The sequence below is a fragment of the Marmota flaviventris genome, chromosome 11 (genome assembly GCF_047511675.1).
Source record: "Marmota flaviventris isolate mMarFla1 chromosome 11, mMarFla1.hap1, whole genome shotgun sequence".
Taxonomy (NCBI): domain Eukaryota; kingdom Metazoa; phylum Chordata; class Mammalia; order Rodentia; family Sciuridae; genus Marmota; species Marmota flaviventris.
This window is the reverse complement of record NC_092508.1, coordinates 25720105-25778047: the sequence shown is the minus strand read 5'-3', so window position 1 is coordinate 25778047 and position 57943 is coordinate 25720105. Positions and strand designations below refer to the sequence as shown.

General features: G+C 34.9%; 1 protein-coding gene across 2 annotated transcripts; it reads right to left on the bottom strand.

Moving 5' to 3' along the window:
* Nucleotides 1-14625: 14625 nt before the first annotated feature.
* Myl1 (myosin light chain 1) lies at nucleotides 14626-34943 on the bottom strand. Of its 2 annotated transcripts, none has more exons than XM_027941890.2 (7): nucleotides 34620-34943; nucleotides 23593-23620; nucleotides 19603-19746; nucleotides 17069-17242; nucleotides 16588-16665; nucleotides 15503-15545; nucleotides 14626-14944 (listed from the first exon to the last, which is right to left on the bottom strand). In XM_027941890.2, the coding sequence occupies exons 1-6, from the start codon at nucleotides 34737-34739 to the stop codon at nucleotides 15517-15519; spliced, it is 573 nt and encodes a 190-aa protein (XP_027797691.1). In that variant the 5' UTR covers nucleotides 34740-34943; the 3' UTR covers nucleotides 14626-14944; nucleotides 15503-15516. The 2 variants fall into 2 exon arrangements, with proteins under 2 accessions (XP_027797691.1, XP_027797692.1); XM_027941891.2 differs by lacking the exons at nucleotides 23593-23620; nucleotides 34620-34943 and adding exons at nucleotides 23873-23897; nucleotides 24673-24763.
* Between the last annotated feature and the right edge of the window lie 23000 nt (nucleotides 34944-57943).

Below are 57943 nucleotides of genomic sequence, written 5' to 3'. Positions count from 1 at the left end.
ATTCTGGCAAATCTCATACAAAAACATATTAAAAAAATAGGTCACCATGATCAATTGTGATTCATTCCAGGGATACAAGGTTGGTTCAACATATGGAAATCAATCAGAATAGTTCATCACATCAATAGACTTAAAGATAAGAATCAAGTGATTTTATCAATTGGTGCAGAGAAAGCATTTGACAAAAATACGGTACCCTCCATTTACTCTTGCTTTTGCTGCCTTAGGGGCATCTCCAGGCAATGCCTTTAAAACCTTCCTAGGCATTTTTGAAGAAGTGAAGACAGAAGAATTTAGAGCTCCCTAATCTCACAGGCCTGTGCCAAGTTCTTTAAGTGTCACTCTTTCCAGGCTACTCACTTGGCTTGATGTAAAGGGGCCTAGGGGTTCAGGGCTCCAACAACTATTTATCTATTCTACAACACGGACTCATTTATGTTGGGAGGAAGGGGATTGGTAATGCTGGCTGAATTCTTTTCACAATTCTTTAGCAAGTCCTGCAGTGGCATTCAGATACCATGTTCCTGTTTGTGGGACACTTGTCATGCTGTGCACAAAAAGGTAAGTCTTGGGGAAGTTTCTGTAGTCTGCATTTGTATTAACAATAGAAAGTCATAATAAAGGCTGATGAGGATTATGATGTTAAATCATCAAGAAAATAGGATGTTTTGTGCATTCTTCTCTTTCTTTTCTCTCAAGTACTCATGATTGAATCCAGGGACACTCTACCACTAAGCTACCTCACCACTCTTTTTATTTTTTAATTTTGAAACACAGTCTCATTCAGTTGCTTAGGCTGGCTTTGAATTTGCGATCCTCCTCCCTCAGTCTCCCAAGTAGCTTGGATTCAAGTTGGACACCACTGCCTCTGACAGTGAGTTTAGTGTTTTTTATTAATAAGGCGATCCAATTAGCTTCTGTGCACCCCTTTAAATCCATTCTTTGACCTGTTCCACCTTGTTCTGTGCCCAAGGGGTCTCATGTGTACAGACTCTAATATCTGCATTCACTTGCCCTTTGGCTTCTGGTTGGATCTTATCACTTGCAGGAGATGGGAAGATGGGAAGTGGAAGAAGATGGCATATTTCCCTTTCGGATCTAGAGTGTTACTGGCTTCTTATTGTGGGCAGTCCCTGGATGCTTCATTCTATCTTGTTGGTTTTTTTTCCCCTACCCACATCTCTTTATAATAAATCCTTTTATTATCTTTTCTTAAATTGTTCCTTTGTATATCTATCTCTCTATTTTCATGAATTAGAATTCATGTATACTAGTGTTACAATTGAGCTACATCACCCAAACCCTGATGTTTAACTTGGTGTGTCAACTTGGCTAGACTATGATAACCAGTTGTTTGGTCAGACACTATTCTAGATGACGCTAGAAAGATGTTGTTTTAAATAGGATTAACATTTATACTCAATTTCATTAAAAAAAAAAGACTAACCTTCCAAATGTGGGTGGACACAAACTAATCAGATGAAGACATTGAGTGGCAACAACTAAGGTTTCTTGAAGAAAAAGGAATTTTCCTCCAAACTGCAGTGTAGAAATTCTGCCTCAGTTTCCAAAATTTGGACTGAAGACTGCAACTATACATATTTTCTTTGGAGAACTCTACTATACCACCCTCACATCCTGTCTGGGCCAATGGAGGAAGGCTATGGAGAAAGACCTTAAGATCCCTTGGGCTTATATGGGGAGAGAGGAGAAAACAATCAATTTATTGTGCCAGCAAGATTACACACAATGGAGGGGAGGTCATTCCTCAAAGGGGATTCAAGACTCAGTGCTTGGCATATAAGTGGTACCTTGTAAGTGGGATAGAGTGAGAATTACAATTCCCATTCTAATATTTTGACACAATTTTCACCTCTGGTGCTGACTATCCAACAGGAATGTGAAACAGTTTATTTTAGTAAATCAGTTCATCAAAATTTATTGGTCATTAACTATGTGTTACTTTGTCACTGTGCAATATACGTGTCCTAAAAAGATCCACAAACAGTTGGGGAAGAACAGGAACTAATAGACTAACAATATAAATTCTGTGAGAGCACAGAGGGGCTCTGGGTGTGTGGAAGGCATGGCAACAGCCATCTTCAACCTATATTTAACTGGAATATTGCAGGATGAATGTATTTCCCTATAGAGAGAAGTAGGGGTGTGCGCACATCTGACAGTGCTCATGATGAAATGGTATGGGCAAAGGTATTCAATTACAATGTTCTGTAGAGTTTTAATAATGATAATGACAATGGGCAAATACCTGTGGATAGCCAGGTACCACACTGACTGCCTCATGGGTACCACCTTCACTATAATTCTCTTTAATAGGAATTATCTTTACCACCATCCTGTTGTTTTAACTCAGGAAACCAGAGTCTGAGTTTAAGTTAAGTAACTTGTCCAAGTGCGCAGAATTAGTAAGAAGAGCTTGGATTTGAACTCAGACAGACACGAGAACCCAACTATAATCACTACACTCTTAAGTGGATGTGTCAAAATAATTTAAGACTTGTGAGTGTTAACATTAGTGATGGGACAAGTCAGTTGCTCTCTTAACTGCTTCTTTTGGTATTTGCCCTAAACATGGGCAAGATATTTAGAAATTTCTTTATAGAGTTTACAGAGAAAGCAAGAAGAAGCTTTACATTATATGTCCTACAGCAAACAATTTCAAAATCTCCTTCAGATTGTCTCTTCTTGAAAGTTCCCTTTCCTCATCAACTCTCTCTCATATTTTTCTCGATGCCTTTCTATTATGTGAACCAAACTTATATGCCCCATTCATCTTTGTGCTAAGCAAAATAAACAAGTAAGTAAGCAAGCAAACACCAAAAATAAAACCCTGAAATTAGTTGAACCTATCTTTCTTAGAATGCATTTCAGTAAATTTAAAGTTGAATTCTGTATTACATGCAGCATATTAAAGCATTTATTAAAGACATCTACAATACTTTCCCCAAGAAAAGTTTTATTAAATATAAATTTCTTTATCTTAATACACAAAGCATGCCTGGTATAGTTAAATGAATAAGGAGATTGGAAGTTGAGAAAAATTATCCTTTCATTTGTTGGCTTTTCTCCTGTCTGATAGAATGTGCATTGGATTAGAGGAGTCTTGCTGGCACAGACCATCTTTAGTTATAAATTATTTAATGGTTGTCCTGTTCCAGAATAGCACTATTAAAAGAGAACCACCAGTGCGTTTGCTTTACATAATTAGAGCTTGCAAGGTGAGATAATCAGTGTCAGTAATTAAAGTAAATTGGGACTTTTTCCTTGGAGGAGGAGAGCTTTTATCCTACTTTTTGAAACATGTTAATCCCACTTCCACTTTACCCCACTTCAAAGGCTCAGTCCTTGCAATGACATTCAGAGGGGGTGGGGGTGGGGTGGGGCGCCAGCCAGAAAGCAAGCACACTAGCTGCTTGCTGTCTACTGGTAAGCTCAGCCCTCTATTGTTAGGCCACAGGGAGTCGCTAGAGACCAATTTCTGTTGCTCCTGTGTTTAGGCAGAATAGTTTTTATGGCTTGCTAGGTGTTTAAGAGGACAATTTTTATATTTTCTCTTTCCAAAAATATTTTAACCCAGTCAAGATAGTAGCATGCATGTTTCGAATGACAGATAACTAGATGACTCCCTAATATGGATAAAAATTTTATAAAAGTAAAAGCTAAATAGTACACTTCCTAATTTAATTTCTATTAAGTTGTAAAGGGATCTTTTAGAGACAATCAGCCACAAATATATGTTCCTTTAATAGTTAACAAGGAAAGGAAAATTAATGGGGAAATCAGAGGGTTTTTTTCCTCATTATTCATATGTGTGTGCGTGTGTGTGTGTGTGTGTGTGTGTGTGTGTAATAGTCATGGACCATATGGACCATACACACAGTGATTCCCTACTTACAAGGCTGCAGAAGTGTAGAAGTCATATTTTGGGTTTTGAATATTGATCTGCTCCTGGGCTAACAGTATACCACACATCCTTTTCTACAATGCTGGTAGTCTGTCAGCCATGTAATCATGAGGAGGAAACAACCTTTCCTCTGCAGTATACTATGTAGCTATGATGCTCAGTAGGTGATTATTAAATGAATTTTTGCCTTATAGTATTTTTAACTTATGATAGGTCTCTCAGGACCATCAAACCCCACAGCAAGTCAAGGAGCACATACAAACACATTTTAGCTGAAGCAAAATTTAATACACAGAGCAGGAAATTACACATGGGCAGAATAGCTCACACTTACATATACCAAACGCAAGCACAAAGCCAGCTAATCCCTGCCATAGTTGGAAAGGTGGTATCATCTTTGTTTTTACAGAAATGCATGAACAACTTCCTCATTCTAAGAAGGATGAGGAAGTTTATCGAAGCAGGCTATAAGAGAGAAAAGAAAAGTAGGCCCAGGGAAAATGAAACCAATATAGATAAATCAGAGGGGTAAAGTGGCTAGAAAGTGTGAACAAAAAACTATATTATAAGCATGGACCCCAAGCCTTAAGTGATAAGGAGAATCCTCCTTGTCCTCTGGCCACAGCAATATAGCAGTAAAATATACGTATCTAGTATTCTACACATTATTTTACTAATAATTGAAAATCTAGTCAACCAACATGTTAGAATAATATAGGGCATGATCTGCTGTTTTGGTGTATTTAGACATTTTTGTCTTTGTTGATGTGTATTAAATTCACCATAACCACTTTAAGCTTTGAACTGATTTTTATAGAATATATACAAAATGCTATGAAAATATTTAATAATTTCAGAAAGATATGGATAGAAGCAATCCACTGCACAAATCCAGATTGTTTTGTTGGTCAAAGATGAATTGTTAGTTGGTAGGAAATAACACCAAAAAAAGTCACTTAATTAAAGGCTAAAAAAGCAAAGCAAAACAAAACAACAACAACAACAAAAAAAGACATGTGAAATTCTAAAAATGTATAATTTGAGACTGTGGCTAAAAGATAAGGAGGATTTTCTTTATTAGGTAGAGAATGTCACAGAACAGTGTTGTACAGAGTAAACTGCACAAAAATTGAACTTCAAATATTCACACACAGAAATTCATACTATAGAGTCCTATACAGATACTAGAGGAGGGTTGCAAACAGATCATGGCAAAGAGAAAAAAGAAATATTTTCAAGATTTACATGGTCATGAAATTGGGAAAAAAAAAATCCATTGTTCAGAGCCACTTTCCCTGGTTACAAGAGAGATTTTCTCAAAGGGAAAACCTGTGTGATATGAATACTTAATTTCCTGTTCTTTAAAAAATCAAAAGGTTGCTTTTTTTAAAAAAAACAAATGTCTTCAATGTGTATGAATATTTCTTGTTCTCCACAACCTACCTAATAAAGCTGGTACAGAAATTTGTCAAATGGCAAGATTGAATTTCATGTCTGTTGGGGAACAGGTTTGTATTATGGTCCATATTTTTGCTCGTATTCATGCTTAGTGTAGAACAGCAGCACACAGAGTTGTGATGGAACTGTGATCAAAGAAAGCATGAATCTGAGCTTCAGCATAAATTCTGGTTACATATAGGGTACTACAGAGGAACAGCCAAATGCCATTTTGGTGTCTAAAGTAAGGTAACCCATAAAAAAAGGAGTTAATCTCATTATGATTACTCCTTTAGGCACTTTCATATCTTCTACTCTGTTATTATTATGATACTTTTGATAATTTTTTTTTCAATTGGTACAGGAAAAAAATAGAATTGTAGTGGCTTAGAAAACTTTAGATAATTCTCTTTTTATCAGGGTTTAGAAAATAATATGCAAAGCGCTCAATCTAAGGCTATGTGAATTTCAAGGGAAATTAAATCTGTTTCTGATTTAGTTATAAATTACTCATTGAAATATTATTTGGTAGAAAATGCTTGATGTCCGGAAACCTTATGATCCATTTTATCATCTTTTTTTATTTGATCCAGGAAGTTGATTTTCATGGGTACTAAATAAAGTTTATATCTAGAATGATGAAACCATGAAGTCTATTTGTATGCTTATTATAATTTATACCACCCATATTTCCAAACACATTGATATGCCTTACAACAAAAGCACTTTCAAAAGGGCAGGTAAAAATAAAACTAAAAACTGAGATTAAAAAGATATAGAGGACATAAAAAGTACGTGGGGGGAAATTTTAAAATATATTAAACTTGTTCTGAGTTTCCTGACTGCCAAAGCAAAAGTCAAACCAAATGGTTTTGCTTAGAACCAAAGTCTGACATTTTGCTTTTCCATCATCATGGATGATGCACACATCACATTATAAAAGCAAAAGCTAAGCAAAGAAACCAAGAAATCAGGAACACACTGGCTAGCAATAGTTCTCCAAATAAATGAAAACTTGAGCTTTTTTGCAAAGTCCTTCCAAAGAGGAGTAACTTTATCTGTCTTTTGAAATCATGTGAAAAAGTGCTATTGATGAACAACACATGAAAACTGGATGACTTTGGTAATTGTGTGGAACTTTTCATTAAGTAACAATTTGATTTTTATTCAGATATTTGTTTTTAGAAATCAGAAAGTTAAATTTCTTTGCAATACTTTTTTCCCTTATTTTTTTATCTTTAAAAAATCCTATTGCCATTGAATCTTCCTTTGACCCTAGTTCTACTGCTGCTGTTTTCAAAATTAAAATCAACTTGCATTTTTTTTCTTTGCTAATTACAAAAGTAATATGCCCCTCTTGCAGAAAAATCAAGAATGTCAGCATAAAGTAAACATGAAAACAAACAAATCTCATAATTTTACTTGCTTGGAGAAAATCATCAATAAATAATACCTTTGTATTTTTCTTTATGGATACATATTTTGTAGCATGAAGTTTCGTTGTATTTTATTTGCTAAAACTTTTGCAACAGGAATTTGGATTATTGAGACAAAAATCAAATACACTAACTTTTCTGTATTATATCTTGATAGATTTTATTTACTGTGTGATGTTTTGGGCTATAATATAAAGAATCTGACAGGTAAGCTCTGAACTTATATTTAGGTAAGGATCAATCAATCAATGATTTAGATTACCTGTTTATAGAGAATGATCAGTTTTGGGAATTAAAAACATATAATATAATTGGGTTAACCTACTTTAATTTTTTTTCCTAACTTTTTCTGGTCATCACTGGTATTTCTTTCCCTAGCCTTACCTTTCCCTTGAGTTCCTTTTTCTAACCCTCTCCCCGCCATCTTGGCTATACTTACAGCATTATCTTCTTTCATCTTCATATATAATTTGCTTATTTATTTTGGTTATTTTTTTCACTATCAGAATATAAATTCATCTGGTCTGTTGTTTTTTAATGCTTAATTCACTAGTGTGTGTAGACAGAGCCTTTGTTGGTCAAAGAATGAATAATTGAGCCCTTTCTTAGTCCAAATGAATAATTTGAAGTGGTGGATCCGTTCCATACTGGTCCTCATAATATTTGACATTATTGGAATCAGCTGATTGATGAAGAAAGTGAAATCCCCGGGTTTTCAGAAGCATAAATTTTATGGCACACATTCAGTTATTCCCCCTTCCCACTCTGTCATACATCACAGCATTCACAGGAATCCTTTTGATTATAATCAATTATGACATTCTTTTCTATTTATTTGGGCATAGTCACATAATCCTGGTTAAAATATTGTTCCAAACAAACACTGCCAATTTAAAAGAATTTGTACCCATTTGTCATCTGGGTCTAGAAGGAAGGTACATACTTCAGGGTTGTCTTACTGGTAATTGCGGGAATTTACATTTATCAGTACATTTGTGTGTTTAATAATTCATTAAACTTTCATTCAATAGCTATGGGGTTTTATTACAGTGCCTAACATTCAATATACAAATGTTAATATGACATGCTTCTTACCTTCGAGATTAAAGGGGATAGAGGAAGTTAGGAATACTTTCATTAATCCATTTATTAAGGCTTTCAAATATTAATTTAGCCAGGAGTGGTGGTGCACACCTATAGTCCCAGCTGCTCAGGAGGTTGAGGCATGAGGATCACTTGAGCCCAGGAGTTTGAGACTGTCCTGGGCAACATAGAGATATCTCTGTCTCTAAAAACAATTTTAAAAATTACTTAGTACCCAACCATGAACGTAGTATTCCAGGTTCTGGGGATATAGGCATGTGGTGATGCAAATAAATGGTTATGTTCTATTAGAAATATGATAACAGACACAGGATTCCACAGGCACTCATTTGTGGATGTTTGTAGGTGGATTCTGTGAGGAAAGGTCAATAGGTGAGATGATAGCAACAAGATGCACAATCATTCTCTGAAGTCATTCCTATGAATAAGAACCTTCATAACATTTTCAAAGAATTATGACTATAATAACTGCTACCTCATTTATTTAGTCCTTACAACATTTCAGGCACTTTACCTAAACTGTCTCACTTAATCCCCACAGCAGAGGTTTGTAAGTATTCTATGATATAACCAAGGTTACCGTTTAGGATACGACAGAACAGATTGAAACCCAAGTCTGTGCTCTTACCTGCCAGAGTTCATTGTGACTGGGAGGAAGGGTAATTAAGAAGAAATATCAGGAGATAAAACTAAAATAGTTTATAAAGGGCCTTGTATATCTTGATATTTGAACTTTATCCTCTAGGCAATGGGCAGTAAAGGTTTAAACATAAAGAATAATATGAATAGTTTTGGTATTTAGAAGGGTAAAATTGGTCCCTAGCACCACCACCACCAAAAAAAAAAAAAAAAAAAAAAAGGTACAATTGGAAATGTTGGATGCAAAAGGAAACTGGGAGTTGAGTTAATAGGTTATTTCCATAGTCTGAGGGCAAGATGATGGAGGTCTAAGTGAGAGTAAAAATGGAGGGGAAAACCTAGCAGGTAGAATCATCAGGTCTTGGTGATTAAATTGATGTGGAGAGAGGGAGAAGTGCATATTGAATATGATCTCAAAGTTTCTGATGGGGACAACTAGATGGATATAGGATAAAGTATTCAAGAGAAAGAGGAAGAGCATATTTTGGAAGATGAGAATTGCTGTGCTTTTGAATGTGTGGAAACTGAGTCGTGCATGGCTGTTCAGTAACTTGTCTGGTAGGTGGTGGTAAGTCAAATTTAGTACTCAGTAGAGATGTCTGAGAAAATACATAGAATGGGTGTTTCCAGGATTGAATTGAATTTGCAATGTAAGAGAATGAGAAAATGTAGATTGAGAGAAAAGAGGGTTGAAGACAAAATATGTAGAACATAATAAGAATAATACATACAGAAAAATAGAAAAGGAGAAATTAGAGTAATAGGGTCAGAAAACTGTTTCCCCATAGGCCAAAGATGAAAGTTTCAAGAATCCAGACTGATAAATGTTTCAGAGAGGCTGAGAACTAGAAAAATATTACTGGGTTTGGTCACTAGTTTTTTTTTCCCCCTAAGAGAGCAGCTGCAGAGTGTATTTAAAAAATTCCCCTACTGCTGAGTAATTGGAACATGGGAAATTGGATATAGCTATGAGAAATTTGATATAGTCAGTATAGAATATTCTCTTGAGAGGCATAGTCGTGGAGAGAAGTAATAAACTGGAGAAGCAGTGAACAAGACTCAGCGTGTCCTCTAGAATCTTATTCAATTCAATTCAATCCTAATTACATGCGATGTTATATATTTATGTTCAGTATCTAACAAAGGATGTAGATAACAAGAATATGTGGTGAACATCTAGGACAATACATGCCACAATGCTACGAGTGACATAATAAAATTTATATTTTAGACTGATTGAATGTTGAGAATAGATTGGGGTTGGAAGTGACAAAATAAGAGTCAAATTGAGCAATTGGTTGGCTACAGCAGCCATCCAGGGAAGAGCCGATGGTTGTGTGGACAAAGGCAATAATGGCAATGGAACTGCAAAGAGTTGGACGAGTTCAGAAAACATTAGGGAGACAGATGGTTGATGGATGGAATATGAGGGCTAAGGATGAGGTAGGGGAAAAAAATATGACACTGTGGATCAGTGGGGAGAAATGAGTACTGTTTTGGATATTTGACTTTGAGATGTCAGTGAGACATGACAGGAAGCTGTCTGATACACAGTCTTTAGGTGCAGGGGAGAAACCTTGCAGAAGATAAATATTTAGGATTTGGGCCAGGGCTGTGGCTCAGTGATAAAGCACTTGCCTCTCTGGAATAAGGCACTGGGTTCGATCCTCAGCACCACACAAAAATAAATAAAGATATTGTGTCTATCTACAACTAAAAAAATAGGAATCAGGAGCATATAGATAATAATTTAATACATTGGGGAGGTTGAGGTCACTGAGGGAGAGGGTATAGAGTAAGAAGGAAAGAGGGTGGAGGACAGTGATATGATTTAAGAGATGAGCAGAGAAAAGAGACCCACCAAAGAGACTGAGAAGCATTAGTAAAAGTCAGGAGGAAGAGCAAAAGAGTACCATCACAGATGTCCAGAAGCCTAGGGAAGGAGTGTTTTGAGGAGAGGGTGTCAATAATACTACATGGTGTAGAGAGATAAATTGAGAGAGAAACTAAACATAGCTTGCTTGTTCTAGATTCCTTTAGGACAGGACATTTTCTATTCCTATATCTCTTACTTCTTACCTAGTTTGAATAAGTAGACTTCTTTATAGTTTGGACTTATTCTTTTCCTTAGTAATATGGCAATAAAGTTGATACAATACCATGACATGAATATAAACCCAGAGGAAGTATCAAAGGAACCAAGAAGAAAAGTATTTGAGTTCTTGCCACATGCTTAATAATTCACATTCTTAATTTATTTGAATTAACAAAACAACCTTTTTGCACATCAAGTTATAGAAGATGAACTTAAAAAAGGTCAAGTAAATTCTCCATGGTGGTGCATAGCTCAGAAGTGGCAGCAATAAGATTCAAACTAAGCCTGACTCCAAAGCACCTGCTCTTCAGGGAATGCTTCCATTCCTCTGATGAAAGTCTAATAGATGAAGCAGAAGAACAAATAGAAGTTAAGTATATGTTTGCTATTGGGACATTTTTGTTGAATTATAGTTCAGATTGAACTTCACCAGTTGTCATAAAATAATTACCACAAAATATACTTCCATACATATTATAGGTGGAGTCTATAATGTATTTTTTGAAAAGTAAAAAAAAAAACTCTCTAAATATATTTTCAAGTATGACATTAAATTTATATTTTATTGTACTATCAAGTGTTTTGATCACTGCCTACTATGCTAAATGCAATGTACTTATATTTTACAAAGAATATGATGAGGTGAATTGCTTTTCTCCTTTATAGTTTTAGAAGAGGTCAATAGGAAAGGACAAACTTTTTTTCTTTCATACTAATAAAATTCTTTTCTACCACTGGAATGAAGACTGACCAAGAATTTGCTATTATTTTTTAAAAGATCAAATTAACTAGGAGTACTTGGGGCAATTTTAAGCCTTGTCCCTGAAAAGTTTGAGCTTTATCCCTTTTCAAATGATCCGCCTTCATGTCTGTGTGCCTGGAGCAAGGGCATAAATAGAGGTCCAATTATCATAAATTTAACTATTTAGTCATGGATCAAACTCACACATTGTAAATAATATATTGTCTGGGGTCTTCCTTTGGCAAATATAGCTTTATAATAACTTAGAAGGCCAGGATAGGATTTTTGGACTCTTTGGTGATCTGCCCAGAATTTGGAGCCTCTCTGCTAATCCCCACCTCTAGCTGCATCCTGCATTGCAAGGGACTTCTAGATAATACCAACCTTAACGTGAACAAAACAAAAGTTGTGGCAGCAGTAAGATTCAAACCTAAACCTAACTCCAAAGCACCTGCTCTTCAGGGAATGCTCCCATTCTTCTGTTTCATTGGCCACCTCTTGGTTTTAGGGTTGCATACACAAATAGAGGTCTTCTCTTAGGAAGATGGACCTAGGAAGACTCCCACCCAGGTCCTAGAAAAGAATCTGGAACCATCAGGGCGGGACCATCCAGGACCCAGGTATTCAGAGTAAACTAGGAGTGGGACATGAGCTCCAGAGCAGCAAGCTCTATTTCTGGTTAGACTTCTTGGTTCTAGGGGTGTGTTGATGGAGAAGGAATAGAGTGGGGCCCTTGAGTGTGAGATTCAGGGCATGGGCCACATTTTCCCTGATCTAAGAGGCATACACCACGGCTATGGTGGAGGCAGAGTAGTTCTGATCAATCACTTTGTTGGTAGAAGAAGTCCAAGGAGAGAGATAACCAGTGCTTGTTCCTACCAAATAATAATGATTATTTAAAGAAAAGTCTATCCCTGTATAAAATTTCTGGAAAGACTCCCAGCAGATTCTTAGACTCTATCATCTTTCCTATGCATTGACATTTTAGTTTGGTGCTCACTCATCAAACTGTAAAATTGACATGATTGCCTGAATTATTTCTTCATTGTGCTTTTCCTTAGCTTCAGTTATCTTGATAATTCCAGGGAGTGGAGTTCTCTAGTGTGTAGTTCAGACTTGCTGTTTAATTTCTTCTTTCAGATTATAGACTTGGTTTGCTGAATACATTTATGAACTCACCATTTTCTCTAGACTTAGGATATAAAATAAGATAGTCTTTCTTTGTTCTATCAAGTTCCAAGTTATCTTTGTCATTATGGACAAAAAAAAAATACAACTAAATAGAGTTAGACACATAAAAGTTCTTTTCTATGCAATGTTTCTTGATAAATACTGCTGAGAAGTCCACACACACACACACACACAAACAAAAAAACCTTACTATAATCTCATCTTAATAATAATCACTTATTTCTTCCATAAAAGAGAATAAATTAAGTTCCTGTGTGGTTTTTAAGTATCGAATATAACTAAGGCAAAAAAAAATGGATCTATAATATTACATTTTGTCAGAAAAGTCACTTAAAGATTGTTAAAAGTAAACTTGAAAATATTTGCTTATGCAGTGTAGGCTTTTTGAAAGTTATTTTTAAAGACTGAGGAATTAGGCACCTGTCATTTTTGCCAGCTGGTGTGGATGTTAAAAATTGCTGCCACTCTTCCGCCTGCTACTCTACTTTGCACCTGCTGCTACTTGAGTTCTGGGCATTTCACACATGGTAATTTAATAAGGTTAGGTCCCATGACTGTATGGCATGTTATCCCACTGGGGGTTAAAGCAGTTTTAAAAGGCCTTGAGGGACAAGTATTATATGTGAAGCTTGAGACTAACAATTTCATACCTTGTAGACATCATACTTTTCTAATTGAAAAATTATGAGGAAGTGAAGAAGATTGGACATTGAGCCACATATCCTAAAACAAAAATTAGTCTTTTATGAATAGATTATTTGTACTAGTTTCCTCTACATTGTGATCTTTGTAATTTGAAAAAAATATATATATATATATATAATTGTCTGGTATAAGACTTAAGTATATATTGAGAACTTTCTGTCTGTCACGGCAGTCATGAACCACATGTGACTATTTAGATTCAAAATTAAATAAGTTAAAGTAAAGTACAATTAAAGATTTAATTCCTCAGTTGCATGAGCCACATTTTAAGTGTTCTGTAGCCACCCATGGTTAGTGGTGACCACATAAGACAATACAGGTATATATTTCCATTTTCACAGAAGGATCTATTGGATAGTGCTGAGGAAACATTTTCAAGCCCTAGTCTTAAGTAAATTTGGTCTTGAAAGTCATGAGGCCACAGTTCATTTTTCTTAAAAGAGTGATTGTAATGTCCCAACATCATCTTGGTCATGAAAACACAGGCTAAATTTGAAGTATTAGCTACTAGAATCCAAGGGACTTTTGCTAGAGGGAAGGAGCTTTTGACCTGAAACTCTCAATGTCAGAAAATGTTGTTTCACCTTCCAAAAATACATAATACTTGCAAAATATTACAAGTATCTTTTAAGAGAGGTAGGGGGGAATAATTTATCACTCATCTCTGTCTGATTATTCAAATACTACCTTTCAGAATCTGTTCTGAAGAAAAAGTGATATGGGATAGCGTTCTGAGATGATAAAGTAAGTTTATTATATAAACTTTTCCAATTAGTCTTACTATGTTTTTATACTTCTAAGACTGAATTGAGATTTGGGAACCTGGGCATGTAAAGAAGGGAGATCCTAGTAGGAGAAAGAGAGAGACTATTAATAAACAGGATCTTGGATCTTGAGTTCTTAGCTTGGGCAACAATCCCATCCCCAGAGAGGATTTTTTTTTTAAACATTAACAACTGAAAGGTCACTTTGAATTTTTCTTTTAAGACAGTCTGGGAGAAAGACCAAAGGCTTGCTAGTTTTCTAGTAGCTAGATTGTTACAAGAAACTAAATAGATGAAGCCATAATCACAATTTATATAAATCTGAAATCATTCTGCTTTCACCTTAAATTGCATGGATAGTTTACATTAAAACATCTCTGATCCTATCTGAAGTTTTTCAGTTATTTTTTTCACTTTTTTGGTAATGTGTAATTATCTGTGTTATTCAAGTTGCAAATGCTCTGTAGACTATAATGATTCTTTAGTAAATTTATAATTCATCAACATTCTGTACATTTAACGAAAGATCTGAGGTTTCAAAAATTATTTTCACAAAGCAAGAAAATAAAAACAATGTGACTTGGATATTTCAGACTGACCAATATTTTTTATTGATATGATATTTTAAGGATGCCTGTTGACCCATGGTAGATAATAAAGAGTATTGCTTTGATATGAGATTGCCAATATTTTATTTTTGTTGTCTAGAGCAACAGACATTTGGTTTGTGTGGTATGAATATATTTCAGAGAAAAACTTAAGGTGTATAAAAATTCAGAAAGTCCTTCAGTCTAGAGTGATCCAGATTGCTTTTGTTTCTCTGAAAGATGGTAAACAGATCTGGACAGTTAGTCATGGATGTTACTAAAAGTGGACTCCAGCCAGTCTTCCTAAACAATGCTTGTTCTGTAAAGGAAAAGGGAAAGCAAGTTAGATGTTGATCCCATATTTTCAGAAAGAAAACTCAGGAGGAAATAATGTGACATGCAAAAAAGGAAAAAAGCACAAAATAAACCAGTGCTTATAGGGTAAGCCACTTCTTTGTTGTAAGAACTTGGTTGCAAGTCCTTGAATTTGGACTGTTAAGACACAGTGCTTTAGATCAGTAATTGTTAAAGCTAATTTAGCTATTCAAAGGATGTAGGCTTCATTAGTGTTGGGGTTCTAATAAAATTAATTAACTAGTCTTTAGTTAGTTGAGTCTCCACTGCTTAATCATAAGTGTAGTTAAGGGGGTTTATGAATGGAAGCAAAAACATCATAAATTTTGCTTGGACACTCATACAAGTATGTTTTATTTCTAAATAATCCATCTCAAGTATTTCAAGTTTTCAGGCTTACGAAGACAACTCTTAATTAGAAACGAATACTAATTATATCTACAGCATATAAAGTGAAGCTGTTAATTAAAAAAAAATACAGTATTGAGAAAGCTGTATATATTACAAAGGAACAGACATGTACCTTGAGAGCTCCGTTTAGATAGACATGATGTGCTTGACAAAAGCTGTCGGGGTAACATGGGTAGTTCAAAGTTAGAAAACAGTCAACTTTAATGAAAGAGAAGTTTAGATTGACTTTATTTTCTACACGACATCCACTTGTCTAAATCATATGATTGAATGATTCCTCTATGTAATGTGTTTATAGTAATAATCAAATGTGGAAAAACTGTTTACAGGAAAAAGTGAAGTTTAATAAAGATTGCCAGTGAAGATCTGTCTGGCTTGGTACTTTCCTTCTCCCCTTTCCTTCCCTCCCCTCCCCTTCCTCTTCTAATTCCTCTTCCCCTGCCCCCTGTGCTTTTCCTTTTATTTTTTTTTTTGCTTTCTCTAAGTTGTGGGACTTGGTAAGTTTTTAAAACTCTCAATGTAGGTTTATTGAAATTAACTTAGTCCTCTTTGGGGATAGACAAATTTTTGGTTTTATTGAGAAATTTTAAATTTGCAAATCACATTATGCAACTTTATTTTGCATCTTTAGTTTCTGTGGTACATGCTTTTATACTCTTTGGGTGAAGTTGCTGTAAATGTTAGCAAGAAATAAATAATTCTCTACTAGAGGATGACTTTTATGTAAGCAAGAACACTGGACAAGGAGAATTAAGCTTTATTACTAGCCCTGCCATTAATGATTTGAGCATCACTAAAGCTCTTTGGTCCTCAGTTTCCTCATTTTTATAATTGCTTGGTATTAGTAAAGGACTTGAAAATCTCCCTAACTTTAATATACTATTACATATGATTTTGATGCAAAACCTGTCTATTTCAAAGGGACGTTGTGAAGCTCTAGCAAGGAAATACACATTAAAACACATTCGAAACTATAAAACAGTGCATAGGATTGCTAAAACATATTGGAATAAATCTCACATATATCTCCTCATAGACTATCTTCTTGGAGTTATGGGGTTGATTGATAATAAGTAACATATGGATATTAATAAAGAAGGAAGAGGAAATCAGTTTATTTTAAATAATTCAAAAGGATGCTATCAGCAACCCAACCAATTAAGAGGGACTAAAATCACCAGTGCACACTGATTATACCTTCATAGTTGATGCAGCCATTGGAGTCTTCTTGACCTGCCATCAGGGCTTCTACTTCTTCCTCTTTCATCTTTTCACCTATGAAACAAAACCCTTTTTAAAGAAACGAGGCAACAGGATATTTTCAAATCTACCATAAATGATGTACTCTTAGAAACTATGATTGAACTCTTGGAAGACAAAAACTATTCCAATTTCCCACACACTCAGTAGGATGTCAATACATTGTTTTCAAATGACTTAACTACACATTATCCCTTGTCATCCAAACTACATCCTATAAGGACTACAATGTTTTCCTTTACTTATTCATTGGCCTCGCTGTCACAGAGGCCAATTGAAATAGTGATTGACTTTTGAGTATTCATTTTTCATGTTTTCTTTGTAGACTTTCTCCATACCTAGTTTTGTAATTACATGGTTCTTCTGTGTTCTTTCCTGTACATTCTGTGCTGTTAAGTCCACTGGAATAAATGCTTACCCAGGGTGGCTAGTACGTGGCGGAGTTCAGCCCCCATGACTGTGCCATTGCCTTCCTTGTCAAAGACACGCAGACCCTCAACAAAATCTTCATAGGTTCCCTGGTCCTTGTTGTTGGAAATAGCTTGCATCATGGGTAGAAATTGTTCAAACTCAATTTTCTTGGCATTCATCTCTGAAAGAAATTGCAGTTTGGACAGTTTGTAGCCACCATAAAACATCATCTCTGAGTCACCAATGAAAGCTGAAAGTTCATTCCAGATGATCTAAAAGATCTTCACACAGTTTAAACCTCAGTTGGTGAATTACCAAAATGACAAAAATATGGCAAAAGGCAATATCATGTGTTCTGGAGTTCCAGTGCCAAACTTTATTCCCATTTGTTCCTGTACTACTGTGTGATACTGGGCAACTTTCTTAACCTATATGTGTGTCAATTTTTCATGTGTAAAACAGAAATACCTCAGAGTGTTATTGTGGGAATTAAATAGATAATGCATGTAAAGCTCATTGAAATACTTGGGACATGCCAGGCATGGAGATGCATGTCATGCCTGTAATACCAGTGGCTCAGGAGGCTGAGGCAGGAGGATCACAAGTTCAAAGCCACCTTCAACAACTTAGTGAGGCCCTAAACAACTTAATGAGACCCTGTTTCAAAAGGAAAACTAAAAAGGAATGAGGATGTGGGTCAGTGATTAGGAGGGTTTAATCCCTGGCACCAAAAACAAAAACAAAAAAAACAACCAAAAAAATAAAACAAACCCACAATAACAAGAAAAATCTTGGGACAAATTGAGTGCTTAAGAAATGCTACCTACTATTTTATTACTATTGATAATTTAATATTTTCCATAAATACTATGGAAGCAATAAAAAATTATACTGGGATGCCACAAACACATTCCCATAGAAATATAGTAAAAATTAACTGTACTTTACTACATATTCTGCCTATGTCCTGAGCTTTGGCAGGGCCTTTGCTTTGTTTAAATTTTAAGTAATTTAAAAAAGAAGCTTATGAGGAAAGGGTGTGTGTCAAATACTTTGTGATCTCCTGACTTCTCTGCAATTTAGAGGTCTAGAGATGGGAGAACTTTCTTTAGTGTCTCTGACAAGGTAGATATCATTCCCAGTAAAAGTATAAATTAGACTATCCAGATGTATGCAAATGGATAAAATTATATACTTGCAAAATAAAATTTCCCCAGTTCTTCTCTTGTAGAAGTCAAATACATTGGACAATATTAGAAAGATTGGATTTGAGTGCTGAATAAATGAGCATTTGTTCAATAATTCCATTAAAGATGGATGTTGGCAAGTCAGACAGTGACATTTGAAAATAAGGGTTAGACTATTGCTTTCCCACTTATTTCATACTCATCTGCTTTCTGCATGATTAAACTAGAAATTTCTTCTAAAGAAAATGAAGTCTGAGAAACAATTCTAAAGCAGACCAATTTAGAAGCAAGTTTTCTTGAAAGAAAGGTTCTTACCCTCCCTTTTTAAAATGAAGGAACATTTCTAAAACATTTTTAGTTACCAAGGAGAAATGTAAGATTATTTGCCTAACCATCTTGTTCTTTTTTACTAATGGCAAAGATCAACAGCCCAACTATCTACTTGAGAAAACTTAACGTTTTGTATTCTGTTTTTTTTTTCTTTTGTTGTTGTTTTTTGTTTAGAGTCATATTTTCCAATAGACTGTCATACTTTGCTGTGAACCACTGAGGTTAAAAACAAATTCCTTGTTCCAGACTAATGATTGGATTTCTGTATCAAGTGAATGTCTTCTGCAATTTTGCTGTTTGTGTATTTCTCTGATTTTTGTTCCAGGATTTACCTTGGGAGACTGAATGCAGAGTTTGGCTTGAGATTTTTAAAGCTTTTAAAAAATTATTGAAAATAGAAAATTCCCTTGTTAAGATGTCTATCTTTCTATGCTTAATTAAGAAAGCTGAATTTCTTTTGAGACAGGCACAGAAGCAGTGTTAATGGTCAGAGCACAGGGCAAGGTCAATAGGTATTTTTTAAATCTCTTCAAAACATTGCAACTTTATTTCCACAGTTTTTATCAAATATTAGATTTTCTCTAGAAGTATGCCATTATAATTTACCCAGAATCGTATACAAAGTCCATTGTATTTTAACTGTATTTAACATCTTTGTCAAAATGCACTTTTTCCTTTGAAGGTTTGAAGTTTAAGATAATGTGCGAATTTGGATGTTATTTGTTTCATTAGCTCTGAGATTATGAACATTAGATATGATAATAAGGATGATGTTCTTAGCATCAGACATTATTTGTTTTCATAAGCACAACATTTTATCATGCTTGCAGGTTCTCAAATGAAGGTTAACTTATTTTGCAAGGGAAAAAGATAAGATTCTAGATGGCTAACAGGCATATTTGCTACCATCAGAAATAAACTGAGCACTATTCTATGGAAACTATTATTTATTTCTCAGTCTCACACTTATGCATGCATGCTTTAGCTACACTTCCATAGATCTTGGAAGAACTGATGTGGTTACCTTCATTGCTGGGGTTCCCCAGAACCTTCTTGACCTCTGCATTGGTGGGATTTGTGCCCAGTGCCCGAAGGACATCACCAACCTGGCTTAAGGTGATCTTGCTATCACCTGTTTTGTCAAACAGGAGAAATGCCTCCTTGAATTCTGCAAAAAACAAGGAACATTAGGGTTTTTTATTTTTCTTTCTCAAACCTATTAATTAACCCTGAGTCCTTCAAGGATTTACTTAAACTCTTCTGTTTTACAAGTTTGCCAACCACTTAAGTTGTCATTGTCAAATTCTGTTTTCCTACCTCAAACAATCATTGTCAAACCTTTTTGACATTTCTTTTTGGAATTCTTTTAAAGCAGCATTTCTAAATTCTAGTCATATGTTATTGCTAATTAGATATGGAAATCAGACATCATAGTCATATTTACTCATATTTCCTTGTCTGGGACTGGGCTAAGAGATTCTGAGGCCTTGATAAATCCTAGTAATCTTTATCTAGTCCTTCATAAAATTAGCAAGATTAATACATTTCAAGAAAACAAATTTTTGATCAGGATTGTGTTATATGTTATTAACCCATACTTCTCAGATTATATAGAAAAGGCTTCTCTCAAGGTACAAATTTCTTAGGTTGTTCTCTCGACAGTTTTCTTCAGAAATAACTTCATTTTTCAGGACAAATTTAGAAACATGAGGCAGGCCCGTAAATTCTACAATGTCTAACCATTTCAATGTTTGATGCTAGCAGGCTCCTAGCATAACTAATTCAGAAGGAAAAATATTTTTTGGATCCAATGTTATAATACTCTCTTTACACTTCACTCTGTTTTTCAGATAATACATATGACAGCATGCTGCTATACCAGCTTTTGAATTCAAGTACACACTCTTTATTAAAATTTATGGAAATAATTGGTTCACATGCAGTTGCAAGAAATAATTCAGGGAAATTCCTTGTATACCTGGTTTTCCCCAATCGTAACACTTTGCAAAATCATAGAATATTACTGTAACCAGGATATTCACATTGATAGACCCCAGTGATTTTATTCACATTTCCCCAGTTTGCTTGTATTCATTTATGTGTGTATTAAGTATGTATTTTAAAGTGCTATTCTTATCACAGTCACTTATTTATTATTCTCCCTGTATTTTGTCATTTTCTTTTGATAGAACTGGTCTTGTCTTTAAAATTTACAATGATAAAGAATTTGAAAAATACATAATGAAAAGACAGGAAGGTGCAATACTATGAACATAGGGAACAGTAAGTCATTTTACCTGAAAATTCTAAACTTAAATCAAAATTTCTGGGAAACCCAGAACTACTAATGGTGACTGATTGGAGTTAATTTCAGTAACACTCAGAAAACCATTTGTGAGTGAACTATAGGGCTGAAAGCACTCTTTTTAGCTATCAGTGGTCTTAGGTTAAAAGATGCTATCTAGATAGATTACACAGCCAAATATCCTTTTAACTCTCTCTCTACCCCTAATCTAAGATTGTACCAGACACTGTATTCATGACTAGTTACAGTTCATGTTATCACTCTTTGCTAAAATCCTATGCATTTGACTATAATGGATTTTTTTAAAAAACATTCTGCAGGCCCTATGGTGTCATTAGTCAAATATTATTTTTCATGTTTCTAAGGGACACATGAAATGGAACTATTCTTGTTATTGGCTCCAGGCTTTAGGGACAGAGAGCTCACAATTACCTTGGTCAGATGCTGATGTAGAAATAGAATTTTATGAGTTGTAATGAAATCACTCTGACATTAACCCTTTTGGTGGTTTAAAGGCAGAGGTCAGAAAAATTCTGTTCTTTCTACCCCAGATTTTTAATGCAAGGCTTAGTTATTCTCTTGAACATGGATTGGCAAACTACTTCCCAGGGGCTTCTTGCTTGTTCAATGAAAGTGTGATTGGAATATGGCCATCTCCATTTCTCTATGTTTGTAGTTGTTTTCACACCTTGGTGATAGAATGGAGTTGTTTTTAGACTATAACACCAGGAAAGCCTAATGCATTTACATTTGGTCCATCAACAAAAAAATTTATGATCTCTGATCAAAAATAGCACTGTTGTAGAACTTTCTGGTAATGATAGAATTGTTCTCTATTTGCCCATTATGGTAACTACTAGCTGTGGCTCTTGAGCCCTTAAATGTGACTAGTGCAATTGAGGAAATGGATTTCAAAATTTATTACTTTTTCATTAATTAATATGTAAATAGCCACATGGGCTAGTGGCTACTTTATGGAACAGCATAGGACTTAGACCTTTAGCATGCTATAATTTTCTAGTTTTTTTCTTCAATCCTATTTTCTTCATTTCAATTTAATTAGAGCAGCATGAACAAAAATCTTTAATCATTAAACAAGGAAATAAACTATTCTTCATTCATTTCTGAGAGTATAGAATTTCTGTTTAAATAGCTTACATTTGTTTCTCTCTCTCTCTCTCTCTCTCTCTCTCTCTCGCTCTCTCTCTCTCTCTCACACACACACACACACAAAACCCCAATCTACTACACCAATGTTTACCCAACTTCTGTGTCTAAAACTTATTTCACATGTGGAGTCATAGGTTTTGTGCTTAACAGGAAGTCCTTTTGACCTGAAAAAATTTGAAATCTTTCGCTTCTTGGTCTTACATTGTTTGGTAGTCCTAGTGACACTGCATGTTAGGAATGTGAGAGAACTGGGATGTGGTAGCTGATGAGGTAGCAGCATCACTAGTTAAAAGTTAATTAAAATAAAACAAATTATAATAAACAATTTGTAGAAAACTATTTTCAATATATAAAACAGTCCTTCACAATATAATTTTAAATGATTTTAAGTTATAATCCAATCTGTCTACATGAGATCACCAGCCATGCTGTAGATGCCAGTTAGTCTGTATAACAGCAAATACCCTTTTTATTCTTAATTGACTTATAGACATAAAACATGACTGAAAAGAACTGAAAAATGTAAAATCCTTTAGGCACAGAATAAATTGAATACATTCTTTTTAATCACCCATGTCTATATCTTCTATGTCATAATATATATAATATACACATACTTAAATTGACCAATATTCTAAGCTGTACAACATTATATAACTAAACTCTTTTGCCCTCTCATTTCTATGAATTATTTTTGTCCCGTTCATTCAAATTTGGTGTCAATTTCACTCCATAAACATTTCTTCATATACTTCCTAATGAACAAAATTAGATTTGGGGGATCTGTTGATTTCAAAGACCCAAAGGGGAAGAAATTGAAGTGCAAAGGAAACTATTTGGATTCTCTTGAATCTCAAGAGTTTGGGGTCTCCCCATTGGTCACTTTTATAAAAGAAATTTCTAATCAGTTTGAAGTCATACCAAATTTTTAATCCCATCACTAATTCTTTGGGTCCTTTAGCAAGACTTATCACTTCTCTGGGTGTCTGTCCTGTACCTCTAAAGAAGAGCTGGAGCAGGAGATGTCTAATATTCCTTCCACAATTCTATGGTAAATTACTCCTTCCTTTTTTTTTGTCTCTGAATTCACTTTTGTTCTACAGCTCACTATTGTGTAGATTTTGTAATTGGGCAGTTTTATAATTAACTTTATTTTCCATATTGAACAATTCACACTCATCAAATTTCTCTTTAGAGGTTTGATTAGCAAATTATCCTTCCCAAATCTACATCTGTTTGTAAGTATACACATCTATTACTTCTTGTATCAAGTTAGTTTTATTTAGAAATTAGTGCCTATAAGGACTCATTATTGTGGGGTTTACCTTTTATTTGCTTAAATCTTTGATTACTGATTATAAGCAAAGGCTTCAGGTTGAATGAATTTATATTTAGAGTGACTGAGAGCAATTTATATTTAGAGTGGCAACACCAGTGTGAATAATTAGGAAGAGCTTAGCTCAACCCAAGGGAGCTGGTTTTCTTACATACCATCTTTATGAGTGTGCACATATTAACAACTAGAGCTTTTAAACTTACCATCCTGCTGTTCCTTAGAGAACTCGATCTGTCAGAAAGAAATTAATCACAAAGAATATTTTAACCAAACAAAAATGTCCTGATTTTTAAGTGTATCCAGCTCATTCCCTGAATAAACTTCAAAGTAAGCTTCAAAAGTCAGCCTACTTTTCCGAGTTCAGGCATAGCTTGGACACCAACAGGTTCAACCACAAAGTAGCATGCCTTGGTGTTAACTGATAGTCCAGAAACCAGACAGTGCTCTGCCCACATCTGCAACAGAGACACTCAAATCACTTACCCGCAATCTGGTCAGCACTGAAGGACTGCAGTGGCGAGAGAGAGAAAGAAAGGAACAACTAGTACTCTTTCAAATGCATTGACAGAAGGATTGCTCTCTGCTCTGAGACTTAGGAAGCCATGTAGGTGTCATAGCATAAGAAGGTTGCCTTAGGGTACTTTTAAATCTAGGAATACAAAAATCTATTGCAAAAGATAATTAGGGAACATTTCTCTGTATCTTAAATAAGGAAACAATAAATGCTCAATCAGATACTTCCTAAAATAATGCAAAAGCCTATGATATATTAAAGATATGCCTGATTAATAAATATGCATTATATTAAAAAATGATTAGCTGCATTTAAAAGACCACCTTAAATCTTTCTGCAGTTGCACCAGTACATTTTTATATTAGTATACAATATAGAAAGCACTGGAAGCAGTTTACTTGATTCTAGCTATCAGTATAACTGGGGTGTATCTTAGGTCATACTATCTTGCTATAGTTTCAGTTTCCCCCCTAAATTTAAACATCCTAAACCTTATGTGATATAGTAAAAGCTGGTGAAGCATGAAGTACTACTGCTTTGGGAAGTAAGATGTATTTTTCCAGTTTGCATATTAGTTCTAATTAATCTCTTCTATCTTCAACATACCTCCCAAAGTATCCCAAAGTATCCCAAAGTAGAGTCTCAAGATTTGTTCTGGCTCTTTTCTCTCCTCAATTCCCTTCCTCCTGTCTGCCTCTTTCCTCAATAAGCTTCTCATCACTATTGCTATCCTCCTATGAATGACAAGTAGTTCTCTTATAGGACGCACCATGATGGAGCTGCTGGGCTGCAGAACGGGTCAAGCCTGAAGAGTGAGTTGAGGGCCGCTCCAATCCCTGAGTGGGGCCTCCTTCTCTGAGGCTTCCCTTTATTTCTGGGCAAACTGACCTCACTGCTAGCATCGAGTTTCAGAGAGAAGTTGCCCCTCCCATTGGAGAGTTCTTTAGCTTTCTTAGGGCAAAGGGAAAGAGGGAACTGTACCCTGAGGGCTATTTTTAGGAAACCAGAACCTAGGAGTGGACAGCCTTGGTGAGACGGAAGCCTGTCAGTACTTTTATGGTCTTTAGCTCCTGGACATTTGTGGGCAATGTCTTCCTTTAAGAAGCTTCTCTGCTTAGTGGCAGAGAAGCTCGGAACTTCTAATGGCTCAGGCTGACCCCTTCTCTTGGTGAATTATGGACTTTGTGAACTTCTAGTCAACAAGCTTTGGTGCTAATGGAACTTCTTGGATGGGACTGGTTGGGGTTTCAAATGACAACTGCTATAGAAAGAACATCCTCTGAAGCTCTGTCCCTTATGGTAAAGTTCAGAGGACATGAAAAGGCCACATGCTCTGTGTCTGAGAATGCATTTAAGTGGCAATCTGTCAGTTCTCAAAATCCTCAATTAAACACCACTCTTTTGCAATTAGTATTCCAAGAGAATTAATCTAAGCAAAGAATAATTTTCGTCTCCATTTTCTAGCATTCTCTGTTAGTCTTCTGACTTTAGGTTTTGGGGATTTTCCTTCCTCTTCAGTAGTCTCTAAAGTGGATGATTTGTCATATTTTTTTTTCAATTTCTGAAGTGCTTCTAGCCAGGAAGCACTTCAGATAGTCCATTTTTGTATCCTTCTTCTTATTCTATGCGTATTATTATTCTATGTTTAAAATTTAGCATAAGTTTTTACTAGATCATGCTGATTCTATTTCTGCCTTGAAACTTTATGGACAGGTCTCCAGAATGAGAAAGAAAGAACCCAAGGCAAAACTTGTGGAGTGCAAAATTATACTTGAACGTTTTAGAGCTATCTAAGGACTTGGCCAGCAAGGGTTTTTATGCCAGACTATCTGAAAACAGTGGGAAACTCCCTTCTGGAAGGGTATTGGGAAAAGTGGTACTTGAAAAGATCAGTGTTAGAATGGATGCCCACTGAAGTTCAGAGAAAACGTTGGTCATTTTCTACATATTTAAAGCAGTTCAGGGGCATAAAAAATGTTAGAGATGAATTGTAACTCAAGTATTGCTTCTGCAACTGTTTTCAAGGATGCTCATAAGTCTCTCCTGCGAGAAAGATACAAATCTGAAGCTAACCTACAAACCATTCTAGAAGAAATCAACATTTAATTAGGTATCACTTTTGGCCCAAAGTTTACAAGTTATGAAAGTTATCTCAGGATCTTGAGATTTGAATCCCAAAATCAGTATCTAAAATATCATTTTTAAGTTATTAGGAAAACATACCTTCATGAACAAATTGATATTTTGAAAGGTTATTGAGAAATGAAAAGTTAATAAAAGAATTAAAAATGCTTTGAATCACAAAGGGAAAATGGAAGAGGTCAAAGGTTGAAATTTATAACCTTTAGTAATTGTGTAACTTAGAATTTCATGATTTTTGATATGTAGAGTATGTTACCTTTGTGCCTTTTTTAGTTTTGTAACATGTAAATGGGTCATAAATTTGAATTGCTCTGAGATTACTAGAACTAGCATATATTTTTAGTAGTGCTAATAACTATAAATACTACAATTAAACATAAAAGTTGCCATACTAGTCATAATAATCATTTTCCTATTTTGTTCTTTTTTTAATGGAGAAAAATGTGTCCTTATATACATATAAAAATATGATTAGCATATATAAAATCTTTTGGGTAAACTAGAAAATCAATATAAAAATTGTACTTATGTTATGAATAAACCATCTCTAACCACTGGATATCATGTAAAGATTTGTTATTATTAAAATAGAAGCTGCAAAGTGATAGGCAGGTATCAAATTATTTCTCCCTAGTTTTTCCCCATATCTTTGTCACAGAGAAAAAAAGCTTCAGTTTTTTTGTACCTACTAAGAATCAAAATGTACATTTGAGCACACCATTTGACAATAGGGAAGCCTACCCTATAGCTTAAGCTAGAGAATAAACTGTGGTTTCAAAATTAGAAGACCTAGATATTGTGCTCATAAAATAATCAGGAAATGCAATTTAGTCCCTGGTACACTTTTATGACCTACAAAGCATGGCCTGCATCATTTCCTGGGTGTTGTAATAGTGATGTAATTAGCCCTTTGAACAAAGGCACAGCATGAATCCACAAAGTCAGCTGATTTGGGCCTCCTTTTGCTATACCATCACTGTTTGCTTTAGAGATTGGCTTTCAATCTTTTCTGTCTGGCTTGCTTTCTTCTCTCTTTCTTTTCTATTTTTTTTTTGGAAATTAGACATTCTTCAAGGCCCTAATAAAACCTCCTCCTCTTCAAAGCCATTTTCTCCTGGTGTGAACCTGTGTGTCCTGCCCCCTCTGCCCCTGCCATATTGCCTTTGCCTTGTTCCTAGGTTTTGTCCTTCACTACTCCTCAGGATAGTTTGTTCTGTTAAATGCTCAATAGATTTTCATTAAATTAAAGTCATTAGAGCATAAGTCTAGTAAGCTCTTCCTTTAAACTCAAGTTCCTCCTCTGGAGTATTCCGTTCCTTGGGGACAGAGACATTTATCTGTTCTTTTAAAAAGCTTACACTGTAAAGAAATTAGAAATGTTTTCCTTCAGTGCTGCCTCTCTAGCACCTAGAACTGCTGGCACTTAGTTTATCTCAAATTATTGCTATATGTACCTTTTATATATCCAATACTTTCTCTTAGATTTTATAAAAATTTTTATGAGCCAGACTTCTAATTCGCCAACACTCAATTTTTCTTAAAGTCTCTCTCTCTCTTCAAATTCCTAGCCTATGTATTTTTCTTACAGTCAGTACAAGGCTGCATTGCACATTTTTATGACTCATGTACTAACATTTGTGGTTGGGTTTAAGTAAGTAGTAGTCTGAGACACTGCCACTAAACATAATTTTTATTCCAAAATTTACAGATTATTTTCTACTTTGGAAATCATATTTCTACTAGTAATCATGAGATTTGGATAACTGATTTAAGATACTATAGTCTCATATATATATATGAATGAAATTGCTTTATAAGGAAAATATTAATATTCAGTTAAACAGTCTCTGGAATTGATATATGTTAAAATTTATTACAGTAAAAGAAGAAGAGCTATAATTAAAGATAATTACTTCTTTACTAGTAGTATATGATGTTGCATACTAGGAGCAAATTCCTTAGGAAGGAGCTGGGACCACAATCTTCAAAGAACATCATTGTCCCTTGGGGGATAATGGAGACTGATGACAGGTAAGATTGAGAAGCTGACTAACGAGAGCCAGTTTTCAGTCAAGAGAACATTGCTGCACATTCTTTGATTTAATGCCTGGCAGAGGGACCAAAGACCTGGATACATATTCCCCCTTAGAAAAAACTTAACCCAATTTTACAGGATTTCTAGAACCCACCATAGAAGGTCTATGGAAGTAATATTTTGTAACTCTTGGAATTTTATGCTTCAGAATAACACACTTAAATCAAAGGAAAAAATGTTTTCCTTTTTTTAAAAAAAAGTTTCAACAATGGATATATGTAGGCTGGTTACTAGAAATATAGTAGAAAGAGGAGAAATTAAGAGTGATGCAATTATATTACAAGTCCAGGTTCTCTAGTACAGGAGAGTCAGGTAGTTAGACTGTATAAATTGGTCTGAATTGAGACAGAATGCATAATTCTGTGCTCAGCAGACTTAAACCGGTCAACTGAATTCTGTCACCTAAGAGCAAAGGCTGACTTGTTAAAATAACACAATTCAGACCTATAAGAACAGAAACATGGGTGAATCTTCGTAAAGACTTAAAAATGCATCCAAGCCACCTTTTAGTTTTCTCTTCATCTTTCTCATGGCTAAAAATTGGTAAGGAAATTAAAGATTACTTGCAAGTTGTACTTTCCCCCTGTTGTATATTTTGTTTGCATGCAATGTCTTAAAAATTCAAATTCTGTTTTTGTTCTTTCACCTTTTTATTATTAAAATGTGAAACATCAGAAAAATTCTTTCTTTGTGTGTTTTAAGAAATTGTTAAGTATCTGCTTTCTCCTCCTTGTCTGGAATGAAAGCTCCTTTTGTGACAACAGCGATACATTATTATTAGCACTACCATTCTAAAGACCTCAAGTCTTTTGATGGGTTGAAAAGAGAACTAGTCTAAGAATTTTTCTGGCTCTCATAACAGACAAATTATGTTTTGGTTAAATAACTACACTTTTCTGTGTTAGTTTTCTTCAATCTATAATATCAATTTGTATGATTTTCTTCAATACATAATATCAATATGCATCTATAATATTACAAATTTTCTATTCTTTTGTCAGTATAATCTACCTCAATTCACTTTTTTTTCCCATGAAAAAGAGAAGGGTGTCTAAAAATTCAATAGATAATGTTCTTTTAAAACAGATAAAGTTAAGCTAAATATAATTTCCCAGTTACTATGTTCAAGTCAGCTAGATTTTTGTAAACAGGATACAACATGCCACTGGGCACCTTGAAAGGTAAAAAGCAACTCACTCCCTACAACCGAAGGAAGTTGATTGGATGTGGTTTTGCCTTTAGGTCAAACTTTTCTTCTCTGACCAGGATTTATCATCTACACAATTTAACTAGTGCAACTGAAGCTATTGTTACTTTTATACTGCAATTTTTGACCCTCCTGTTTTAGGGGTAAAAAACAACCTGTAAGAGTTGATGTAGAAACAAACTATAGAAGATCCTATTTTCATACAAAAAGTATTTCGGTCTAAAGAGAAACAGAAGAAAGTGTAGTATCAGCAGACTAAATATAATCCTTTCCACAATTTCCATGAGTCAGATGGTGCTTAATACTGCGTAATTATGGAATGACTACTAAAGACAACTTGCCAGGGGGTTCATTTGCAGCACTGAAATGTCAAGAGCTAAATTTGGCACTGTCACTTTGTGGTCTCCTTGTCTTGCAAAGATTACTTTATCTTAAAACGAAAACTGTTATTCACTATTTGTAGGTGAACATATCTCTTCCTTTGCAAACTGCATTTTGCTCTGCAGAGACATTATTCAGTTCTCTATAATTAAAAATGTTATTCTGGAGAGCTACAAAATGCCCTTTAATATTGTCTTACTCTGTTCCGCCTGTTTCCTTCATTTATAGTCGAGATATAGTAAAGATGAAATGTGATACTGATACCTAGTGATAGACTTAAATCATTTTTTATTTGCTCCTAAGGTTATAATTATACTGCAAATGGGTGAATATTAAAATTCGTGCACATCAAAGTTGTATTAGAAATTCATTTTTCTATTGAACGGCCAAAGTAAACAAACTTGAATTATATAAAACAAACTTAGAAATAACTTAATGTTTTCACTCATTTTTTTCCTAATTAGAAATTGTATGTGTTTTTTTTCCTAGTTCTTTTTCTCAAACTAGTTAAAGATCAATCCATGTTATATATGTGGCATTGCATATTACCACAAACAATATAGATTGGGATTTCTGGTTTAAATTATGTTATTTATTTGTAATCAAAATTGAGATTTCATACTCTTCTTAGAATATTAACCTGATGGCAAAACTTGAAGATCATGTTTGATATGTGGGTGTGTTTAATTAAGTAAAAACAAAATATCTTAAAATTCAATGTTTCATTACATTTAACAGTATTTTTAAAATATCCATTTCTGTTTACAACATTTTATAGGAAGCTGAGAAAAAGTGACTAGGACCACTTCTAAGTTCCTAAGATTTCAGCCTTGTTCTATAAAAGAGAACACCCAAGTTGTCAGCAACAGGTGCAGGATAAAGAAAAACTGAACTTGCTGGAATGTGGGGTCTGTCATCACCCCCTCTTCTGGCTACACAGGACTGTGCAGAGCAACACAAGAACAGCTTTACTTCATTCAAGAGCAACATAAAACAAAACAAAACAACAGCAACAAAACAGGCTCTTTTATAGCATCTTAAAACAGCAACTAACTCTTCAGAAACTAAAGGTAGCTTAGGATACAGTTAACACAGTTAACTCTGGTTTTGATGTGCTAAGTTAAATCCTAGGTTCATCATTAACTAGTCATTTGATCATAGGCATTGTGTACTCTGAGTTTCTTTACTTGGAAAGTGAGGACAAAAACATTCCAGTTTAATGTTGTGGGGGTTAAATAATATGGCATAGAATAAATTCACAATGAGGACTTGTTGTTATTAATACAAATAGCTGTATACTTTTTAGTCTTTCATGGAGCGTATCTTTGTTCAACATCCCCAGGAATTCTTCTAATGGGATTAGGTTTATATTACCCTTGTTAGAAATGAGAAAAAAAATCATTATGAATGAACACAATACATTTTCATACCTGGGCCCAAACAAGTCACCATACATACATAACTATCTGCCTCCACTGAATACATATAGGGGTATGTATTGGGAACAGTAGATATCCACCTTATCCATTAATTTTTGAGTGTAAGTCTTCCAAGCCTGGGATCAATTTTCTTTGAGATTTGTTATTCAGGAGAGCTTCTGTCAATGCATTCTGTATCTTACCTCTTTTTGTAACATCGCCTGCAGTGTCTAGTCAGGGATGACCTGATTGAGTGATGAGTACAATGACAATGAAGATTTAAGCAGCACAATGAGACACACGGCTCAAAGTCCCCACCTTGCAGCAATTCTGACATTCCTGCTAATGCATGCATCATGCAAAACATCCAGATAGATATTGATGACCTTTTGAAATGTAGGATGTAGTCATTTTGTCACTTATTTACCTCCATTATTTCACTTGGTTACAACTATTTTCATTCCTGTGTTTGCACCCATAACCAAACTGATGGTGGGTTTTAATTCCTAGGGTGGTGGTTTTGTCAGGCAGTGTTCTTTTTGTCTGGGTGTTGTGGTTTAAGTCTCAGTTCTCTGAAGGCAAAGAATGATTAGAAACACTAAAGACAGTAACTTTAATATTAAAATATCAGCAGAAATTTGTTTTTGAAAGGGTACTCACAGAAAAATCCATGAGGACAGAATGTCAGGTAAACATTCCCTCAGAGAATTTCAAAGGTTGTAGGTTACATTCCAAACAAATAATCAACAAACCAGGAAATCAGAGTTGAAAGCACATTTAAGAAACAGATAAAGCTAGCTAATAATATCCAAGATTATTCAAAGTTTAGGAGTCAACTGTGGTCATTGAATGTTGTGTATTTTAAGATGGGAAATTGGTCTTAGCTGGGAATAATATTGAGGAATTAAATTTTACTATTGCTATATACTACATAAAGATAGGTAAACTTCAGAATTACTCAAAGTCCAAAGGACACTTGGATTTCTAATCTTACATGATTTTTGGAAGAAAGTTTTATAGTGCAATTAAGTTTTTTTCTTTATCAAATTTCAGACAGTTAATGAATGCATATAACAGCTCTTAATCTCTTTAAAGTTTATTTTCTCTGATTGAAAAAAGTTTATAATTTATGTAAGGTAATATATCAAGGAACATCATTAATTAATTAAAAGCATCATAACATGAAATGTTTTAATATAGTTTCTAAATGGTATAACCAATGGTATGACATTTAATTTTTTAAAATTCTCAACTTACGCCACATTCTTTGGCTCTTACAGGACACCTCCAAAAGTGCACTGCTTTTATACTGATGAATGTAAGTTGTTGGGCATTTAAATTACCTCTTTCCATTTTTCTTCTTTGCATTAGGAAAAGGCCCCCTGAATGAAAGATGAAAGGTCACATCTTCCTGCTTTTTCAAGATTCATTTAACTGCTCTTTATAAATTTGTGTCCCTTATCAGAACCTATCATATCTCTTTTTCTGCACTGAAATAATGATGAGGGAGCACACCATGCTCTCACAGGGACTCTCCTGAGTGTCTCCTTCTTCTGCTTGGTTGTACTAGCTCGTGGTAGGATTAATTCAAATATAGATGGAAGGACAAAACAATTTTCAGGACTCCGAACAGTCACTGCTCTGTTGACTAGAACAAATAATTGGCTTAATTTCTGGATTGCAAAAGTGATGTTTTGTCTTTTCTTGGAGATCTCTCACCTGCCAAACACAGTCTTTATGCATTTATTTATTTTGACATAGTTCCTCAAGGAGGAAAATTAATGCCTGTTTTCATTAGTGGAATACTTCATTTTCTTCTTAAGAAGACACATTTTTTTCCTTTCCAGAAGTTTATAATCCCAGATGCAAAGAGATAATAGTCTTATAAATCACAATAAATATAAAGAAGAATAGTTTTGACACTCTAATATTACTATGGAGTGGAGAGTTAAAGACTACGCACAATCAGAATTATTGTAGTGGCTATAATCACACTCATTGTATTATGAAGTCAGAGTGCATCTATAATGATATATTAACTAAGATTGCTGTAAATGAAAAATTTGGTTTCCTTTTAATGAACTGTATGCATGTAGTCCTCAAGGTAGAAAAACACTTATTAGAAGATCTGGCATGAATTTCTCCTCCTAAATGGATATTCATTAAGAATAGTTCCTAATCAGTATTAGATCTATGATCATCTTTTTCCAAATATGACTTCATATACCTAAAAACTACAGATTAAATATTTGTAATACTTTATTACTTTGAAATATAAAATGTTACATTTAATAAGAATGCTCTAAAATTATATCTATTTATCACATGTATCCAAGGGTGATCTAATTCAACCTTTATTTCAGGGATGTTTTGAAAATCTCATTATACTAAAACAGGCAATTAAGTGTTTATTTGTAGGCCGGCATTATAGCTGCAAGTAATAAATATTAAGTTAGTAAAATTTAGATTTACTACATACAGAACTTTTGGCTTCCATGAAAAGATTACCTCATAGGCACTTTCACTCATTAGTTTTCCATATAAGGCTGAGTTGCTTATATGAGCATTTTCAAAGTGTCAGTTGGACCAATGAGAGCACAGTGAAAAGGGGGAAGGTGCACGTCATCGAGTAGTAACAGGCACATCCATTCCATCATTTTTCCCAAAGCAGGTCATCTTTTGGCAGCTGAGAACTTTGATCACAGCAAAGTGTTGACACAAAAATCAATCACATTTTCCTTAGTTCAAGATCAGTATGCAAAAACTCAAAAGACATACACTAAAAGCTGTACAACCAACGTGTTTTGTAATAATTTTGGTTAGTTTCATTTAGAAGCAACTCACAAATTCTGAATTAAATACTGTATATAAATAAACAAGATGACAGTTATAGTCACTGAAACACTTGAGTGCATAATTTTCTGCACTGAGATCTCATTTAGTGTTGTAGCAAATTTTATTAAGCAAAGCTGAAAGGGGAATTGACTTGAATTGCAAAAAATCTTCTTTCTCAGATGAAATAAGCAGCTGTCAAGTAAATACATCCCGGACAACTGGGTCATCAGCTGTCTTTAAACTTCTGGAAACAAGCAGAGGCTAAAACTTTCTTTTTGATGTAGTTTTAATATAAGGAATCCAATTTTCACAGAGGTTTTATTTAAAAATGCTGGTTTAAATATTCGTAAATGCAACACCTTTACACTTACATACTTTTCATTGTATTTTGATAATGTAGGGGAATATGGACGCCAGAGAGCAAAAAAAATAGAGCAGGCATAGTTTCCACATATGATCAAATTTTATGCTACTGTTTATTATTTTTTTTTTAAAGCAGGATTCTCTTCTTCCAAATTCTACCATTTCACTGAATAATACCATTCCTCTCCATGAAAAATAAACCTCTTTGCAAGTTCCTGGAGTTCCCTACTGTTGAAAGATGTTTCAGTGACCAAACAATTCACCCTTTTAGTTACCTTAATGGCAGAGAGATCGATTTTTTCTTCTTTGGGTTTGGCTGGGGCCGGCGCAGGTGCCGGGGCAGGGGCAGGGGCAGCAGCAGCAGCAGGTTTCTTCACGTCCTTCTTTGGTGCCATTTTGTTTAAAAGGATGGGTTAAAAAAAGAAGGAGCTCCTCCAAAAGAACCTGTCAAAATGATACTTGGAAGAGGAGTGGTGGTTCGCTTGATCCACAGCCCAGAGTCTTGAAGGTGGACCCAGAGTGTTAAACGGTATAAGGGCATGCATATATATTTCACTTAGTGCCTAACAGAACCTTGACACATGCGGCTGGATTGGACAGTTCTCTAGTCAAGGGGGATGGCATTCAGCTCAGACTATAAATGGAATCTAAAGGGTCAGGGCTTCATCAATTTTTTTAAACTCCTCTTGCTATTTTTTTTTTTTTCACCGCCATATATAAAGAAGAAAGAAGTCTGACAAAGCCAGCTTCAGATCCTTTGGTGACAGCAAAGTAGATTGACACAGCTTTTCTTGGTAGAATTACAGTTCTGTTGAAGTTGTAAATCTTTTTCTTTTTTTCTTCCCATGCCCAGGAAACTTCACTGGAGGATTCAATTTCAACTTGGAATTTTGGCAGGGAGTGTCACCAACTTTCACCCAGCTCCTTTTCTCATGCTCCTCCCTCCTGGCCATAAGTTGCAAGAAATTGTTGGTCAGCAAAGAGGCGACGGGGTTTAAAAATAAAAAGCCTACGTATAAGGAAAGCTCTTCAAATCTTAAAGTGTTTTTCCTTCTAGGGAGCACAAACTCTGACTCTCTAATCATAATAAACTCTATGCTAAAGAAAAATGACTCAAAACTATTTCCTATAATTTAATTTTCATGTTAGAATATAATGAAAAATATTAAGTGAGATAAAAATTTCAGCAAGATTTGCTTTCTTATATAACAAGTTTTCTAACAGCATGTAGCTTTCAAAGTAGACACTTATCCATTTTACTTTCTAAATGGCATAACATTTAATTATTTATCTGTCATCTAAATATTTTATCCCTATTGGGGAGACAGATAAAATGGATCTTTTATAATTTTTTAAGTGGCAAATTCTGCCAGAGAGGGGGTTATAATTGATTCTAAGCTATTGATTGTGTAGTACCACCCTCACTTTTTAAAATTAGTGAGCTATTTAATTAATTACTATAAACAAGTTATTAATTAGAACAATTATTTCATGATTTTAAAAGAGCAAATTTACAAATTATGTATAAGTGTACAGATATGTATACACATACACATGCATATACTCATATATAACTATACATATTATATATTCTAATTTTTAAATATAGTTGTGTTTAAAGATATAGATTCATCATCTACTTTATGTTGGTCTGGTGTTAAAGATTTCTCCAACTCAGAGAAGCTTACTCTTTCTGTATATTATAACCAAGAGAGATTAAGATGCTTATATTAGTAATAATCCACCTAAATTACAACTAACCCATAGTTTATCACTCTTTTCCTTATGTGGTGGACTAATATAATGAATTATTTAATTCATATATGTTCAGGGAAGATTTTGGTGTAACATTCTAAATTAAATTTATTTTTAACTGGTACATTTTTATGTGCCTATCAATGGAATACCATGTGCTGTTTCAATACATGTATATACATTTGGTGAAAAATGGTGAAAATCAGGTGAAACACATCTGTCTCCTCCAACTTCATCAGTTCCTCATGGTGAATGCATTCAGAATCCATTCTTCTAGCTTTATGGGTTGTAGGGCACACATCTAGTTAGCAGGAGTGCACTAGAAATTCTCACCCCCATCTGCCTGCACTTAGTACACATCCCTCCCTCCCTGATTCTCTTCCCAGCCTCTGCCATCTCTCTACTCTCAGTTTCAACAAGAGACCAATTTTATATTCCATGTATGAGTGAGATCATGTGGTGCTTTTCATACCTGGCTTAAGGAAAAGCTTTTTGATTAGTTCCCTCCCTCTTGTTGCTCTGCACTAGACTCACTCATTACCATAAGTTAGTGGTTTATAGTCTTTTCCTATATACCTGACACTTATGAGAATCTGAATATGTTGTTTTTCCTAAGAATACTATCTCATATTTAAGTAATTAGAGTACAGTTAAAATAATGCTATGCTTATAATAGGAACATTATTTTTATACATAGCAGAAATTTGTCCACCACTTTATTTTCCTTTGAATTTTCAAAGGATAGATTGAAATTTTCTGCAGTCACTGAGCCACAGATATGTTCTTGCTTTAATTCACGGCCTATAATAATACTTTGATTCCTATGCAGAAATCTCCTAAGATATAGAACAGGGTTGACAAGTAAAAGAGCTTTATGTCTTCTGAGCAAAAATGTTTTAATCCACCTTACCTTCAGAAAAGAAATTGATACAATAAAAAATAGATTCATCCATTCACATAAAATATGTTTTACATTGATAATGTCACCAGAGAGCAATAATTTCCATCTTAACAACTCAAAATACTCAAAATGTGAGATTGGAACACTTTATTTTTATATTAAAGGGACAAATGGCTTGATTGCACTATAGCCCTAAATTCCTTTGTTACTGGATATATATCATAAGAGTAGGTATGTATACGCATATACATAATTTAATATATTTTATATTTATCATATGGAAAAACTTATAGTATATATTTATTTAAAAATATTATATATGTATATATATATTTTTTTTCTTGTGTTTTACATAAAATATTTTGGTGTAGAATTTTCTTCTTCTTAAAAGGAGAAACTGCAAAGGAAAAGTGCTATTCTGATCATATCAGGGTACATACTATCAACATGACATTACTGTGGATGTTAACCTTGACAATGTGGCTCAAGTAGCATTTGATACCCCAAAGCCAAAACCCAATCTGATTATGAGAAAAAAACTAGTCAGATCCAAACTGAGGGGTACTCTACAAAACATCTAACAAGAACATTTTATAATTGTCAAGGTTATTAACGAAGGATAATCTGAGAAACTCTCAGCACATAGAGGAGCATAAGGAAACTTGGTAGGTAAATGTAATCTAGTGCTATAGAAGCGATTCTGGAATAAAAAGGAGACATTAGGTAAAAATCTGAACAGGGCATGGATTTTGGCCAAAGACATGTATCAGTACTGGTTCATTAGTAATAATAAATATGTTGTGCTAACAGTAGAACCAACTGGGTGTGCATTACATGGGAACTCTGGCCTTTTCTCATAATTTTTTTTGTTGTCCTCAAAGTACTCTAAAATAAAACTTATTTGTATAAAAATCAAGAACTAAAACCAACAAAAAAAAAAAAACAATGTACAAAATAATTCAGCCTCAGATTTCAAAGGAGAGAGATATACAACCTCTTTCTTACGTAGTCATTATTCTTTGTGTTTGGGGTCAGGTTTGTTATAGAAGGAAGGTCTAAACATGTTTTCAGTTTATAGCACTGAGGTCTTTTTGAAATGGTCAGTCCTACTGAACACAGACAATATTAGTTATATAGAGAAATTACACGTGGAGAAATAATTTAGGGACTTTCTGAAACTATAATTCGAATCACTTAATATGGCAATCAGAATCAAATTGAAATTTCTCCTGATTCTCCTCCTTCATGTGGGGCTATGTGACAGGACTTACTTGTAAGGGGAAAAAAGGGCAACAGCTGAGGATTCGTGTCCTTAATGCCAGCTGACATGCCGGGTCCAAATCTTCCAAGTGCTCCTCATGCTTAACTGTACCATTTGCTGTATAAGTGTTTTTAGATGCTTACCAAAGCACAGGGGGATGGCAGAGCAGGTACAAATTCATGAGTAAAGGGGGCCCATCATATTCTGTCATCTAATCCTATCATATTTCTTTAACCATGAAGTTTACCACATGGTTAAGCTTTGCCATACATTAATCTGTTTCTTATTGGGCTAAGATAAACTACTTGTCTTAAATTTGGAAATGTTGGCCCAGGAAATGAAGCAACCACTATTTGTTCATGTCATTAGTTCATATCGCAGCCTGACACTATTAACCACTCAGTAGGCAACCACAGGGAGTTATTTATATCACTCATATCGATTGCCGGTTATAAACCAGTCATATGTTATGTGAGATACTAGACCTATACTATTGTATGCTGTGTATCACTAAGGGAACAAGTCAGATTTAGTTTCAGTTCTCTTGGAGAACTGAGGCGAATGTTTGAAGGATTATTCTAATGGGGTTAAAAGAATAAGGAGTTGGGAAAATTGACTTGTAGATATCAGCAGAGGCAACTATTAAGGAAAGGCTAATTGTATTGAGAACCAGAAGAAGAGACGACTTTATAGATGAAGAGTGGGGGAGAGGATTCTAGGCAAAAAGAAGAAAGTGGTGTCTGCATGACACACCTTAACGGAAGTTGCTATATACAATAAAAGTAATATTTGTATCAGGAAATACTTAAACACTAGAAATTTTTTAAAAGGGGGCAAAATCAAAAGGTAGATTGGAAATGGCTGTATCAGTTGTCCTTTCTAGACTGGGGAGAGAGAGAGAGAGGGCCTGAAAAATTTTAAAACTCATTCTTGGTTGAGTGTGTGCTTGTAAAGTAGAAATACTGTTTATCTAGCAGAAAGAAATATCAAATAGGTGATTGCATCTTTAAAAAATCTCAAGAGTATAAGGTTAAAATGTGTAATGGATTTTACCTGCCTGTATCATGCTCTTAGGAAGCGGGAGATAGGAAATGTTATTTTCACTTTGTAGGAAAAACATTGAAGAAGAGGAGTATTGACCTGGTCAGCATCAGTAATTCAGTGTGTTTCTTACTTCCTACCAATCATTTTGCCCAAGTAATCAATTTTTTTTGTGTGTGTGTACACAATAATTCCTCAAGAGCATTGACACTTATTTTGCATTTACTGCAGATGGGAACCGTTAAAGCTTTCTTGTAAAGTCTTGCAGAATTAGATTTGAATTTGTTGTCATAAGCCCTTTATACATTCCTGAAAAAAAAAATCCAGAGGCTTGTTGGTTAGTACTTAGTATGCAATAATCATGAAATTTTTAAGTTCTTGATATAAAATATCTTTTTATTTGTAAGACCACATTTTTTTGGCATAATGAAGTGCTAAATTATGCTTAAAAAACTTTTATCCTTTCCCATTGACATATTTCTTTAAGCCAAATCAAAAATTAACTTGGTTTTGTGAATTAACCTCTGTGCATGTGTATAAACACCAAGATATTAAAAATAGTTATTTTGAGGGGTAGAATTATGAATTAACTTCTTTTTTTTGTGTATATATATATATATATATATATATATATATATATATATATATATTTCTTCCTTGACTCTCATTTGCTTATCTAAATATATTAATAATAAAATAGACAAGTCTAAATATGTCAAAAATACTCTGCTGTCATGTTTAACTAAAAAGAACAAATAAAAAATAAATTAAAAGTCAACTTGTTAAAGCCTCACTTAGGGCACAGAATACTTTTTTCTTTGTACATACATAGCTCAGTTTGTGTGTGTGAGATAACTATTTGAAAGCTTTCCAGGGCCAAGCACTTGAAGCTATGGCCTCATTCCAGGTCACAACAGTTCCTCCTCTTGATTTCAGCCCTTAGTTGACACCTCTACTCTGCCCAATATGTTTGCTTACCCAAGTTCTTTTGCCTACAGTTTATTTCCTTAGCTGAGTTGTCTAAGCATCACAATCCCCATTTGGTGGATGAGAGCTACATGGAAATCACATCTTCTTATTAACTTTTTCCCCTTAACAAATTGAACAAAAAGTAATTCCTGGTTCTGAAAATTTCAAGACCTAGTTAGTAGCATTTATTAAGCACACAATACTCTAGTCTCAATTTGCCTCATCAGGAATCAGATTACATTTGTAATTGGTTCAGAGAACGATGTTGCATGAAGCCGAACCTCAAAGCTAAGGCAAGTGATGAATGGTTGAAGTGTTTCACTACTAGAATATTGACTAAGGAGATCTGATTTACTACTTAGCTATGTGACTACTGATGATTGTCTTAGATTCAGAGAGACTTAAATATAACAGAGGAATGATATGGTAAGATTCAATATATCTTTTTTACCGAAAATTTTCATACATTTTGTTTTTAGCCCAGTATTATTATTATTAATGGTCATCTATTGAGAGTTCATGTGTATCATCTCCGCTAATCCTCACACTATGAGGTAGGTATTATCTTTCTCCTTTTCTAGATAAAAAAGACTTTGGCCAAGCAATGTGCTAGTTATACATAATGGTAAAATGTCAAAAACAGAAATAGAGGCCAGTTTTGATGCAAGCTAAATCCTAAGCTCTTAAGTACTGCTACCTACTGGCTAAAGGAAGGAAATTTAATTATATTTGAAAAACTATGGGTATTGTACCTCAGCTATGCAATTTTGGTAGATTTACATGTTGACTTGTAAAAACAACCCAATGTGAGGTCATGTTTCAGAAGAATAGGGGTTCAAAGAAGGAAAAGAAAAACTGGGATGTTAACAATGCCAATGGCTGAAATCTTGTGTGTACTGGGAATCACAAATTGGAAGAGTGCATAGTAACCAGCGCATCATGAGCCTGACACTTATAATCCAGAGAAAAGATTATATATGATTAGTCACTAATGGAATCCCTATAGAGGGAACTTATGAAATGAAACAATGATGAAAAATGAAACAAGGCTAGGTTTGCTATGTCCTCACGGTTCCCTGATGTCCCTTTTGATTCCCTTGTCTTGCTGGTCATGTTCTAGTCAAACTGATCTTCCCTCCTCAGGTCTGTCATTGCTGTACCCTCTGCCTGGAACATTTTTCTTGTACATTCTCTCCTGGATGCCTCCTGAGATCATTTAGATTTTAATCCAAATGTTATCTTCTCAGAAAAAACTTACCTAATCATGCTATTTTAAGCAGCCTTCAGTTGGCCATTATTTAACCCAACATGCACATTTTTTTCATGTCCTTTATAATTTTTAATTTTCATATACATTTAGGAAAAGAGCTCCGTGGGATTGGGACTCTTATTTGCCACTGAGTCTCTGGTACTCAAGTCATAGTAACCTCAAAAAAAGTACATATTTTTTTTATAGAATGGATGAATAAATGGATGAAGCAATGTTATCTACTTTGGTATTGTCCAATTATAATGGAAGTATATAGTTTGGAGCTCCCAAATTTGAGCATTAAGATGATCTTGGATAGCTAAATGGGGAGGATGGAGATGAGAAGATTCAATTACTAGAACCCATTCTGAAAAAATAAGGGCCTTAGCATTACTCAGTCTAAGGAAGGAAAATATGTGGCTTAATTATGTAAAGTGTCACTATAATGACAATAGTCAGTAGCTGTTCTTATTAGAGACTAATGAAGATGAGTGGAAAGGTTTTCAGTTAAAAATAACTTACTAACTAGGGATTATAGAATTCTCCAAAATGTGTTATGAAATACTATCAACTACTTTTTCTTCAGAATAGATGGGTACTCCAGTGCAAGCTTGATAAAAGACTGGAACTGGATAACAAAGATGATTTTAAAAACACACTTCTTTCATCACTAAGTTTTTAAGCAGCATTGTTTTTGCAACACTCAATAAATCCAATCCTTGTGTAAGTAGGAGACTGGTGTTATTTTTCTCCTTTTGCTCTTCGAGTTACCTTGTTAGGGGTCATGCCACAGCTGGGGCCAGTACTCAGGAATCTTGTCTTACCAAGGAGATCGTAAGCTGTGTGGAAACGGAGTCAGCGCGATTCTTCACATGGTTAGCATGCTACTTCCCTTAGAGCTGGAGGTGTAGGGTTTCTCAAGGAAGAACATTTAAAGTGATTAAAATTGCTCAGAGCTTGCTTCATTGTGTAATTTTGATACTGTAGTATGTGATTCTGGCAAGACGGGGGAGCATGAAAGGGACAGAAAATCCCAGATGGTGGCATGGAAGGGCACAGGATACAGAGGCCACCTCAAGAAAGGGGGCTGTGGTGGTGAGAGAACAGTAGCAGTCCAGACTCCTTGGTTACCTCCTAAGAAAGAGAGTTGAAAGTGAAAATGCCCAAGGATGGTGCCTGTCCTGTAGTCCACAAGTGTTCTATGTGTTTATATAGAGCAAACTGGAAAAAGAAGCTTTTGGGAGCTGATATTTTTATAAGAATAAAGTGCAAAGCATCTTCCAAGACAAAAGGATTAAGAAGAAATACCAAATATGTGCATATTTTAAAATCCAATAGTTCCACCCCTAGGCATTCACTCTACAAAAATGTGTGCATATGTACCCAAGGATGTGCATAAGCATCCCTGGCAATAGTGCTCACAGTAGTGCAAAATGAGAGACAACCCAAATGCCTACCAAGAGTAGAATGTAGTAAGGTACATTCATACAATGGGAATACTACACAGCAGCAAGAATGGACAAAAGACAGGTACATAAAATAAGATGAATCAATCTCACATAGTGTTGAGTTATAAACTCACACAAAAGATAACATATTCTGTGTGATTTTATTTGTATAAGGTTCAAAGCCAAGTGAAACTGACTGATGGCATTAGAGGACAGGATGGTGGTCATCTCTGGAGAGAAGGGTGAGTAGTGGTGGTACATGAAGGGGTTGATGGTTACATGAGCATGCTTGCTTTGTGGTATTTCATCAAGCTTTATGCTTAGGGTTTCTGCTTGTTTCCCAAATATGTGTTATATATGAATTTCAATAAGGAAAAGAAGCAGTACTGCTTTCCAAAGGAAAACAAGTGACATTGGATGGAATCAAAGGGACAGAGGGACCCTGTTTTCGAGACTGTTAGGAGCTTCAGATAACCATCAATGTGGGTTGTCTCCACTTTGAGGATGAGCAGCAACTGCAGGCCAAGAATAGCCCGTGGCTGACAGTGCACTTGCTTCCTCTTGTCCTAGTCAAGGTTTTCTAATTCTGTCCCAGGACAGTATCCATGTCTTCAGGAGGCCTCACTATGGCACGTTAGGCATTCTCAAGGGACAAGTAGCCTCAGACCTTGTGTTTGGAGGAGGGAATAGCACAAAGGGAACACTCATTCCTGGCACCAGGTTTTAAACATAAGAAACACCTGTTCCTCTGAGTTGTAAATTTCAACCTGAGGTCTCTAACTTTTGAATCTGCCTGATAGGGCTGGGGAAATAGGTTATTTTTTAGTTTTAGGTGGACACAATGTCTTTATTTTACATTTATGTGGTGCTGAGGATCGAACTCAGTGCCTCAAGCATGCTAGGCAAGCACTCTACCACTGAGCCCCACAACCCCGGCCCTAAATCTGCCTGATACATTCTGTTTTTTTTTTTTTTACATCAAATAATCATAAACTTTTCTGATGTGGAGGAAGTTCGGATCATGAAAGCCAGGAAGAAGACCAAATGGTGCGACGGTGGCTGCATTTCCAGCTTCTAATGGAATATTTGTAGTCAAAACCGAGCCACACGTATTGATTCTCATTAAGTGGGATTCTTCACAGAGTAAAAGCATTGGCTGCCCTGGAGGTGAGCCCCATGGGACCATTCAGACCACAGCCTTTCAAACAAACAGATGAAAACACTCATAAGATGTGACTTCTGACATAGCCACACTGTGTATATTGAAACTCTCCTGCTGCCTTTTAGCAGTTAGGATTCTTGTAGCTTCAGTGTACCTCAGCCTGAATGCTGGCTGGCAGGGTGTCTTTTTCCTCCCTTCCTTGGAACGTGTAAAGCAAGAATTAGATTGCTGTTTGTTAAAATGGACTGTGTACCTCACAAGTCCCATTTCAATAATCTTCTGGAAGCAAGAATGAACTTGGGATTGGAAAGGGCAGTACAACATGGCTAAATAAATAGCATGAGGTCCCTCTGCACCTAGCCAGCCTGCAATGTTACAATGTGACTTCTAGGCCTTACATTTTCCGTTCTTTTTCTTCAGCAAACAGAATCTGAAAGGTCTTACACAGAGAGAGAATTTTAAGTGTGAACACTCAGGAAACGTGGTCTTCGAATTCTAAAGCTTGTCACATCGTCCCCTGAGCAGTGCCATAAACTTTCCAACTGAACCTGTATCTGAGTTCAAAAATTGTTAAATCCCACATGTCTTAGGTTTTCCCCTCAGTTACAGTCTTTTGGGATGTATAAATATTCTTGTCATTTCTGCAGCTTTAAGACTGGACTCTGCCATCATAGTATACAGAGACCATCTGTGGGGCCTTGCACTTGTGAGTCTGGAAACCCAAGATATCCTGGCAGAAGGAGAAAGACCTTCTGGTTGGGATGTGGAGGAGAAGGAGCCAGAATGTTTTCTGATTTTATTTCTTCCCTCAAACTGTAAATATGTCTTGAGGCATAAAGGACAGAGACTATCTAAAGCAACTCTTGTATGTGAGTGGAATTATTTTTATGGTGTGTCTTCTCACAAAATTCTCTACCAAATATAAGTTTTTTGAATGAAAGAATAAAAGGAATAAACAAGAGGATAGATTGATCTTTTTCCTTCGTGAAACTGAGGGCTAGTTTTGTGCTGAGACTTATACAGTTGCCAGCCTTTAGAAATACACATCAATTTTAATGGAAAAGAATTAAACATGCCATTAACCTTTAGCTTCCATAGTTTGGGTAGGTGCCTGTCAGCCTTGAAGCCCACTCAACACAAATCATATAATTCTTTCAGTTTCACTCATGGAAGGTTTTATCCCTTTTTCCTCTGGTTAAAAAAAATGCATTTTGTGGAATTTATTCCAATCATTAATTGTACTGACCAAGAAACAGAATGGGTATTTTAAATCTTATATCTTCTTTCCTTAGTCATATCTACTACTAAGACTGTTTTATAAAGAGTTTCATTATGAGCACAATTACTTAATCATCAAATTCAAATTTTATCCATAGTGATTTTGGAATTTAGAAAATATCCATGATCCTGTAACACCTACCCAAGTTGTCTTTCTTTGAAAAGCCCAGAGACTCTAAGTTCTAACTTTAGCAATGAAGCATGGAGTGACATTACGTATCATAAGAATGCCATTCATTATGATTCTCATTTAAGTAATTTGGTGGGTAGGCTTTGCTAAAGAGAATTTCTAGATCACTTGGAAAATTAAAATTAGGAACTTTCATCCAGTGCGTGTGGGAGGATACATTTATGGGGAACCTACTTTTTAGATAAATTTGACAATATATAGTAGAGATGAAATTGTATATATCCCATGGCTTACTAATTTCATTCACCCGTATGAGAATGAAAATGTGCATTGCAGCCTTGTTATCCTGAATTATTGTCTGGTAAAAACACACAAATGGACAGAAACACAAACCATTAAAAATATAAACCATTGATATAATTTATTCAATGAAATAGTCTACAGAAGCAAAAATGAATATCAACATAAATGAATCTCATGTTTTCCACTGAAAGATAAAAAATCAAGTTGTAGAAGTATACATAGTGTGTAGCTTCATTTATGCAGATTAAAGCAATATTAGATATTGTTCAAAGTCAAAACGGAATGAACATATAACAAAACTAATTTTAAAAATGAACTCTGAATTCAAGATAAATATATTTTGGAGGGAGGCAGAGAGAGAATAAATGGAATCTGGGGTGGCAGGTAGAGGGGTTTAATGTATCTGTTTTGTTTTAAAGTTGATGGGTATATCTATATTTTGTTGAATGCTTAATAATTTGAAAATACAAACAAAATGCGGAAATATTCTGAGAACTTTAAAATTGATTACTTAATCATAAGACTTGAGATAAGGTTATAACAATGTCCACCATGTATGTACACAGTTTATGCAGTATTTTTTTTCTTTACTGGAGTTGGCATAATTTCTATGTGGACTTCCATTGCTTCCAACATTGACTTCACCCTTTATTGGTATAATTTTTTGGTGAAAAGTAAGATGTAGCTCTCCCTCACTTTCATCAATAAAAATAAGTGATTGCAATAGATAATTTGGGGCCTAACATATTTTTTTGCAGTAATATTTGTCTTGGGTATAAAAACTGGGTTATTAAAAATTAAGGCCCTAAGACGTAAACCTAGTTCACAAAAAGGAAAATGAACGTTTTAAGAGGTTTCAAACTGTCTCCCTCCCATCTTCTGGTCTTTAAATTATAATTCAGTAATTAGTTAAAGTTTTTCTGCTCTTGTCTGTTTGTCTTTTAGTGCTATAAAAGGAAGGCACCAGGGGAGGCTAGCTTTTCTTTGATAAATGATTCAGTTGCTGCATTTTTGCCTCCATATTTATAGAGATTTGTACACTAAATTTCTATAGATGTTTGGAGATTTTCCCCACAAGAATCTTCAGGTAAAATCATCATCATCATCATCATCATCACCATCATCATCATCATCACCATCATCAAAACAACAGCAAAAACGTTAAAAGTCTTGATGCTTGTCATTGGCTCTCCTAGATTAGTGGTAGTACTCCAAATAACTGTGATCTTTGGGAAATGATACACCAAAGATGACAAACAAAATCATAGCATCCAGCTTAGATTCGTTTTAGAAATAAAGCAAAACAAAACCACAAGCCCTAGGGAATAGGAAAAATAATTTTCAGATGCAAGGATACAGCTGTATTAAGTTCATTAAAACACTGGGTCTCAACTTTGGTTGCACACTGGAATCAACTGTGGGGTTGTTAAAAAAAATACCAATACTGGCTTCATTGCTGGGGATTCTGATTTATTAAGTATGGACGTAGAATGTCACTGGGATTAAAAAAAAAGCTTCTAGGTGGATTCATTATATAGTAAAGCTTATGAATCCCTGTATTAATTTTTTTTTCTCTTTGAGAAAGCCTCAAAGTGTGAGGCTTTTTTTTTTGACTATTAGTTCACATGTAGTCCTAACCATTGTTGAATCAGTTCATGAAGATTAAAGGTAAATAATTAAAATGAACGCTAACCAGAGGCACACCCAGTGCAGACAGAAATGGGAGCTGGCAGACAGAACGCATGGGATAAGGGGTAGGGTCCACTCCTTCCTCTTGTGTGAATAGAAGCAGAAGCCTATTAACAATGTCCCCAGATGCTAAGCATCTGTGAACTTGTACTATGATGAGTACATAGCAATGTGGACACAGTGAATGTTCAACATGCATTCGTTAAGTCAACAGATGAACACATGAATAAAAGAAAGAATGAATAAAAGGAATACTCAGAGAAAAATCTTGCTTGTGGGAAGTAAAATTACCTAGCAATTCTATAACTCTTATGAAATACAGAAATTCAGAGTCCCATATCTCAATTTTATTTATTCCTCTGGCTTTTGTAGAAAGAACCATTTATCTTTTTAATGTTGATTCTCCATAATCCTAAAATGGGAACAAAGATTGCTGCTCATCTCCGTTTTGGTTTGAATTCACCAATCATTTAATTCTCTCCAAGAAAGCTAGAAGAGGAAGGCTCTTTCTTCCCAGCTGGTCCAAGATCAAGGGGTTCCCAAAATAAAATTAAACACTGAACATTCAAGGACGTTTCAAGATGAGATATGCTTCCTTTTTCACTTTCTCAGCGATCCCTTAAGTATTGAGAGCAACATTTGATGAATGATAGTGCTGGGGCTATTTTTAATTTCCTTACCAGCTTAGAAGGCATGTCCCCCACTCCCCCAGGCTTGTGCCTCTGCCCTGTGCCCTGAACAGTTGTACACTTGTACACTGGAGATGTGCTTTCACTCTGAGAGCATGTTTAGCTTCCTTAACTCAATTCTGTTCAGAAGCGCACGTGTGAAAAGGGGCTTCATCTCTGAATGTTTATACCACTTCAGGTTGAATTAAGTTCTTCTTCACCTTCCCAAGGGAAGAGGAAAATATTGAAGTGTGTCTTCCTTAACCCTCTGCTAAATCAATACTGCACCTGACTGGTTTCCACTTGAGGCACTAGTACAATATTAGAGAAAAATTTCCTAAGTATAGAGACAGGAGAACAACTTAGGAAATATTTGTGGCTCACCTTTTTTTTCCACTTTAATATTAGACTAAATACTATGATGCAGAGTTAATATTTCTTTTAGTTTTCAAATATAGAAGAAAAGAAAGGCATAGGAAGTGGTTTTTTAAACATTAAAAATAGAAGTTCTACCACTTGCTTATTTTTAAGAAATAAAAATTTATTTTTTTATTTTTTATGCCAAACAAAACTAAAAATATTAACATGGAAATAATAATGGACACAATATTCAATGATCTAACTCCTTGGCTTATTAATCTATTTAAAAATAGTTTAATTTTTTATGCTTATTAAACTAATGCCTACTCATTGTAAGCATTTAAGTACTATAGCAGTCTATATCTAAGATAGGGTAAACTTTCATAATTTTGCTCCCAGCAATAATAGGTTAGCATATATTTTTTAGTTTTTTCCATGTATAAGCTAATATGTACAAAAGATTTATTTTTATAAAAACAAGATTGCACTTTACATATTGCTATGCAACATCCTTTATTTTATTTTACAATGTATACTTGCAATCTTTCCATCTACACTGAAGTACGTTGTCTTGGCAATTCTGGGGCACCTGATATGAAAAAGAAAAAAGAATGTATCAAAAGTTTTCATATCTCAGTTGATTCAAACCTTACCTTCGGGCACCTCCCTGAGAAAATGTTTTATTTTCATGATTTCTTTACTTGCATTCATAGAAATAATAGGCTAACTCCATTTGAAAAGGCAACAGGCACATTTATAAAGCATGTGCCACATGCTATGTGTGCAGGTGACACAAAAATTAATAAATTGTGTCCCTCTCCATAACAATCAATTGCAAGGGGCAGATGGATACAAAATAGTTAAGATCTCAAGCCAATAAATTCAGATTTCACAGTGGTGGTGTGAGTGAATCTGCTTGGTAGAAAAGAAGGGGAAGAAACTAATTCTGAGTGAGGCCAACAGGGAAAATGTGGCAAAAGAAGTACATTTTGTATTAAACTTCAAAGATTAGATTGGATTTTGACAAGCAGAGGAGAAGGCCTGCTGGGAACAGTATGAGCAAAAGCATCTGATTATGATGTCTAAACATGACACCCCAAGGGGAATGTAAGCACAGAGTCTATGTGCAGAGGGAGGGACAGAACATACAGCAGCAAAGGTATTCCGGGCTAGACCAGGGAGGTCTGTGAATGGAAGGCCAGGACATCTGGTGTCTGACGTGGGGGAATGGAGACCTGCTGCTGACTTCTGAACAAGCAGTTGGTCACATCTTTTGTACAAAGCTCTCAGAGAACATTTGGTGTTGTCCTGCAATAGTTTGCCTATATGGTTTGTAAATATCTCCCACAACAAACAAAAACCCAAGGTCTTTTGGAATAAGAGGTCATATCTTATAAATTTGTATAGCCCCAAATCTAATAAAGGGAGAATCAGATGGTGCATTCAATATTCAATAACTGTTAAATTGTGTTGCTTTTTTGTTGTTGTTGTTGTTGGTGCTGGGAATCAAACCCAGGGCCTTTTGCATTCTATTGAAAGTGTTCTACCACCAAGCTCTATCACCAATAATACGTTGATTTTTAACAGTTATTTATTGTGTAATTACTATTATGAGCCATACATATGCTATTTCAGTTACTCTTATAAGATGGTTTTATTATCTTCCTTTAAGAGATGGAAAATGGAACTCATAGAAATTAAGCACTTGGAGTCACACAGCGAGAGAGCTGCAGTTCAAACTCCAGACAGCCAAATCCTTGTTTTTTTTTTTTTTTTGTCTTTGTTTTATTTTTTTTTCTTGCTACTCTACACTACTTCCTAACAGAACCTTCCATGGATTGAGTGAATTTCTGAGTTCTGAGGATATCTTTATATTGGATATGCTTATACTGAAAAAATATTTGTAGTTATCCAAGTTCAAAATTAGGCAGCCTGTATTTTTATCTGCTAAATCTTGCAATGTTACATACAATTAGCCTTCTCCAGTAGTTTAGCTGATATCTTCTTTTCCTTTTGTTCTGTTTTTTTTCTTTGATATTTCTAGATGCAGCCTCTATAAGTTAGATATGCCCAAAGTGCTGTGATTCAGTGTACAAGATTATTTTGCAGATTTAGAAGAATGTCATGGAATCTCCTCCAACCAGTTTCTTGCTCTTATTGTTGTTAACCCCAATCTTTGGGAAAAGAAACTGTGATTCTGTGTTTTTTTTATGGATAATCATATATAATATAAATTCCTTCTTAAGAAATTGTGGTTAACATAATATCCCATGAAGGTCATACTGGAGGTCAATGCTGCTTACAATAGCTGCTATGGGGCACACTAAAAAGGGGTACTGGTGTGCATTTTCTTGTGCTCCTAATGAAATTTCTCGTTCTATTTTCTTATCTATAAAAAAGTACAGTTTTTTTTCTTTTTGTTTTGGTATTGTGGATTGAACTCAGGGGCACTCAACCACTGAGCCACATCCCCAGCCTTATTTTGTATTTTATTTAGAGACAGAGTCTCACTGAATGGCTTAGCACCTTACCGTTGCTGAGGCTGGCTTTGAACTTGCGGTCCTCCTGTCTCAGCTTCCTGAGCTGCTGGGATTACAGGCTTGCGCCACCATGCCCAGCAATATCATTACAGTTTTTTCATACATACAAAAATATAGAGAACAGAGTTGAAAAAGAGTCACATCAGGAGACTTCCAGTGTCTAGTTCTATGTGTAGTGAGATTGGAAGTCACTACTGTGCCTAACAACAAGTAAAATGCTGAACAGATGGAAAAAAAGGAACTCTTATTGGATCCATAGGAGAGATAAGAGCAAGCTTACCTCTTTCTTAAAGAGCAAACAAGCTTCTCTCTCCAAGATTTGAGGGAGAATACACATAAACATTAGAGAAATATCCCCTCAGGCTTCCAGTAGGAGGAGAGGAAAAGGACCACTTTTTTCCACAGTTTTTTATTGGTGTGTTGTACATATGGTAGGATTTGTTGTTTCAATCATACATGCACACAACATTATAACATTATAATTTGGTCAGTATCGTTCTGCAGCATTTCCCTTTTCCCTCCCCTCCCTTCTGGCCTCCTCCTGATCCCCTTCCTTTGCCTACTGATCTCCTTCAATTTTCATGAGATTCCCCACTCTTCACCTTTCTCTTCCTTTTTTCCTCTCTAGCTTTCACACATCAGAGAAAACATGACCTTGAATTTGGCTTATTTTTTAACATAATGGTCTAGTTCCAACCATTTTTCCTGCAAATGACAATTTTGTTTTTCTTTATGGCCAGATAAAACTACATTGTGTATATAAACCACATTTTCTTTATCTATCCATTTGTTAATGGGCACCTAGGCTGGTTTCATAATTTAGCTGTTGTGAATTGTGGTTCTATAAACATGTATGCATGTATCACAGTTGAATGATGACTTTAATTCTTTAGGATAAATATTGAGGAGTGGTATATCTGGGTCGCATGGTGGTTCCATTCCTAGCCTTTTGATGAAACCTCCACACTGATTTCCATAGTTGTACTAATTTATAATTCCACCAACGATGTAAAAGTGTTCCTTTTTCTCCACATCCTCTTTTAGCATTTAAAATCTCAGGGTAGATTTGATTTGTATTTCCTTAATTGCTAATGATGTTGAATTTTTGTTTTCATATATTTGCTTGCCATTTGTATTCCTTCTTGTGAGAAGTGTCTTTCTGAATTTATTAAACAGCTCTAGAAGTCTTCTGGTGGAGATTTTTTGGGACTTCTAGCTATAGGATCATATCATCAGCAGAGATAAATTGACTTCCTATTTGTATTTCTTTAATTTCCTTTTCTTGCCTGATTGCTCTGGCTAGAGTTTCAAGAACTATATTGAATAGGAGTGGTGAGCATGGACATCTTTGTCTTGTTCTGCATTTTAAAGAAAATGCTTTCAGTTTTTACCCTTTCATTACTATGTTGGGTTTGAATTTGTCTTATATAGCCTTTAGGATGTTGAGGTAAATTTCTTCTATCCTTAGTTTACTCAGCATTTTTATCATGAATGAGTGCTGAATTTTGTTGAAGACTTTCTCTGCATCTATTGAGATGATTATGTGATTTTTGTCTTTAATTCTATTTATGTGGTGAATTACATATATTGATTTGTGTATGTTAAATCTTCACCAATAGGTGTAAAACCAACGTGATCACAATGTACCATATTTTAATATATTGTTATATGATTTATTAATATTTTATTAATGATTTTTGCATCTAAGCTTATTAGGGATATTAATCTGTATTTTTCTTTCCTTCATGTGTCCTTATCTGGTTTTGTTGTGAGTGTGATACTGACTTCATAAAATGAATTTGAAGTGTTCCACCTCTTTTTATTTCATGGAATAATTTAGGGAGAATTGGCATTAGTTCTTCTTTAAAGGTCTGGTAGAATTCAGGTGAGAATCCATAAGGTCCTGGGCTTTTCTTTGTTGGAAAGCTCTTTATTATTGCTTCTATCTCATTGCTATTTATTGCATGGTTTAGATTTTCTGTTTCCTCTTGATTCAGTTTTGGCAGGTCATAAAATGTATCCATTTTTTATAAGTTTTCCCATTTATTGGAATGTAAGTTTTCAAAGTAGACTCTAATGATCCCCTGAATTTCTGTGATGTTTGTGGTGATTTTACCTTTTTCATCTCTCATTGTATTAACTTGTTTTGTCTCCCTTTTTCTTTTGGTTAGTTTTGGTGAGGGTTTATTAAGTCTGTTTATTTTTTTCAAAGAATGAATTCTTTGTTTCATCGATAATTTATATATTTTTTAAATTCTCTATTTTATTGATTTTGGCTCTGATCTTAAATATTTCCTTCTTTTTTTCTGGTTTTGGAATTGGTTTATTCTTATTTTTCAGGTGACTTGCCATGCATCATTAGGTTATTTATTTGGGATTTTTCTAATCTTCCTATGTAGGCACTTATAGGTAGGCTTTCAAAGATGGGCTTCAATTGTACACTATGAAACTTCCTGGTGTTAAAATTTCTTACCAGAACTTGAAAAACTCAAAAATTTCAATTCTTTGCCAATCTGGGTGTAAATTTATCCTTCTATTATACTTTGTATTTCAATTAGAAGAGAGTGTCAGTATTGCTGGGTATTTGCATATTTGCCATACAGGTTTACCTTTTGTGAATTGCCTTTGTGAATTTTGTGGATGTCTTTGCCCATTTTATGACTAGTTTTTAAAATTTGTTCTTGTTTCTTTGTAGAAGCTTTTTATATATTATGAATATAAATAATTTTAAGTGTTTGTAAATATTTTCTCAGTTGATAGTACAAATTTTCCTTCTCTTCTTTTTCTTCCTTTCTTTCTTTCTTTGTGCTGGAGGTAGACCCAAGGTTATGAAGCATGTTAAACATGTATTTATTTCACCACTCAGCAACATCCCCAGCCCTGTGGTATATCTTCTTAGCATGTGTTGTATTCAAATTTTCAGTTTTAAATTTGTCAAATCTTTAAATCCTTTACAGCTCATACTTTTTGTTCAATAGATATTTTTAAGGAAATACTTTCTGAAACCAAAGTTTTATAAATGTTTCCTATATTGTCTTCTGTATTTTTATATTTTTTAGTATGATATATAATGAGAGTATTTTTCCTAAACGGTTTATAAAATGTCTCAAGATTAGCTATTGTGTAGTCCATTTTCCCCTTGTGTTTCTAGAAATACCTCTAGAAAGTTTTTATATATATTTAAGAATCTATTTCTGGAATTTTTAGTGTGTGTGTGTGTGTTTCTTTTTTTGGTTTATTTTTCTATAGATATAGTAAGATCTCAAAGAATAATTACAATAGTTGCATAATGACCAAACATATAGAAAGATGATTTTCATAATGATTGCATTTAGGAGAAATATCATATTCAAGAATGCTGATGGTTATGGTTAAAATAAATTTAGTATCAAATGATCCATAGAAGAAACCTAGTATCTTCAATTGCCTTTAGTTCCCTTACTTTAACATCATAAATAAATATTCCTTCAGATGTAGAATCTCTTCCTCTGAATTCAAGCTTTGCAGAGTACTGAGAATGCTTGAATGACACTGCTGATGAACTACCTGGCACAAGGCTGTTAATACTCACACGACCTGCCCATGCTAAATGACATGACTGTAACATTCCAGAAGCCAACACTGTGGTGCTTTCTGGTAGTGTTAAGCATTTCCAATAAAATCCATAGAAGCAGGGAGATTACTATCACTGCTAACAACTTTATATAATTTCATCTGTCTATAATTTTATGAAAGAATGAATCTAATGTATCCAAACCTTTCTGTCTTTAAGAGTTCATTATTAATTTTTTCCCTTTCTTGCTAGTTACTTAGAAGTTTACAACCATTGTTGAATAACTTTCCATTAAAGACACTTTCAAATCTATTTCACTCTCAACGTGAGCAATTACAGTTTCTATTGGCTTCCCCCTAAGAAAGGTGAACACTTCAATACACGTTTACTTTCTCTGTCTCATTTCCTAGAATCTGGAACTGTATTTTAAGATTATTATTTTTATTCATTTTCTTCAAATTTTTTTCTAAACATTAACCATAATAAGCATTTGCATGATTCTAAAATTTATTTTATATTTCATGTCTTCTTTATCAATTTTTTAATTATGATTTGAATGACTTATGTACTCAAATAAAAACCTCAAAACTGTCTTTCTGGCAACGTTACATTACTACATGACCTCTGCATGTTGGTTGAGGGAAGTTCATGGATTTCCAGTGTGTCAAGCTGGAGGCCCAGGTTAGATTGTGATTCTGCCTACAGTATCTGCTCTATCCATTTCTTCCCATCTCCATCTCCTTTTCTGAATGAAAGGATTTTAGTGGGGATGGCAAGGACAAGAGGAAATTTATTTTTCCCTCTGGCTGATTTCCCCCTTTGGCTGGTTTCCTCCTCACCCATGGTGAGCCATGGTGCTTTTTGTTACTTGTATTTCCTGCAGAATGCACTCAAATTGTCACGTTTCTGGCGGAATTCTTCTTTCCCTCAGAGACATAGAAAAGTTCCCATCACTTTGGGCAATAACTTCAGTGGGAAATTGGAAACAAGGGCAATCATGTGGCTATGAGATGAAAACCTTACTCGAGATTTCCTCATTTCCCATATAATTGACTACAGTCCTCACTTTTTGGATGTTCAAATGCTAAGGGTCATGGATACTTGGGAATTCATGGGGTCAGAGCATCTAACTATTCTGGAGATGCCTCAGGTGCTTCCAGGTTATGGGCAAAACTATCATTGAACTAGATTGTGAGCATCAGAGCTGGATTAGAGCTGGCATTAGTGGTGCTTAATAAATATTTGTTGAATAAATGATGCATGATTTCCAGTTAGAGTAGGGGCAGAGGGCTAAATGTCTCAGCATTTTCTACACTGAGAAAATGCCAACTCAGGAGAAATGCCTTAATTCATTTTTGTTACTTCCCTTATTGAAAGTTGTCTTGTTAGAATTTTTAGTGTTTTCTTAATTTCATAGTGGTTCTATATCCAACAGTTGCAGTGTTTTCTTTTATTGAAATGTAAATATTGGTTTATGTTTATTTAGTAAAATATGGATAAATAAGCATAAGTGACTTGTAATAAGAATTACCCATTTAAATAGTCTTAAAACTCCTAGAATGTGCTTTTCATAGGTACAATGAATGACAAATGTTGATAAAGTTCGGAAGGTCTCTAGAAAGCATGAATATGTATTATGTAGCATGAGAGTATCTGGACATTCACATTGTCTTTCAAATTGGAGCTTTTGAGGCAATACAAAGCTCTCAGTACCATTGCATGTAATTGAAGCCTATTGTAGAACACAATGCTTAAACTGGTATTTGTGTAATTACTTCTAAAATGTATCTTGTTGTTTGTGGCAGAGGTTCAAAGGGAAAAGGGACAAAGCTTTAGCTATGGTATTAACAAGATGACCAGCTGAATATTTCTATTTGTTCTGTTCTCAGAGATTATGTGAACAATGTTCTTTTCTCCTAAGTAGCTCACAATAAAATAAAGGGAACAGTACAAGAAAATGAGATTTGGGATGAATATAGCAATAAGACATCTGGAACTGGGAAGACTTTCCTACCAGCAATCTAGATGTAGTATTTTATTTTTTAAATGCATGTTAGTTTGGAGGCTGCTCGCTGCTGGATCTCAATGAAATATATTTTGGAAAATGGTGCCACCCATTTAATCATCATTTTAAATGGTGATGCAATTGTGGAATGTGAAACACTTTGTACTGCCATGGCGAGTTGGAGGATAAATTTTATCAGCATAGTACTTTTTTCTCTTCTTTGTTACAACTCTTGCTCAGTCAGGTATTAAGTGGCAAGAACTATTAGTCATCTACAGGGATGAATGCCTATGGTATAGTATGTAGCACTATACTAGGTACAGGTGCAGACTTGGATCTTGATGCCCTCTGCAGGGCTGCCTTTGCAAAGAACTCTGGGAAAGTTGCATATGCATACCTTGCTATTGGTTAGGGATTTGCTCCAGAACCCCTCCTGTTCTCTTACCTTACTTTGTCATATCAGTGAGAGTTTTGATGACTCTTTTTACTCTTTTACCTTAAGGTGTAGATTGTTTTGTTGTTGAACCCAGGGATACTTAACCACTGAGACACCTCCCCAGCCATTTTTTATTTTTATTTTCGAGACAAGGTCTTACTAATTTGGTTAGAGCCTCGCTAAATTGCTTAAACTGGTTTTGATCTTGCAATTCTTCTGCCTCAGCCTCTGGGATTACAGGTGTGCTCCACTACATCCCACAAGGTCTAGATTCCATGCAGGCGAAAAGTGCTGACTTCTTTTTCTGTTTTGCCAGTCCTTATGAAGTTTTGAGCATATCTTTAATGGCCAGAGAAGGAAGTTAAGTATAGAAAACAGCAGTAACAACAGAGAGGGAGAGAGGGAAAGAGGGAGGGAGAGAGGGAGGGAGAGATGGAAGGAGGGAGAGAGGGAAGGAGGGAGAGAGGGAGGAAGAGAGGGAGGGAAAGAGGAAGAAAGAAATCCTTAAGTCCCTAAACAGAATTGGCCTGATCTGTTTTCATTTTCCTGATTTATTAGCTTGCACAAATGAAGTAGAGATCCTTTTTCAGTGGCACTGAGTGATGTTAAGACATGTGGATTGCCTAGAAATATAGAACAGGTACCTCTAGGAATATGAGGAAACCAACAGCCCAATACCATTTGAAAGGCTTTCAATATCTAGGACCCATTTTCTCCTAGTCCCTACAACAAACTTAACAAGAGATTCCATTGCCTGCCCAGCAGGTTGATGGTCCCACTGCTAGAGATAACTTTAAGTATTAGGGATACCTTCTTCTTTTTTAATGCAAGATGCTAGTCTAAGTGCCTAA

Bases quoted from the DNA above. Each gene is read 5' to 3' on its own strand.
- Myl1 (XM_027941890.2), bottom strand. From the start codon at position 34,739: ATGGCACCAAAGAAGGACGTGAAGAAACCTGCTGCTGCTGCTGCCCCT. The intron at 19,747-23,592 runs GTAAGTTTAAAA...TGTTTTTTGCAG, and splicing joins CTCTAAGGAACAGCAGGATG to AATTCAAGGAGGCATTTCTC. The intron at 16,666-17,068 runs GTAAGCATTTAT...TTTGTTTCATAG, and splicing joins CCACGTACTAGCCACCCTGG to GTGAAAAGATGAAAGAGGAA.